General features: G+C 33.3%; 5 protein-coding genes across 7 annotated transcripts; 4 read left to right on the forward strand and 1 right to left on the reverse strand.

The window, feature by feature from the left end:
* The first annotated feature begins 4115 nt into the window (after nt 1–4115).
* On the forward strand, nt 4116–4785 carry LOC123885591 (multifunctional methyltransferase subunit TRM112 homolog A-like). The gene has a single exon (XM_045934877.1). It carries the CDS (start codon nt 4217–4219, stop codon nt 4583–4585), a length of 369 nt encoding a protein of 122 aa, XP_045790833.1. The 5' UTR covers nt 4116–4216; the 3' UTR covers nt 4586–4785.
* A 15724-nt stretch (nt 4786–20509) lies between these two features.
* LOC123887515 (amino acid transporter AVT1C-like) lies at nt 20510–25236 on the forward strand. 2 transcript variants are annotated; one of them, XM_045936847.1, is made up of 13 exons: nt 20510–20579; nt 21024–21235; nt 21734–22047; nt 22172–22386; nt 22498–22521; nt 22611–22791; nt 23205–23427; nt 23589–23724; nt 23839–23858; nt 23992–24137; nt 24290–24333; nt 24432–24494; nt 24947–25236. In XM_045936847.1, exons 2-13 carry the CDS (start codon nt 21060–21062, stop codon nt 25043–25045), a joined length of 1641 nt encoding a protein of 546 aa, XP_045792803.1. In that variant the 5' UTR covers nt 20510–20579; nt 21024–21059; the 3' UTR covers nt 25046–25236. The 2 variants fall into 2 exon arrangements, with proteins under 2 accessions (XP_045792803.1, XP_045792799.1); XM_045936843.1 differs by lacking the exon at nt 20510–20579 and having other exon boundaries at nt 20808–21235.
* Nucleotides 25237–27058: 1822 nt separating this feature from the next.
* On the forward strand, nt 27059–33662 carry LOC123924685 (thioredoxin-like 3-2, chloroplastic). Its single transcript, XM_045977646.1, has 6 exons — nt 27059–27445; nt 28383–28457; nt 31068–31134; nt 31419–31436; nt 31524–31624; nt 33527–33662. The coding sequence occupies exons 1-6, from the start codon at nt 27129–27131 to the stop codon at nt 33537–33539; spliced, it is 591 nt and encodes a 196-aa protein (XP_045833602.1). The 5' UTR covers nt 27059–27128; the 3' UTR covers nt 33540–33662.
* On the reverse strand, nt 31980–58826 carry LOC123924660. Of its 2 annotated transcripts, none has more exons than XM_045977624.1 (10): nt 58357–58826; nt 58134–58203; nt 37611–40454; nt 37243–37491; nt 36417–37139; nt 35458–36270; nt 34444–35184; nt 33518–34342; nt 33081–33135; nt 31980–32422 (listed from the first exon to the last, which is right to left on the reverse strand). In XM_045977624.1, exons 3-10 carry the CDS (start codon nt 40404–40406, stop codon nt 32247–32249), a joined length of 6378 nt encoding a protein of 2125 aa, XP_045833580.1. In that variant the 5' UTR covers nt 40407–40454; nt 58134–58203; nt 58357–58826; the 3' UTR covers nt 31980–32246. The 2 variants fall into 2 exon arrangements, with proteins under 2 accessions (XP_045833580.1, XP_045833572.1); XM_045977616.1 differs by having other exon boundaries at nt 58134–58239.
* On the forward strand, nt 48869–49657 carry LOC123891593. Its single transcript, XM_045941492.1, has 2 exons — nt 48869–49153; nt 49250–49657. The coding sequence occupies exons 1-2, from the start codon at nt 48869–48871 to the stop codon at nt 49655–49657; spliced, it is 693 nt and encodes a 230-aa protein (XP_045797448.1).
* Nucleotides 58827–63386: the final 4560 nt, after the last annotated feature.

The following is a 63386-nucleotide window of genomic DNA, read 5'->3' on the forward strand; positions in this document are numbered from 1 at the left end:
TTAAAGGTGGTTGTATTATTGATATTGAATTAAATAATATTATACCAGCTTAGACCCAAGACAGGTCCGTATGCTTTTTCATAGAAAAATTGAATGTCCATGACAATGAATGATCGATGCTATTTATAGAGTCTCCTTCCTTCTTCTCCAAGCTCCATTACCCTGTTTTTCGGCCACCTCCTTCTTCTTCCGTGAATGGCGCTGCTAGGGGTGGTTATTCTCCTCCTTATCCCCTATTCCGGTGGATCATGGGGGGTGGTTGTTATCTTCTTCCTTAAGGATCATCAGAGTGGGAGATCATGGAGGAGATATTTTTCCTCACTTAGCGCCACAAATTTCAGCTGTTGGCGCCTTGGTAATTTATTCCGCCTTACATTATTCGAAACTGTGGATTGGATCATTATTGGGCCACTTCTTGTTGGGCCTCGGTAAAATTTTCCTATCTCAAATTTTAATTTTAGTCACTATACACACTCTTCCATTCCTAAAAATTACAAAACAGTAGTACTCTCTCCGTTCCTTTTTATGTCTCGTTTGAGAATTGTGTAACACTATTCATATAATATACTATTCATATAAGCTTATAAAAAAAAATACTATTCATATAATATACTTTTATTGTAATTTTTTTATTAATATATAAAAATAAATTAGTATATATTTGTCAAAATATAAAATTTTCATAATTTTGTATAATAGATCATTAAAGATAATAATGATAAAAATTGTACGTTGACATCTCTTATATTCTAAGCTTGGTCCCAAAAGCAAGTTTTACCCTAATTTTATTTTTCCTCTCTTTTTCTACGTGGTCCCCTCACCTCTTCTTCTAATCTCAACCAATTAAACTAAATAAATCATGTCCATCCATTTTTAATTTATTACCTCTACAATTATTTGATTTTTACAACACATTAAATATAAAACATATATAATAAAAATATTTTATTATCTCTTTTTATTATCCTTTTTTTACAACAAATACTATCTCAAAAATATATAATAAAAATCTAACTTTAAAAGTTTAGTGTCGTTTTATAGACTGGCTATTGTGTTCTAAATTTAATTTTTTTTAACATGTAATCATCATTAATTTTTTTTACGTAACAAACTTTTCCCTACCATCTTTCCCTACATATAATTTTTTTTTTTATAATAAAAATATGATAACAAAAATAAGAGATATAATATAATATAAATATAACATAATAAAATCGGTAATTCAAATATATATATATATATGATAAAAAATGCAATCAAGTACTCATTGATGGACGAGGAGAACAAAAACTTTAGAGGTATAATTGGTAATAATGATAAGAATTATATCGGTAATAATGATAAGATTGATTATATAATTAAAGGGTCATGCTAAACAATGCCCCTGGGACATTAGTTAAGCATACTAAAAAAGAAAACAAATGATAAAGTTAATGATGAGAGAGAATAACTTTTCACATCATTAAAACATTGAATAAACAATTTACGAGATAAAATTTCTATATTTGTATCCTTAACTAGTGCCCCGGGTCATTTGCTTACAATAAAGTTTTTTAAAATATCTTTTAATATTACAATTTTTTTGTCACATATTAGGCTAATTAGACCCGTGAAAAACCTTTGCTTACAATAAAGTTTTTTAAAAATATCTTTTAATATTACAATTCTAATCGAAGTTCTAGTATCTGCAGAAATGTAAAACGACAATTAAAAAGGAACGGATGGATGGAGTATATTGTTAATCCCTTTCTAGGAAACTAATAACATGTAGCAACTTCATTTATTGAAGTAATTAATTAAAGAGTAGTGCTATTGGGTACGACAGAAATTTCACAAGAAAAATGAGAATGTATACGTGTCATGCTTTAAACAAACCAAAATATATTATGTGCTTCAATGGTGGAAATCATGCGGTGGGATGGTTATTAATATATGGCTAAGATGACTTCGCGTATTTCGTTAGGTGATGGTTCGTACTAATAAGCATTATTGTTAATTAAAACAACAACTAAATAGTAGGAGTGTTCAAAATAACTGTCAAAATGAACCGAACTGTACCGAATGGAACCAAAATTAATTGAACTATTTAGAAGTTCACAAACCGAACCTATAATTGAACCGCAAATATAATTATACCCTATTCACACATGTGATTAACTTCATCAGATTCCAGACTTAATCCTAAAATTGAAAAAGGATTACAAGATTCTCTGCAATTATTCTCAATGATGACACTTTTTGGTCTCAATGATTCTCTACAAAGAGGACAAGTGTTGTTTTTGAAACCAACCCATTTATCCAAACAATGTTTGTGATACATATGGTCACACCTCAATATTCTAATCTCATCTTCATCTTCTATTTTGCAAAGACACACAACACATTCTAAATCTTCCTCTGAGTCAAGGGTGGATTCGTAATTGCATGTATTGTACATTTCTTCAATCATTGGAAAATGAGAATCATGGAGCTTATAGAATGGATAATATGTAAGAAAATCTAATACCCATTTTAGATGAGTGTATAATAGAGTTAAATACTTCATGATCATCATGATGATTGTTTGGGGTAGATGAATAGGATTACAAGATTCTTGGCTATATATATATATATATATATATATACTCTGGTTTTGCACTTAGAACAAGTGGGAAGTTTTTTGAGATATTTATAAACGAAATATGCTTTGGAAATATAGGAAAGAAAAAACAAAAGCCATAGATTAAGGTCAACTAGTTGCAACTCATTTTGAAAATGAAAGCACATGTTTAATTTTATGTATCTTGTGTGATGTTCTTAAAAAGCTTTTGAAATTTTAAATTAGAGTTGTATTTTTTTGATATCTAATATATTAATCATTTTATTTTTAGATAACATATTATTATATTTATTTATTTATTTATTTGGTCAAATAGTTTAGTTGCTAGAAAATTCCACCCTTAAAGTGAATATAAGTGAGATGACTAAAGCTCGAATCCCGATCTCCTACATATATAATGCAATGTTCTGCCAACTAAGTTAAGCTCACGAAATATATTTATTATTATTTTAACCACACAATTAAGAATTAATAAGATCATCTGATGTTAGACAAGCCTATTATTAATTTTATATTTCTTGTGTGATGTTCTTAAAAATAATAAAAATAGAACAGTGGTGGTCAGCAAACACTTGCCACCGTTTAAAATTCATTTGTATATTCCTGATCCAGTGTATATAGTAAAAAATAATAGATCAGTGGTGGTCAGCAAACACTTGCCACGTTTTTTATTTTTTGAAAAATCAGGAATATACAAATGTACTTTTAGAGAAATAAAATAGACACATTTACATTATCCATAAATAATATACTAAACATGATCAATTTTTGTTTAGGCACAAACCCAGATAAAATATATTTGGGCACACAAACACAAATCAAAAAATTTAAAAGAAAATAAAATAGTCACATCAATTAATATTATTTTAGTTCTTTTCTTTTAATTATTTTTATGATTTTGTGAGTGTGCCTAACACATGTCATCTATGTTTGTGCCTATTGAACATAATATTAGAAGAGTTGACCAGATGACGCATTCTTCTAAATAAAGAATGTGGTTCAATTAGATAAAATTATCATATTTCACATTACAAACTTGAGAATTAGTCTAATAGAGGATCCAAAGAGCCTGAGTTGCCGCGTGTGGTGACACATTAGGAGACCAAGAAAGATAGGATACTTCTATTGTTTAGTTTCATAATCATAGTGATCCTCGTCTCAACCTGCCGCTAAATACCTTCGAGATGATTCATCTTCTTGATGCATATAATGCTGAGAATTTTAAAAATAAAAAACACACTTTTTCTATTCGGATCATTGGTCATTTGGGGCATTATTAGAAACAAAATTATTTTTATTTATTAAAATAAACAGTATTTTGGATAGTTGATGTTATTTTTTTGGGTTAGTATAAAGAAAAATTATTTTGAGGGTACGAGTATCAATAGGATGTATAAAGTTAAATTTTCTTATGATTAAAATCCCAAACCCAACCCACTTAATTTTCTACAGGCCCATAATAAAATAAATTAAACATAAGCACGTTTTAAAAATTAAAAATTAATATAACCCTAAAACAACACTCAAATAAAAAAGTTCAGCGCTGCCGCCTTTTCCCTTTCATCAAAAACAAAGTCGCCGGAAAACACCGCCGGAGTTTGTTTTCTGTTACAAAAGATGAGACTGTTAACACACAACATGCTATCATCAAACATAAGAGGCGTAGTGAACGGTTTTCCATTGAAAATCGAAGCAGTGAAAGTGGTTGAAAAAAGTGTTGATATGAATACTGATTTTCTCAAGAACATGTTTGAGAAAATTGAATGGAAAGCTTTTGTTGAAGCTTCAGTATCTATGGGATATACTGAATTACCTGAAGAAGCTGATTCTTCTATGTTGGATTCAGATGAGTTTTTGAGTAGGTTTCATCATGCATTGTTGGAACTTCATCTTGAAGAAGGTGTTCTTGTTTGTCCTGAAACTGGTAGAAGATTTCCTGTTAGTAAGGGTATTCCAAATATGCTTCTTCATGAAGATGAGGTTTGAGTTTTGTTTATTATTAGATTGTTATGAAATTCACTTGTTTTGTAGTTAGTTATTAGTTAAAAGTGATGTTAATGGAATTAATTTGATTGGAATTAGAATTTATATGAAACTCTGTTTACTATTTGATTACTTATGTTGTATTCTCTGGTTGCTTGGTCTGGCTTTTGTTTGATTAATTCACCGACTCCGACTCCGATGCAGCTTGTTAAATAGCGGCTATAGTGAAGCGAAATTTGAACAAATTGTTATTATTATGTGATGATAGCTTTATTAATACAAAGTAACAAACCAAATAATTGGGATGAAGTTTGTAATGAGCTTCCCTATGACTAATTATCAATACTTACCTCGTGGTCGAACCCTTGATTATTGGGTCCCCTTCCCTGAGAACCAGACGGTTAACACCAAAAAACAAAAAACTATGTTCCATATTCCATGATTGAAAACACTAACTCGTTATTTGTTATGGCTATTGTTTGATAATTTTCCCTATTTCCAACTCAATGTTGTTAACTATCCACTATAGAAGCGTCATAACACGTCCCCGTGAGCTTAACTCAGTTGATAGGGACATCGCAGTACATGTGCAGGAGCAGGGGTTTATTCACCTTTAAGGTGGAATTTCTAGCCACTAGGTTACTTGACCAAAAAAAAAAGAGGTGTCATAGCATAGTGTAAATTGAATAAATTGCTAATGTTCTACATTATACTATTTAGTATAAAATGTTGTCAAATTGCAGCAATAACGGTACAACACTATTGTGTAGTTGAATTTGAACAAATTGCTATTTTTTGGAATCTGCAATTGACATTAAAGAACTGCATCTATGGCTTTGTTTTACATAGGTAACCTTTAACATGTCATATGCCCAGAATTATTTCTCAAATTTAGAAAGGATCATTAGTCATAAGTAGTCAATATATGTTTCTCCTAGATTAAAAATCATCTAGCATGTAAGAGAATGAAACTTTGTTTTGATCCTTCAGCTTATATTGAAATTTTATGTGTAAAAATGTTTTAGACCAGAATTCATTTAACTAGTTGTCTAATCAAAGAAAGAAAAACAATGTCTTTTTTTGCTGTGAAAAGAGAGACCATTAGAAAAGTCAAGAACTGTATAATGTTTTTGACAAAATGGATAGACATGCCAACAAATATGTTTAGTTCTTATATCAAGCATAGTTTTAGATATGTAGAGGATGAGGATGGACTTGGTCATATACTTAGAGGGAGATAGGACCGGGAAGATAGTAACACATAGAGCCACTTCCTCGCCCATGATCTCAACTACCTAGCCCACTACTCCCATAGTATTCTTCTATATATATGCCAAACATCCATAAGCAAATGACGTTCCTTCTTTCACCAAATATATAGAAATACCAATATCATTGCCTAGCACCAGATTAGCCTGATAATCACATTCTGCATACCCCCTCAAATCCTTGCAGGAACAGTAGGCAATTGGAATGTTTTCTTGGTGGCTAAGCCAAGAACTCTCTTGGGCATTGGGGAAGTATGGATTTTTAAGTGGTGTAGTATGGAGTTGAAGAAGAATTGGCCTTGAGATATAGGGGATGGGTGCACTCGAGAATGTTTTGCTCATTTTAATGACATGGTTGAGTCTTAATCTGTTATGAAGCTCTGCAACCATTTAAGTACTATGGGCATGTAGAGAATTTTGAATCATATGGTACTTACATTAAGTTGATTACTATGTCAGGCTGTATTGTTAATTGGGGAATTTTTCATTTTTGCAAGAGGTGGAGGACATGTCTCACCACAATAGAAAAGAGCTTAGAATTTTTTCGCGCGGTCTACCTTAAAAGGGTGGGCGTTATACAGTAGAAGCTTAGAATTTTTCGCGCTGAGGCCAAGATATAAAATGCAATGTCCAAAAAAAAAACAATGTTCACATTCTAATTCTAAATCAGAATACTCCAAATTGTTTTGATCCGGAGACTTACTGTTAACATATAAAATGCATTTTTATTCAATCTTACTGCTAACATATATAAAAAACGTATTTGTCACAATCTCTAGGACCTGGGGGCATCGATTGTTTTTTGCTCAGTGTACTTGCGCGCATACGCGCCTCCGCGTTTGTCAAACCAAATTGAACTAAAAAAAAAGAATCTTAACTAACAGTTTTGAAACTGAATTGAAATATTTCGGTTCAATTTATGATTATTAGTTTGGTTTTGTTCACTTGAATGGTTCGGTTTAGTTTAATGGTTTGGATGGGTTTTTGTTTTTAAAAAGTCCTAATATTTTATTTACTTTGTCTTTAAGATGTACATGGCTATATGCAGTGTTTTAAAAACCGGACCGGTCATCGAACCGGTGAGGGTACTGAGTCACTGGTTCATTGGTCGAACCACTGGGTCACTGGTCGAACTGCATGACAAACCGGATTAAACCGGTGGAATGAACCGGTCTCTATAATAAAATTATATAGTTATTAAACCTATATAAAAAATCATATAATTAATAAACCTATATAAAAAATCATCACAACTAATTTTTTCTTCAAAATCTCTAAGAATCTTCAAAGAAAAAACAATAGCTAACCATTTTTGTAAGAATCTACAATATAATGAATGTGTGACTATTATTTTTCTTAAATGTTCTCTACATTATAATATTTGATGTAAAAAAAAATTAATATATATTTCAAAAAAATAAAAAGTAATATCAATAGCAAAAGAGTTAAGTATATACAAGTGCTATAACTTTTTCAACCTTTTTTTCCCTTTACTACTAATCTCACGTATAAAACTCTCTCTTTTGGTCCAAATAGATATACATGGTCCAAGCCCAAAATGAAATAGATGTATAACCCTCTCTTTTGGTCCAAATAGATACATAACCCTAAATCCCCTAAATGAATCATCATCCTTCATCATTGAAAAATAGCAGCCGCCGTATCTTCTTGTTTCTTTCTTTACTACTTTATTTCCTATCCTTCTATCAATTGTGCATAATAATTTTATATGCTTCTTCTTCATCTTTTGTTCATAAGTGTTTATGAGATTAACTATTGCTGGAAAATTAAATTTTCAGGGGTTCAAAACAAACAAAAAAACAGGATAGTATACACAAGTTTTCAAAGTTTAGCCCTCAACTCCATATGGATCTACCACTCCTTTGCTTCTCAAATCTCAATCTCGGTTCACGTTTATATTTTCTGCTGTATTTAATTTTATTTATAAAAAAACAAAATGACGTTTTTTTCAACCAGATGAAAAAAAAAATGCAGTTTTCTTTTACGCAAAAAATAATGCAGTTAACCCGCCGGTTTTCATAATTTCCGGTTCACCGGTTTTTCCCGGTTTTTCCCGGTTTTTTCCGGTTCACGCCGGTTTGACTGCTTATCCGGTCCAGAAGTCAGACCAAACCGCTAAACCTCCGGTTCCCGGTCGGACCGGTTCAACCGGCCGGTCCGGTCCGGTTTTTAAAACACTGGCTATATGGTGTGGCAGTTTGTTTAGGAAAAGAGAAAGGACAAAAATGGAATTTAATAAAGTATGAGCATCCCTGTTCCTTTTCTTCTCTATTTAGCGGAGACTAGAAAATCGTGTGGGTCCTATGAAAACTTTCTCTCTCGTCTCAATTTCTCTTCGTTTCAAATAATAGAAATTGGGGGGATTCTAGGGTGGGAGACCATGATAGGTCTCTCACCAATCCACCACAAGTTTTATGGATTGAATTGAATGTGTATATTATAATATGGTGTATTGTTAATATTATATTATTTATTTTTTTCGGAAAAAAAGTTTTTGATTTTTCCGGAAAAAAGTTTTTGATATTTTCTCGGGAAAAATTTTCTATTTTTTCTTCGGAATAAAAGTTCCCGATTTTTGGGGAAAAAGTTTTGATTTCAGATAAAAACAATTCCGGAGTTTTTATGAAAAAAAAAGTTTCCGTTCTTTTTTCGGGAAAAAAGTTTTGGATTTTTTTTGGAAAAAAGTTTTCGATTTTTTTATGGAAAAAGTTCCCGATTTTTTGGGGAAAATAGTTTTGAAATGTTCACCTGAAAAAATATTGCTGCTACAAAAAAGAGTAAAACAAACAGAAAATATTTGAAACTTTTTTTCCCGATTAAAATATTGGAACTTTTCCAGAAAAATATCGGAAACTTTTTTTTTCCGAAAAATAACCGAAACTTTTTTCCGAATAAAATATCGGAACTTTTTCCCAAAAAAAGAACGGAAATTTTTTTGTTCATACAAAATCTCCAGAATTGTTTTTATCTAAAATCGAAACGTTTTCTCCCAAAAATCAGGAACCTATTTTCGAAAAATAAAAATCAAAAAAATTTTACCGAAAAAAATAATAAAAAATAATATAATACTGACAGTACACCATAATATCATGTACACATTCAATCTGATCCACAAAACACATGATGCAGCAGTGAGAGACTTATCAAGGTCTCCCACCCTAGAATCCGCCTAGAAATTGAGCTTTTCTCTTCTCATTCTCTTTTTAGATGTTTCTCTCTTCACAAATTCTATTGAAAAACAGTGTTAAGGTTAGTTGAATTTGATTTACTAACTCGAATCATAGCTAATAAAAAGCACTTGTTCAACTCCAGCACTTAAATGAGATGACGCGAGTCTCATCTAACTTAATCAAGATCATGGGTTCGATATTTGATTTGGACATGTACCAGTGTTAAAACCTTTAGGGTGCGTTTGATTTATAAAACAACAAGGACTGGACAGAACAGTACAGAACAGAACAAGATAATACAGGACAGGACAAACCTGTACCGGAAAGATATATGACAATAATATTTTTATATTCGAAAATAAAATGGGTATTTTCGTATTTTTTATAGTTGTACTGTGGACAAAAAGTTGTCCCGTGGTTTTGTGATGGACAAAAAATCTGGTTTTTGTCCTGTCCCTTGCTACCTAATTTGTCCAGACCCATAACCAATTTCAAATCAAACAGAGTACAACAAAAGTTGTTCTGTTCAGTCCCCTATTTTTTAGCAAATCAAACGTACCCTTAGATGAATTTGTCATTCATTTAAGTCCCCACAATACTTGAAGAATTATTTTTTACAGTTACGCGATATCTTATTTACACAAAAAAAAAATGCATTTGTTCAAAGGGAATCTCATTTTGATATAATTCGGGACTAGATTCTCTCCGGTGTAGTTTCCACCGCAGGAGATCTAGTCCACAATCCAACCATTCATTTTCTAAATGAAAATATTAAAATTATAATAAAATGTGTGGTTGGGATTTAACCGGACATAAAAATGTATGGGAGAGAATCATTTCCCATATAATTCACTGCTCATCCAAATACTCAATTGCCTTGTTTCTTACACCTACCAAAAATTCATTGGTATATAATGTGACCAATGTTAGTGCAATCTCGAATGGAGCCACATTTCATAAAAGATGTCATATGTATGATACATTATAAATATGAGTTAATGCTACGTTGGACCATCTTTACAAGTGGTCCACCATGGACAAATGATCTGCTGAATATGAATTTTACGAAATTCATCGTTGTATTGAAAGTTTATATCGTATAGATCATCCATAATGTTATTCATGACTGGTCCACCATGAACCACTTGATGAAGTGGTCCATATTAGAATTTACCTATAAATATGTCATGTTAATTCAATTTTTTTTTTTTGAAAAAACTAAAATGATATATATATATATATATATATATATATATATATATATATATTAAATCAAAACGCCTCCTCAGCACATATTAACAAAACAGCCTCCTCGGCACAAGGTATGCGAAGGTAGACTACCAAAGTTTACAATGAGACCAAGAAAGAAATACACAATCAAAATCATACAAAACTCAAACATAACAAGGGACTGGACTACCAATTGTAAGGATATTTTATGAAAGCGTCAAAATTTGAACCCTAACTTCTCCGATATTTTAAAGTGTGTGAGTCTATTTAACAAATGATTAGACGTGAAACAAATATGAACACTATTTAAAGGTTTTTATGCTTATTTTATCTCATTTTCTCTCAAACTCTTTGCACAAAATTTAGAGTTAAACCTTAGCCTCCATGAAATACTCTAAATAATCCAAATCATCTCCATTCTTCATTATTTCCTGAACAATATTGTCAACTTCAAACACTCTAACACGAAGTGAAATTATATTCGACTAGGTAAATTCCAAACACTTTATTGTCCTCCTTTGTGAGAGTTCTTCAATTGGATAAATTCTATTCTTCCTCAAATTCATCAATCTTCCATTCAATAACTTGTGATTTCGTTTATTTTTTTTATTCATTCCTCAAATACAATGATGCACACACTTGAAACATGGTGGCAACAATTTATCATAATTATTCACACTATAATAATGACATTTAGTCCACAGCTTCTAATACATTAATTAACATGGTAACAAATATCATAACACAATCATCATAATATTTAATTTTAAATAGTCATTTAACTCACTCATTAAGCAGTCACAAAACCACAATCTATAAGCAATCAACATCTATATCTAAATACTCTATATATAAGAAACATTTCACATTTTAGATTCATTGTAGAATTTATGTATTTAATTAGACCATATTATTGTCTAGACACATCAATTCCATAATGAATCTAAAAAGTCAACTTTTCCTTATATATAGAACCGAAGGGAGTAATAGATTTTATCACTTACCGCCATTTATGATAACAAATTAATTCAATTAATTACTAATAGGGTTAAAAAAGCCATAGCAAATCTTAGACGGGTGGCAAATATGAAATTCCCGATTCTTCAACATGCAACTTATTTCTCATGAATTAAACTCACCCTTCTTCTTATTGATATATACAAAAATAGAAATTTTCAGTTTATGAGAATTTAGATTTTCTACACTTTTAGAAAACAAAAATCTTTATGAAAAATCTACTCTTTTAGTGTGCATAAATGTTTTTCAAGAACATAATATTTTTTCTCAAATAATCACATATTGCATTAATCAAAATTTGTCGAAATTAAAGAGTTTAAGGTCAAGAGAATTTGACACCAAATTTACGATGGGTGCAAGATTTCCATTATATATGATTGAATTTTTTTTTTTTTTTTGAAATTTACGATGGGTGCAAGATTTCCATTATATATGATTGAATGTTTTGTGATTTTTGTGGAGGAATTGTCATTATGGCAATCGCAAGGATTCTTGTTTCACTTCAAATGTAGAACATACAAGAAGAGATTATTCCTTTGAAAGAAGTAGATTGTTTAAGAATAGAAGAATCCGAGGTGGAAAAAAAAGACGAGGAGGGATAATTAAAAGAAGAAGAAAAAGTTTTAGCAACAAGGCAAAGAAAAAGATAAGAGATTGATAAAGTTCTAGATCTCATATATGTCTTGTTCAACAATTTCCATCCGAAAATGGTATGGATGAAACATTATATATATCTCTAGTTATGGAGTTCTTTCCTACCCAATAAAATGAAGAATCCCACCTTGGAATTAGTTCTTAGAAATAAGTATTGGGCCTAACTCATCTTATAAAACCGGCTTGTAAGGTGAGAATTGCCTCTAGTATATAAACACTAAGTCATGCATCTCTCAACTGATGTGGTACTCTCAACACACCCACTCATGCCCAACACTATTGGGCATGGTGCGTGGATATAAACGGTGGGTGGCGCGATAGCGGAAACCGATAACAGATGGACTAGCAATCGTGGAGAGGCTCTACCATCTTAGAAATGAGTATTGGGTCTAACTCATCCTTACAAAACCGGCTTGTAAGGTGAGGATTGCCTCTAGTATATAAACACTTAGTCATGTCATCTTTCAACCGATACGAGACTCTTAACATTAGGTAGGAATTTCTCATAGAGTTTTGCTAGACTTTTCTAATGGGATATCAACTTTTAAGTTTGGGGTGACAATTAAAAATAATTCATTTTTTGCTTATAAAAAAAAATTATTTTGGGGGAAAAAAATTCAAAATTAGAGAACTGGTTAAAAAATTGAAAACAAAGAGAAAATTCAAAGCCAAAAATATGCATTTAAATTTTAGTTCTATGAGCTTTCATGATTTATCTAATCAAAATTTTGACGTGGATTTTAACAAGTGGTATACATTGAGATAGTCCTTCTAACTCGAAGTCTTTTAAGCTGCTATCCAAAAATATCACACCTTAACCTAATCCCCACTATGGGTCCGTTTGACCTAGCTTTTTTTTAGCTTATGCAAATAGTTTGTGCAATATAAATTAAGTTTTATGTTATTTTATAAGTTCACACTAGTGAAAATTGTAATTTTATAAGCTATTTTGTCATAAACTACCTTCACAAACTTATAATAATATATAAAAATTGCATAAGTTGTTTGCATAAGCTCTAAATAAGAGGAAAATAAGTCAGGCCAAACGATACCTATAACCTGAAAAGTCCTCTGAAAATGTTTGCATAATTATTTTGTAATTGATATATAATTTTTTTAAGCCTATGATAAGGGGATGCATGATACAGGATTTGAGAGATGTGCTTAACACTTAAACACTTTGAGAAAATTTGGTGAGATTGTGCGAATGTGTAACAAATGAATAATTGTTGAATCAATAACATTGCATTATTGATTGATTGCTAGCGGATGAATATGATCTTGAGTATGATGTTTTTGTTTACTGGCATGTTTGCCAATATTGACCGTGGAGATAGATTTATAGAAAATTTTGTGTTGAGGCAAAATTCATTTTAGTGTTTTAATGACAACAAACCTTATGGAATAAATGTTAAGTTTTATGAATGGTGATCTACTGATGTTTGTACTTGAGTTTTTGTTGAAAGATAGGTAAGGACAAAAGTGGACAAGCTAGAAGCCACTCACATCAACAAATGCATTTTATATACTCAAATAATGAAAGAATTGGAGTAACATCAAATGATCATAACAATAGCATCACAAGCTTCATGAAGATTTTTAAAGGATGATGTTTGAATCATAAGAGATTTCATTTGAAGATTCAAGCAAGAAAGCGAGTTTCATGGTTAATAGTCTTCCTCATCACCACAAGGTTCACAATGAGTATTGAAGATTCAAGGAAGAATATGAAGATCATAGTTGATGGAAATACTTGCATCATAAGCTACACAAGAACATATTTGATGTTATCATGTCAAAACTCACATTGAGTTTTGTTACATGCTTTGAGGATTTACTACTACAATTAACATCAATGGAAATGATGCATATGTTGAAGATCTTCAAAACCTACTCAAAGTTTCATCTTAGCTTCTTAAGATAAGAATGATCTATGAATAATTTTCCATGAATTTACAAAGGAGCTTATGCACCACAAGGCATAAAAGTTTAAATCATTGTCTAAGCTAGAAAATGATAATCCTCATGATGAGTACTCCCACGCCTCCACTAAAAGCATCTCAAAGTACTCAATGAACAAGCAACAATGTGTGCAAAACATCAAGAAGAATTGTGGAAAGTTTTGCAGCAACATGAAGATCACTCTTTAAGAAAATCTAGAGATACTGTTTCAAGAATGATCCGAGAACATTCTTAACAGACAGATTGCAATTTTGAATAAAAGCACATTTTAATTTAAGTGTTTTCTGATCATTCAAGTCAACTAAGGACAAAACAAATAAGCACTTTTACAAAGGAATAATGGATCAAATCTCTACAAGAATTAATCTCTTTTGGGATCAACACATTTGATGGAAAAATGAGCATAAACCTTTCCTATGAATTATGACTATGAAAGGTTTATGAGTTTGATCTTTAATGGTATTGATCAACCAATGAAAATATGTTGATCATATATCATAGACCAATCAGAATGCAACAACACATTTTGAACTATGAGTTGTGATGTACTTGAGCAAAGTACATAAAAGGAACATTCTTCAATAAAGGTGTCATACAAGTACACCTTGCATCAAATAGGGTCATACAACTCCAGCTGGCTTCTTATCAACATAAGGCTATTTCTGAACTGTCCTTGAAGCTACTAAACAGCTGCACATCACAAAGGGATAAGGATTAAGCTTCATCACACTTGGTGATACGTTTAAGAATGATTCAAGAATGGTTCAAGAATGTTCATGCACATAGTTTTGCAAAACCACCTCCAACTGTCATTAGTCCTTTCTCCGAGGCTTCAAACGACTATGACCTGACATATGACAGTAAAAAAAGTGTTATACAACTCATTTGTACTTGCTAACAGCTCACACTCCTTTGGCTCTTGTGAATTAAAGCAAAACTCAGATCAAGAATGAGCAGAGAATCTGGTTATTGTGCATAAGTTGTCTGCTGCATATTTGGCACTATAAGTAACAACTATATTTTGATCTCCAACTGATATACTTGAAGGCCAAGACTCACACATAAGGTTACATCTATAAAAGGTAAGCAGATCCAAGAGAAAGAACAAGAGTTCAAGCTACAAATCACCAATTACCTGTTTTTGTCTACAAGTCATAAAACTCTTCTTCATCACTCAAACTCAGGCTCTTTATTCACATCATACTTCTGAGTTTACTGAGTGTTTCTATTTGTTTCTCAAAAAAAATTTGAGTTTCTACAAGCAAATTTCTCAAGAGACCACTTTTCAACATAACACACTTTTAAGTGGTTGTATCTTTGTCTCTCAATTTTTCCACTCACACTTCAACTCTCTATCAACCTATTGGATCACAATGTTACTAAGTGTATTGAGTGTATTTTGTATAAGCTTCTCAAACTAGTTTTGAGTTTGTGTATAAGCTTAGATCTGGAACAATTCCCTTTGTAAAAGAAGATTGGCTCAAGTCAATACGTAACTATTGATTGAGTGACACATCTGTATAGTCTGTAAGGCTGAGGTAGATCAAGCTTGTAGGGATTGAAGGTTTCTGATCTTGGTTTAGATCAAAGAAGATTTGTATTTGAGATCGGTAGTATCTCAATATCATAGTGAAAACTCACAGACGTGGGGACTGGACTAGCCCAGGATTAGGGTGAACCAATATAATTTTTGTGTGTGAATATATTTTACCTTTAACTCTTTATTTACTGCAAACACACATCACACATACCACTTTATTTACATTTAATTTGAACTTTCACACAGTGGAGAACATTCTCAGAACAATCTTTTTTTTCATCCACTAACATGTATCCAAGTATACACTTGAGATCAATTTTGTAGATTGTAGGATTAATTTTAAAAGGGTCACAATTCAAACCCCCCTTTATTGTGACTATTTCTTCCACTTGAGTTTGGTCCGATATTTACAGTTGAATTATACTCTTTCTTTTTGAAGTTGTGATATTTTCTTGTCAAATGTAGTTTTAGATTATTTTTGTTTGTTTAATATATAATTTAGAACCAATTTGAATAAATTGTAGTTTTTGAATTCATATTCACTAACCATATATTTCGTGACTTTTTGTTTAATTTGTTGGTACACTTAAACAGGTTGATGAATTGAATGCAACACTATTATGTATGGTTTAACCATATGTATGCATTGAGCATCAAATGATAAAAAAAAATGTATGCATTATTTAGTGTGTCATGGGGGTAGTGGCACATAAAAGAAAAGTTGGCCTTGATTTCTTATTATAGATTATAAATTATAGACACGTGTCTGCTTACTTGTATACGTTCGTGCATCACTCTTTATTTACAATTTAGTTTCACGTCTGTACGTGGGTCCACTAGATTTTGTTAGTGATAAGTGTATATAGGTCAAGTTTTTTTTACCTCACTGTTTTGTATCCCTTTTAATTTTAATCAATTGAGGTTTAAAATCATCCCTCTACTTCCCTATTGCCTTAAAAATAATAAGGCCACCCACAAAGAAATAATTAATAAAAAATAATAACATTTAATTAAATTAGATCTAATCAATTAAATTAAAAAGACATAAAAGACTTGGGCTAATCTTGTGCTAAGGCCCATTAGGGCAAACTGGAGCAGGATGATAGGTGTATAAATTGGAAAAATGTGTTTCCTTCACTCTCCCCTAAGATACCCATTTTGTCCTTCCTCACCCTCCTCTTCCTCGGCAGTTACTAGTACGAGTTCTCTCTAAAGGTGGTTTACTCACGTGGACTAGGATTGTGCTGTTGGTGATTATTACTTACGGTTTAAGAGGTAAACACAAAAATCATTCTATGATTCTCGTAGATCTAGGTGATATTGACTAGAGTATGTTTTAATTTTGATATTGATAAGTTTTTTTTTTAAAGTGCATGTCTTGATTCCAACAAAATCCTTCTAAGAAAGATGAGATTGTACTTGGTAGCAAGTTGTGTAGTGAAAAATGATATATTTTAGTGTTTATCTTTATGCTTTTTACATGTTTTGCATTTTATAGCTTCTTTTTAAATTTTATTATTATCATCATATGATTTTGATCATTTGCAATTTAATGAATTTAGTATAAAAAATTAAGAATAATTATACTTTTAACCCCATGTTTTAACAAATTCATAAACTTAGCCCCCATTTTAATATCACACTGTTTTGGTCATTTCATCATATTTTTGTATTAAAAAATGGTGAAACCAAAGTTGAAACTCAAGTTTTTAATAGATTTGTTTTTTTGTTGTAGTCTTATGAGTGGTGATCACTCCACATCATCAAGTAGCATGCCACATCATTTGAAATATCAAATCACCACTTTTAAGTACAACATCTAATTTGTCAAAAAAAAAAAATACAACATCTAATAGAAAGACCAAAACTCCCTGTGATAGAAATGTGCATTGTCTGTATGTCATCCCGCTTTCAAAGCACGATCTTTCAATAGAGAGACCAAAACCAAGTATCTTTCGATAGAGAGTTCAAAATTATAATTAAGTCATTTATTAAAACATTTTTTTTTTAAATAATCTTAAAAGTCAAAGTCAACATCCCTTTTTGTATTCTTCTCACATTTATATATTTCTATTATTTTATGATTTTTTTACTTTGACTTCAATATAAAAAAAAATTATTTTATTCCATTTTTACTATGACCTCAATATTAAAATATTAAAAAAAACTTTAGTCAATATTTATAAAAGTATATAATATTAATAGGTCCTATATCAATATCTTACAATTTTAAATTTAAAATGTTTTATCAACAATAACTAATTTATACTATAAAAAAAATAAGCATTAATATCTACAATTTCTATTAAAAATTATTTCATAAATATTTTTCTTAACAAGTATTTTTTATTTTTATAAATATACTTAAGTGAATTTTTCAATAATCAGTATTGGGTAATTATTTATTTAAAATTTTTCAAATAATTACTTATAAAAGATATTGGTCAATGATATCATAATTTAAATTATGAAAGATAAATGTGATAATGAATCTTCTATAGTAATTATATAATTTATTTTATTTACTAATTATTCGGGAAAGAAGTCAAAGATATGATAAATTTTAATTTTTTAACATAAATAAATTGATAATTATATTTTTTTGTATAAAAAAATGAGGAAGCCAAATTTCATTTGGTCAACAATGTTATTTATGTTAAAAATTGATAATTTCATTTATCCTTTTGGTGATATATGTCTACAACCAAATTTCATGGTTGTCAACAATGTTAATTACCAAAACAACAATGTTAGGGCAAAAAAAAATGTGACGACAAAATTTACATAAGGATGCTCTAGCTAGGTTCTAAACAACTTTATTAACATGTCTTTTAACAAACTCGAACTTGAAAGTAAAATGAGATTCTAGAACATCCATTTTCATTGACATAATTTAGCCTTTTGGTGATATATGTCTACAACCAATTTGCTAGTTGACACATTAGAATAGCTTAGAGGGGTATAAATAAATGGTTTAAGCCACGTTAAATGAATTTTGAGAGGTTAAGTAATTAGCCAAATCAATGTTACATTTTACCTCTTCAAGAAAAAGTTCTTACTAAGAGATGGATACTGAAATATTGAGAACAACATCAACAACTTACAAAGTGAATTTTTTACGTATCCAAGTTCATTTGCTAAGACTTTCTTTAGCTTTGTACAGTACCTCAGTACTCCCACCTTAATTAGGGAGGGGAATTAACTTATAGGTAAGGTACTTAGAACTCTAAGAGTGCTATGCCCTATCGGGCTTTACACTTTTGGTTGTGTACAATACCTATAGGTCTACACTCCACCTTAAGGGAGGGGAATTAACTTGCATGTACTTAGAACTCGTAGAGTAACCGCCCTTTTAGCCTTGACGTTAGGGGGATATGTAACCTACAAGCCCCTGGATACTCTACCAAAAGACAGGACGACCTTGGGTACGATATCGAGGGACGCATGGTCTTAGGGGTGGCCAAATTCGGGAAATGACCCAAGTATGGGGTAGGCTGGTGAGGGGCGGAGCCACATACCTTTGAGGGTATGCAAGTGCACCCCCTGAACCTTTAACATTTACACCAATTATCCTCTTTTATTACTATTTGAACCCCCTGAGTTTGTTGTGTTGCACCCAACTCAAAGATATTTTATCTCATTAACATGGCTCAATGTCATGAATTTGCTTACTTCGTTGTTTGACCCATTTCTATTTTACTTTTTCTCCACATATAATAATAAATATTAAAAATATTTATGACTAGTATTATTTAAATCGGCTCCTACAAGTGGACGGTGAGATTAGTCCTCTTGGATTAGTCGGTCATAGGGTCGGATACCAAGTTTTAAAAAAAAAATAGTATTATTTAAAATTATTTTTACACTTCTACCAGAATTTTTTTTTGCACCCCCTGTCCTAGGGTCCTGGCTCCGCCACTGGGCTGGTCCACCTATGTGACCTTGCGTATGGATCTGCCATGCCACGCCCGATCATTGCGTTGCAGCATAAATTATCCCTCAGGATGTCCACCTCCTATGGATTAGGGCTGCAAATGATTGGGAAGCTCCACATGAAAACAAAGTCCTAGAATAGCCACTATAAAAGGAGGACTTAACTTCTAGGGTAAAAGATCTCATTACTACACGGTCAATCGACATCAAAAACCCTAGACTTGTGCTCTAGATCGAAATAAACCCTAGACTTGTCCCACAACCTTTCATTTAGTATTGAGTGTAAATTAGATGTCTCTAGTAGATATGTGTGGAACTCAATTTAGTGCGACAAAGCAATCATACAATGTTACATTATAGTAAATTTTGGCCGTTAATTTAAAATCAGACATTTCAAATTTTAAATTAAACTCTACGCGTTAAAATGATTTCAACACCCGATTAAAAATCGAACAACTCATTGTCAAAAATAATAAAAAAAAATCAAACAACTCTTTCACCAAAAAATAAAAAATCAAACAACTCAAATCTATTACAACACTCTAATGTAATTATGGCAAATCCGATTCCGTGTATGTGTAATCACATGCAAAAATCATCCATTGTCATAATTACTCATCATCATAAAACAAAAATCTTATCCAACACCATAATCCTTGACCTTGTGGTAAGCAAATCAATGAACCATGCTTATTCTTGTCTCATATGAGACCATTATGAATCCATGCACATGATTTCCACCTTGAAATCACGTGCCAAATAACACCGATCCAACAATAATAGATAATGTCCCGTTAACAATTGCATGCATTGCACTCATTGTCATGTTCTACCAGATTTAGTTATTAACTTATTATTATCATAATTTTTTCTTGGAAATAGATTCTCTGTTGTAACTGCGACAATGTAGTTACAGTCTCAGCCGTCCGATATGAACAAGTGGCTGAAATTGTTTGAATACATATACCATATGCACCATCCGATCTTAAATCGATAATCGTAATTCATTACTGCGTGTAATTTCTTGATAATCGTACAGTAGCAAATCTAAATCCTTTTTTCTTTGACAAAGAAACTTCTTATCATATGCTTCAAAAAATAAATAATTATCACAAAGTTTTATGTGAATGTTCACTTTTCAGTGATTGTAGAATAGAATAAACACTGTGATTGTACCAGAGAAAGTGAAAGATTGAATAAAGGTCTTTTTCCTTTCTCTATGTGGCTATGTGCTATCCTTTCTTTCATTTTCAATCACTTTATAAACAAAAAGACAAAAAAAAAAAAAAAAAAAACAAAAAAAAAAAAAGACAAGAGAGCGAATCATAGGCAGAAATTTGAAGTGTCGAAAATGTCATTTTTTATGATTGATCTGAATACCCTTTTGAGTCGCATTGACGAATATTCTACTAGTTTCATCTTTGTAACATTTATGTGATGCAAAGTTTTGAATTTTATTTTTTTTTTATTTGGGTTCCTCTGTTTTTTGATTCTATGGGGAACGGATTCAGATTTTTAATCGAAATATTGGATTAGATAAATGTTTCTGCATGAAATATAAATCTGAATTCTGAAAATTTCTGTATGATATTCTTCTATGAGGTGAATTATTTGAATGATTCAGAAAAATTGGGGATTTTTTGCAGTGTGTGATTTGTTGAGGGAACAAAAGTTTGAAAGAGATGAAGAACTCTGCTTCGGATCAATGTTTTTTCATCGATAGCGATAACGATGAAGAGAGGGAGTTAGGAAGAGAAGTAAATGATGGAAATGTATCAGACTTTTCCAATGACTCTAATGATAATTTATACCAAAGAAAGCCAAGCTCCTATAGCATGGCATGGCCTCAAAGTTACAGGTCAGTTTACTTCTGTCCAAATTCAGTTTTTTCGGTTTTTTGTGAATTGCTTTTCGCTGTTATGAAACAGTTACAGCTTGTTTTTTTTTTTTTTATGTATAGTTAGATTTTTATCCAATGAGATATCACGAATTTCAAAATATAGTTGCGAAAATGGAGTGATGTGACAAAATAGTGGAATTTTCATGTTGTGTAAATCTAATTTAGAATGAAATTGATCTTATGAAGTTGGTTTGATTAAAATTGAGTTTGAAGTAAAATGATTGATATTTCGATGAGTTTGCTTAGTGCCGAAGCTATTTCTTTTTATCACTTAAGAGTGTATATTTGAATTGATGTAAGTTTGACGAAATTTTAATATCACTGTGAATTTATTGAAGCTTTAAAATGTGCACATTTGAATATGTGCATATTTGGATTGGTAGTGACATTGGTTACGGGGGTCTCGATAGATTTAACAAATGAAATCTTGTTCTGATGATGTGATTAAAATTTCAGGCAATCCATTGATCTCTATGGTACTGTGCCATCGCCAAATATCGGATTTCTTGGAACAACTGCCACAACATCATTGACAAGATTAGGCAGTTCTTTTCTTGGTACAACATTGACACGGAGGAACACCGCTGAAATTATACCCCCTATCAAAAAGCCTCTCATACAACCGGCAGTGGACGAAGAACAGCAGCATATCTCTCAGACATTGCTTCCTCCCCTCCCATCTAGGAAGTCTTCAGTTAGGAAATCTTTAAAGATTTCACATGAAGTTCAAATTCCTGGCCAATGCTCTTTTGGACAAGCTGTGCTTAATGGTAAGTACTTAAACTTTTTCCTCTCTTTTTGTAACAACATTGACACGTGTCAGACACCAAACACGCCTATAATCTGAAGTGGCAATGCTACATAGCTAAAAAAGAATTGTTTTGAATTTTGCAGGTATGAATGCCCTTTGTGGCGTTGGAATCCTTTCAATCCCTTATGCTCTACATGAAGGTGGATGGGCTGCACTTGGAATCTTGCTGATATTTGCAGTATTTTCCTTTTATACTGGATTGCTGTTGCGTTATTGCTTGGATAGCGAACCTGGTCTGGAAACCTATCCCGACATTGGTCAAGCAGCTTTTGGTACTACTGGACGTGTTGTCATTTCAGTAAGTCCGTTTTTGCATATTATTATTTTCCATCAAGTTAATTTAATTCAAAACCATAATTTCTTATCTCTTAGCTTTCTTATATTTTCCATTTTTTTTTATGTTATGCAGATAATATTATACATGGAATTATATGTAAGTATATCTGTCTTCACATTTGATTATACTCATTCCTCTAAGAGAGTATCTCTTTTGATTTTAACAGTTTCATATTATTTATGCAGGCTTGCTGCATTGAATACATCATTCTAGAGAGCGACAATCTATCGTCCTTATTTCCGGATGCAAGCTTAAGTTTGGGTGGATTTAAATTGAATGCACACATTCTATTTGCAATCTTGGCCACATTGGCTATTCTTCCTACCGTTTGGCTTCGGGACCTTCGCATTCTAAGTTACATATCAGGTAAAAATGCTTCTTTTTTGTGCAAGTAAATGCTAGCAGCTATTTAATCTTATATAATACTACTATAAGATACGATTATTAATTGATATCAAGACCGAGACTTGAGTTTGGAAAGAAGATGATCATAACACTGAATTAACGTACATTTATTGTGTTAAACAATACAAATCAAGTTGATGATGCAAAGGATATATCACAAAACAAAGGGAATGTTAGCTTACTTGTAGAACAAGGTATCGAAAGACTAGTGCTAGATTATGATAACTAATAGTGTGGCTTATGTATCTTAGTTTTCCTTTGTCCGAGTTACATGACTAGTTTTGATCCTAATTCGTTCTTTTTCATTCATGAAATTCTCTGAGTTTCTACTTTGTTAGTGCCATCGTCAAGATATTGATTGATTGATGTTGTAGGATGTGGAGTTGTTGCATCGGCTGTAGTCGTTCTGTGCCTGGTGTGGGTTTGCGTGGTAGACGATACTCCGATTAGTACAAAAGGAACAACAACACTTAAACTTTCAACATTCCCTGTTGCTATGGGTCTATGTGGTTATTGCTTCTCAGGACATGCTGTTTTCCCCAACCTATATACGGCTATGGCTAATCGGAATCAATTCCCCGCGGTACTCTTGACATGGTAACCAAAATCCTAACCGAAAAATAATTTTCTTTATAGTAAATACTACTCATTTATTTGCCTTTGTCATTCATATTATCAATATTCTAAAATGATTCATAAAATTGTAAAACGCTAATCAGGTTCGTCACTCTAATATCTGGAATTTATTTTCCATGCAGTTTTGCTATTTGCACTTCAATGTATTGTCTTGTAGCTGCTTTGGGATACTTAATGTTTGGAGAAGATACACAGTCACAATATACTCTTAACATGCCTCGAGGATTAATAGCTTACAAGATTGCGGTGTGGACTACGGTATGCTAGCTCATTCTACATTCTATTCAACATTTTTTCTAAACAATGTTTGCTACATAGACCACATAGTAAGATAAATTTCTAACTTCATTTATCGTATGTTTTATTTTGCAGGTCGTTAATCCACTTACCAAATATCCTTTATAAGTGTTATATAAAATCATGTTTTCAATCATTGTCTTTTATTGTATATATCTATCTATCTGTCTATCTATGTACGCTGTTTTTTAAGATGAAAAATGGATGTTGTTTCTTAATTCGAAGCACGTATGCGTTGAGTCTAACACCAGTAGCAATGTCTGTGGAGGAATTGATACCGCCAAGTAATTCCAAATTTACATTATACTCCATCCTCATCAGAACAGCACTAGTGATTTCTACATTGCTTGTTGGTCTTTCAGTTCCATTTTTCGGTTAGTCTTTCTTCTTTCAAATGTATCTTTCTCTTTAATATTTTGTCTTCTGATTCTATTAATCACAGAAAGAAATATGATATGGTTTTAAGTTTCAATTTAAATTTTATTAAACACGGTTATAATATCAGCTGCATATATTTTCTTTGCAGGTTTGGTGATGTCGTTAATCGGCTCTTTGCTCACAATGTTTGTTGTAAGTTTTCTTCATTTAATACTATTTTTTTCTCCTAAGATACTAACTATATGTATATACAATTGAGTTGATTAAATTAAATTGAACCTTGGATGCAGTCCCTTATTTTACCAGCTGCTTGTTTCCTAAGCATCAAGCGCAGAAGAATCACGCGCTCTCAGGTATCATGATTGTCTCAAATTATTCAAGTACTAAATTTACTGTTTTCTGTAATTTCATAATTTGAGTTTCGACAATCCAAATGGCTTGAATATGAAAAAATCTCGTAAAATTACAATGTAGATTTAGTCGGTTATAGGATGAATGCGGAAAAATTTCAACTGATAATCATAAACAGCTTAAACAAAGAGAGAATGGTTTATACATTGTGATTGACTTAGATGGACAGATAATTGAATATGCATACAATAGGGCGCGTTTGATTATTAGAGAAGATTTTTCTGTTTTTTACTTTCCATTAATAATCATCGTAATAGTAGCATCTTATTTTCACTTTATTGGGCTGATATAAAATTTTTGTTTGAGGACTAAAATTTTTCAACTATTTCTTGTTCTATAGCTATGATTACCTCTTATCTTACTCTTTCTTTTTTTCCATTTCATATTTCTTCAGGTTATACTCTGTGGTACAGTGATCGTAGTAGGTTTAGTTTCATCTGGTATTGGATCATACTCAGCCATCTCGGAGATTATAGCGGAGCTGTTTCCATGAAGTTTTGCAGCTTAAATCCTGGATTATGAGTTTTGTCTGCTATTAAGTATTCAAAATCCAGTTCATTAAACTGTTTTAGATTATTTCATTTCTGAACCCGAATTTTGAGTCAACTTTTCATTCATAGTGCCTTCCTCATTTTGTGATTTTTATTTATGACTATCACGGTTATATTACCTTATCATAGAGAATTTTCGCTCCATTTTGATGTATGAAATTTTTTTGCTATTTATTAAGGTAGTCACCATTTTGAGTCAATTTTTTTGCTATTTTTTGTGCATTTGAATGAGATTTTTTTTCAAGACCGCAGATTTAAACCACGTTTTTCCCTTGAAATGGTATATATTCTTGCTTTGGCTATTGCCAAAACACTTGCAAGGTGCAGCTTATACTAGTTTCTTAATTTGATTTACTTTGTTTCCTACTTTTCTTGCTCATTATTCGTAGTAGATTTACTAAAATTATCAAATCATGTCCATTAGTTTGAATATCAACTAATGAGAAGTGGTTATTAGGCTATGAAACTAGTAATTTCATGTATTAAAGCCTCCACAACAAAAGAATTTGGATAAAGATAATTTGGAATTCACAGATTCCATCTTCAAAGTCTTTCATTTCTTGTCGTATACTCCACAATCGTCTTCCAACTTACGAAAATTTGCAAGACCATGTTGTATGTATGTTCCTGTTTGTAGTTACCAATCTGCAGTGTCTTTTGAGGACTTTGTTCTTTAATTGCAAGTTTGCCAAACTTCTTTGGATGTGGCTGAGTAGTGAGTACTGCTCTCCAAATTCCAATTGTTCGTTCTCCTAGATTTTGGACCTGTAAAGCCACAGTTTTAACTGCTCTTGCTAAAAGTTTGATTATTTTGTTTACCTGGCTAAAAATACATGACTTCTTTGATGGAGGAATTTGCTATTTGTTTCTTCCGGACCTGGGATCTTTGGCTTGAAGTAACGCAAGAGTTGTTGATGATGGACCGTTGATCGATAACTTCCAAAGGTGGAGATGTATTTGCAAACACTCTGATGATAAGTAAGAAAGTGTGAAGTTTTAGGGTAGAAATAATGCTTCCACCGGACAAATTTACTCTTGGACAGTCGAAAGAGAGATTGAGATATTGCCTAAGACCTTTGATCCAACGATTGGTATTTGGTCATTCGACCCGATTCTAATATTGCTCCAGGTGAGTCCATGATGTGGTCTGCCTTAGAATTAGTGACTGAAGGTGACCTGGTTCAATGTAAAAATGGACCTTAACCCAGTTCGAAAACATTATTATTCAGGTCAATTTGATTTACTCTCTTAGTACTTGAATCAAAGTTAACTCTAATATTATGAGTCAATTTGATCCGTAAATGTAAATGTTCCGAACTGAGCCAATATCCAATATACATGGCCCAAACGCTCTAGATCCAGCCCAAAACCATTCCTCCGTGGAGGCTTCTCACACAAACCAATGGTGACACATACATTAACTATTGTAAACCTCCTACAACGAATACACACTCTTACTTGCTCACAGAGCCTTTAGATTCATCTCAAGGCTATTATCATATTGACTTGGACGTTAGAATGATAAACGTGTCTTACAACCTTCTCCACCGAGAAACACCGTACCTGAAGTGCAAACACTTAAATTATTAGACAAATTTTATCTTTGTAGAAAATGTAATTGAAAAATGGTTATTTTATATTTTAGCATTTTATACTTCGTGGAGGAAAAAAATTCAACGAGGGATAAAATTTCAATTTTTGTTCATTCTCTTGGGGCCAATTTGTCCAATCTAAAAAACTACTAGTAGTCATGTTAAAAATAATATAAAATCATTAATATGGTTCTATCCTAAGAAATTAAACTTTTGGAATAATGAATTATTTCGCAACTTATTTTAAGAATCTAACACACTACACTAGGGACAGAATTGTCACATTTTATCTAAGTACAGTTTGACAAATGAGAAGGAGCTTTTGCGCAGTTGACTGTTTACAGGTTGAGGAAGCCCCGTTATTACACCACAAAGAAAGAAGGCATTTTGATATGACATTTGATTTCTGCCTCTGCCACATCCATCCATCACAATGGCGCAACATATTGTTGGATATGGGTCCCACCTTCAACTTCACCCCCAGACATCACCAACATTCTCTTTCATAAGTACAACTCCAACAACTCAATCAACTACTTTCTCTCCGTCCTTCCCATCCCTTTCATCTCCACCGTCGATTTCCATCTTACGTTCATCTCCCTCCTCGATTCCGTTGAACCACGAGGAACCACGGTTACAGAATCATGATCATCTTTCGTTTCTTAATCTTCAACCAATCTGTAGTGAAGACCACTTCGATCGCGTAGTTGCTGAGGCGCAACTTCGACAACACGCTCTCCTTGTTGTTTGGTACAATTTCTTCTTCTTCTTCTTCTAGAATTTTGATCGGAATTTGTTTCTTCATTTCTTATATCACCTTGTATTGTTCAGTTTTTAAGATTTAGCATAATAATGAAATAACATATTTGTTTGGATAAACAACTTATTTGCAGCACCTTATAACACAATTGATTACGTGTATAAGCTATTTCCTTAAGCTATATTGAAGGACTTATAAAAAGTAGTTGGAAAAAACTTATGAAACTGTTATAAGTTGTTTTCGTCTCACAAAACTTAGGTCAATAATCTCAAATAAGTCAATCCAAATAAGTCATACTAGATAGTAGTTTCCCTTTCAATCTTAATTGAGCACAACTCTGTTTTTATTTTTATTTTTTTTTCTGTTTTGGTTTAAGTGAATTTGCTAATCAAAACTTCAATATCACGATATTTACAATGAGTTTTTCGTTGATGGCAACATTCTTTTGAGATGGGGGGATTATTGTGCACATACAATCTTATTGCCAAAATTGCAATTTGAAGCTATTACGAATTTTAACCTTCTAAAAATTATTCATGATGTCATGCGATGACAGCCATGTTATGATCAGAAATACTGGTTTGTGTGTTATAGTAATTTGAGTTTTGTAATATTCCTAAGTATTTAGGATGCCTTCTAGCACACCAGAAAAAGTATCACGTTGCTTGGGAATCAAACCTAAGAGTAGCTAATAAACACTTACACTCGTCAACCCACTGAGGCGCCTTTTAACTAAGTACAAAACTGTGAGTGCGCTTATATAAGATTTTTAAGGGACAATACTTTAGAAAAGTGGTTTAGTAGACTTGACGTTGGAATGATCACCATTTTGTCTGTTACATTACATGAGAAACTTATATTTCTTTCATTTTCAGTTTAATGATAAACTCTTTTTATGGGATTTGAGGTGAGATTATTGGTTTGCAGGGTCGCAAATTGGTGCAGAAAGTGTATATATCTAAAACCGAAATTGGAAAAGTTGGCAGCAGACTATTATCCAAGGTGAGATTCCATTTTGTTTCTTTTTTATTATCACACAGAACTACAATAATTTCAAATCACACAAATTTACATATGAGAAAATTTTCCTTTATAACCCTTTGACATCCATTGTGATTGAAAATTTCCTCTAACTTTAATGTACTTTATTCTCGGGGAAATGCCTCGGTCTCTTATTTGGTGTTTTTTCTGTTTAAATAGATGGTATTTGGGAGAAATTGTGCCATGTGTACATGCAATCCGATTTATTTATATTGAGATAAGGCATTAAGTAAATGAACTAATCAAGGATGTGCTAATACACAAATAGTTATATACTAGTATTCTATCATTTATTCTAAGCTGAAGCATATTAAACTTGTTACAAATAGTTAAACATGCAAAAGAATCTCTGGTCCCTCGATTCCAAATTTGACTAGTCTTGGTAGACTTGTATTTTATTAGTAGGTTCAACCGTTCTAGTTTTATCAATAATCAATATTAATATAATGGATATGTGGGATTTTTTTCTTTCAAAATATAAGAACCTAGGAAAGTCCTTAAATAACTAAGAGTGTGGATGGGTGGTTGATGATCATGCATTTCCCTTGTTATTGGCATTTTGTTACTAGTACTTGAGCTTGTTTGGATGGACTTATTTGAGCTTTCCACTAACATAAGTTTTGTGAGACTGTTTGCTAGAACTTATTTGAAGTACCTCTCGCTTTGAATGCAAATTCCATAGGTGTTGGACTTTTTTTGTCAGTGAGCCCCCCTAAATCTTTTTCCAGCTTCTCATCGCTTTAGTGATCCACCCAACCTCCATGTTTGTCTTTCCAGCTCTGGATCTCATACCACTTAGTAATACTAAAAGTCACCATTTACTAGTGCTCACTGTACTAATCCCGAACTCTTTTCACAGAAGAATAGATACCACAAGTCCAATAAGTATGACATCATAATCACCTCAAGTTACGGTTTACATCCTCAGAGAACACTGCATTTACTTTAACTCCTTTGAAGTACCGAAAATTGCCCTTTGGAGTCATCTCTACCTCAAACCACAACAAAATGCCAAAGTACAAACCTGCGTCATGTTTGATAATTTTTGACAACCTCCACAAACAAGAACAACAAAGCAACATGACCATCTAGGAAATTTCATTGAAGACTCGAAAACTCCACCTCCCAAATCATGGAATAACTGTAACAGATACCTGCTAGACCTCAACAACACATACGAAAACCTAAACCGCCCTTTCCTTCTAGAGCTCAACAACATATATTAAAACCAAAATCAGCTCAACAATGATGAATGATACTGACTACTTTATTTGCTTGAGAAAATAGCCCTTGCCTGAACAGAGTACGTTTTATCGGCTTCCACATACATGGGGCCAAACTATCCCAAAATGAAGCAGTGATACTCGCAAGCAGCAAGCAACCGTGGCCTGTGGAATATGCATAGAAAGAAAACTAGGGAAACAATATACAACTTCTATGGTAAATCACAGCATACAGACACAATAGACCCAGACCATGGTGGATGTTAAGGTTCTAAAACTAGGAGAAATTGTGTGTATTGTGTATGCTTAGCCACTCTATACTTGAGTGCATTAAGGAAAGGAGCTCATACATTTTTTAGAAAAATGCTTAATATCACGAAAAATCGGTTCACGAATATTACGACGAGGCTTATCTCGGTTTCTCTCTCATACTCCTTTCATCATCTAGTCCAACAACACCTCTTCTTCTCTCTGAAACTTGCTCTTGTTTCTTCTTCTTCCAAACTTCTCTCTCTCAAATTTTTGGCTGGTCATATTCTTTCTCTTCCAAAATTCCTCTCTCAAACTCTTACATAATTTAGGTATCTCTCTGTTACCCTCTCAGATCTATTTTTCTCATTTAATTTGGGTGGATGGAAATGATGGGGAAATTGGTTAGCTATGAAAGAGATGTACTCCCTCCGGCCTTAATTATAAGCAAATGTCACTTTTTAGATACATTGAATAACTAATGTATCTAGTGCTAGTCTAAAAAGTGAACTAGATACATTAATTATTCAATGTATCTAAAAAGTGACATTTGCTTATAATTAAGGCCGGAGGGAGTAAACCTTAAGTAATTGAAGCTTCTAAGTTGCCAAGGAATTGGTGGTTCATACTTTTCTTTTGTTTATCGCTTGTGGGTGTTCAACAAATTGAGCTCAAAACATAACCCTAACTACTTCCATGTTTATCTATGAACCTTCATCAAATTTCTGTGGCTATCAATTTTAGTGGGATTCAATTCTCTCTGCAATGAAAAATTTGACAGTACTTTATTCGTGACAAATCGTGAAAATCGTATGCCGTCTATTCGTGACATAGAGCACAGTTCCATTTTTTATTACCTAATTAACAGCTATTAACTATAGTATGCTAATGCATTTTAAAAAAAAATAAAATTATAGTATGCTAATGAATCTAGAATCGTACTCTAATACTTCCAACTGACTTATATCTGTGAAGATACTTGTATTTTAGAGTATAGTGAAGACATTTTACATGTTTATTTTTCTTTGCAGTCGTGTCATGATATTTTAGTTAAAAATTGATCAACTCAATGAAGGATACGTTTGTTAATTTCGTGTAGATTGCAATTCTACAGTGTGGATGTTAATGCAGTTTCACACAAACTTATTGCTCGTGCTGGTGTGACCGTAAGTTGCTCTAAGCTTCCACATTATTTTCATTCTTTTCTTTTGCTATCTCAATTTTATGTGCAAAATGTGTTGATATTTGTCTGTTATCAAATTAAATGGCTTGAACAACTACTTGATGTGTCTACTACATCTTATGTGAAACCATTTTTCTCAAATTTCTTATCATTCTGTTCTGATTGTTGTAATATTTACTTCAACTAAATGACATATTGAGTCATTTCCCTTATTATGTTTCTTCTTCCATGTATTGCATGTGGTGGCCCTCTCAATCATCATTGCAGAAAATGCCAACCATACAAGTAAGCAGCACCATTGTATTTTACTTATTTGATAAGTTTGATGCATTCTTCTTTGGCTGCGCGGTGATTTAAATGTTTCGTTTGCAGCTATGGAAAGACAGCAAGAAACAAGCTGAAGTCATTGGTGGGAATAAAGCATATTTGGTAATAAATGAGGTTCAAGAGATGATTCAGAATGAGTTCACCATGTGAGTTTTTACCGGTAAATGGTTTTAGGCAACTTTTTTACCCGTAAAATGCAACAAAAAAGAATGGCGGTTTTTCAAACTATCCCCTCCATCGTGATGTTTAGATTGTACGATGTTAAATGTGTATAATTGGAATTCAAATGGAATTGGAACATGGAAAAGAGAAATGAGAAATAGATATAAACAAAAGAACATTATTAGTTGTGAACACATGCAAATCTACTATGTAATTTATTTTCATTGATTGTTGAACAAATATTTAATGATAGATTTAAGACAGTTTTAAAACAGTTAAATTAATGCAAAAACAAGGCATTTTTTTAACAAAAGAAATAGAGCGCAAAATATCTCATCATAAGGGAAGGCCCTATCACAAATGAATTGCAGCACCTTATAAATTTTATTTAATAATACAAAAAGAGAAGAATATACAAACTTGGGAGGATTAGACCAAAACCCAAAATAAATAAAATGAATTGTTTCTACCTCGTTAAAAACCTTACTAGTAAAACCCAGTGGGATAAAACCTAGTGAAGGGAAAAAGAGTGTAGAGCAATAATAACTATCCAAAAGAAATCACTAAAAAATAGTTGAAATAACAATAAACCAAGCATATTAGAATCTAACACCAAAGTCTCATAATCTTTGTGTCGATCCTAAAAATCAAAATAACATAAACAAACAGGAAAAACAATGACAACATAAAATAATTAAGGGAAACTATATCTTTTCTACTATGGCATGTCGGTCCCTCCTCAGGGTCTACCTCAATATCATCTTGATCAACTAGCTTCTCATCTGCTCGCACAATTAACAATCAATTAACATCAACAAAAAGCATAAAACAATGGAAGGAAATAATTATAAAACACTAATCAATTACATTAACGCAGATCTAGATAACTTTGAATTTAAGAGTCTCATCAGGGTGACTATTTTGATCGACTTTAGTTTCACCAAAGTTGATAATTATTTTGATGTTTAGTCAATTCCTAGTAATAGTAAGAAGATATTGGTTGTACTGATTATTTCTATAGTAAGAGCTTTTGATTAGACTAAGTGACGAGTCACTTTATGTGATGAATTTAAGCCCTTGATACTTGGATTACTATCAATATGGTGATCATTTCCTTTATTGAGTCATTTTAGTTAGATTTTAGAATTATTGAGACAAGTCAGCTTAGCCCAATTACCATGAGAGTTGCTATATAAGGATTCATAAACCTAAAGCTCAGAGGTTGCTATATAAGGATTCATAAACCTAAAGCTCGGAGGTACAACAATGAAGATCATTAGCTATTGAAAGATAACTCTTGGTTGGGGGCGATTTCTTAGGTTTATATTTCTTATCTCTATTTGATGTGTAAACTTAATTATATCTCTGGTTGTATGTTTTACAAAGCTCGCCATAAGATAAAATATCAAATGTATAAAAGAGAATAATTGCATCGTGTACCTTGCAAATGTGAAGATACGATGGTCTCATTCAGCACATTAGAACGTAGGACTTCCTGTGAACATTTATTAACAAATATATCAGTCCTAACTATTTGGTAATGGTTACTCAAGTAATTCACAATTCAATTTTTAATTTTAAAATACTTAAAATAATTGCAACCATAAATGGAATAAAAAATCATGTATGAAGACATATTTTCTTATGACTAATACTGCAAAGCAAAGCCAGCTTAAACATATAGTTTAATTTCCGAACATCTTGTTTCTTTAACATTACTAAGTAATAGGGGCTTAACTTTCATACATAAGGAAAATTAAGCAGAAAAAAGCAAAAACTAATTCATGAATATAAATATTATGATGTTTATAGCTATTTAAATTACTTTTTTTTGTTGACAAAGCTATTTAAATTACTTATATTGTGATATTGTGTACCTTTTCTAGGAATAATTGTTGAATAGTTGTGTTAATGTCATCTTTCCATCGAATAGTTTCTTCTTCCACTTCAATTTCTGTCAGATACGGTGCTACTGTGACTCCTGATGAGAAGATCTCCATTTGAGGGCATTCTTGAACAGTGAGAGATAGCAAAGATGGGAATATGATTGTGTGTTTCTCATAGCAGAAGCTTGTCAAACTTGACAAAGAAGTGAATTTCATGATTTCCAAGTTTTCAAATATGATGTCTTTGTCTGCATTTTCCTCATCAATCTTCACAATTTCTATCATCTTCTCACAATTTGATATTGCTAATCCTTTGAGTTGTACAAGACTTCTAGCAGTTGAGGATGGTGTTAAATAAAGAAGCTCTTTGCAATTGTCCACTTCCAAAGAGGTTAAGTTTGTGAAAGATGCGGACGATGGTACCAAGCTTATTAAACTTGGACAAGTCGATACAGTTAAGTCTTCAAGATCTTGTAGGAGAGGATGATCTAGTAGAAACTCTTTCTCCCATATGTGCTCGAGCTTTTCCAATTCATAAACCCACAAATGTCTTACTTGCTTTAAATTTTTCATACTCAGATGACCAGTGGTTCTTTTAATGGGGAACAGTATTTCAAAAGAACTATTACGCACTTGAAGTGTTTTGTGATTAGGAAATATTTTATGGAGTTCATTCATAAAACTAGTTGGACTTTCATCGAAGCTTTGTAAGCGAAGAAATTCAACTTTATGAAACATATTTTCTTGACAATAACCATTCAATATCCCCAACAAATCTGTGCCATTTATTGCCAATTCCTCTAGGTTGGGGCTCAACTGAAATATTTAACATCCGAACAGAAAATAAATACTATTTTACGACACATACAAATAAAGAAGAAGAAAAAAAACAGAGACAATGTATGGGTAGGAATTACCTTTTCATCAATAGAAAACAGAGCTTGTTGAGATAGAATATCATGACTTATGTCCATCAAGTTAGGTTGTTTATGGATGAATGAAAACATTCTTAATGCTTCACAACGATATACATTCAAAACCTTTAATGAAGGACACTCTAAAGAATACTTTCCACAGTAGAAGCTCGTAAGCTTTGTCAAATTAATCAGTCTCAATTTATTCAATTGAGGAAAATTAAAATTGATTTCCATTGATATTTCCTCATCCATTCCTACAATTTGCTCAACTCCACAAGACTCAATATCAAGCATTTCAAGATGTTCAAGATCTTGACATTGTGATGATGAAAAAATAATATAGAACAAAATTTGGCACATAGAAACATTCACCGTGCATAAATTTCCAAAGGAAATAATTTCATGAGGATTGTCATTCCATATGTGCTTCAATTTTGGTAGGTTGGACAAAGTCAATGTTTTCAATTGAGTGCTTTGTTTTATCAATGTGTCTTTAGACTTCATACCCTTCACATCAAACACTGCTTCTAATGAATCACAATCTGTTACTTCAAGTTCTTCCAATCCATATAGCACTTGCATTACATTTGATGGAAAAAGTACATCTGATAAAAAATCACATTTGTTCACCACTAGATGTTTCAAATTGCAAAATAGATTTTGATCAACTTGACCATACCACAAATCCTTCATCTCAGGGTAGTCGGATAAGGCCAAATATTTGAATTTACCAAATGCAACCTGATCAATCAAATCAATATCAAATATATCAATGTATATTAAAAGTATTATCTTTTACATTTATTTTAAGTTGGTCCTATAAATTTAAAAAGATTTAAGTTATTGTCTTTTAAATCTGTACCTTCACCATTTTAAATAAACTACCCCATTTTTTGTTGTTGTCAAAATCCAACTTTTTACTAAAAATGGTAGAAGTATACCTTTCTTTTTTTAGGTTCATATTAACGACGCCCTTAAATATCATGTATCCAAGTCAAAAACAAAAGTACATACCTTATCTTCAAACATCTTGTTTATTGTATCATTTAGGTTTCCCTTCCAAAACCATTGCTCATCATTTTCTGCAATTTTAACTTTCCGAAGATTCGGTGTACTTAAGTATCCTTCAGAAAAAACCTTCATGCGAGGACATTCTCTCACAATTACAAATTCCAGCAACGGAAATTTGAGGAAGAATTTACTAGAGCAAAATTGGTTGAGGCTAGGCAAACATTCCAACATCAATACTTGTAAGCTGATAAATGTAATGTGAAAGTTTTCCTCTCCAATAATGATTTCTTCAAGTGAAGTACAGTCTTCTATCTCTAGTGCTATGAGCTTGTTCAAACTTTGCGCGGTAGAAGATGTAATTAGTTTTGTTAGCCCTTTGCAATCTTTTATCACTAAATATTCCAAATGAGCAAAGGTGACCGAGGAAGGCAGCAAATTTATCAGACTAGAACAATTACTAAACTCTAAGTATTCAAGAAACTCAAGAACTGGGTCAATTTGAAATCCTTCCTCACATATATGTTCAAGGTTAGGTAAGTCACTCAATGTCAAGATTTTGATTTTTGTGTGAGTCTCCTCACTCATGCTTCCTTCATCTTGGAATATCTTCTTAAAGCAACTACGTTCAACAACTAGTGACTCAAGACTGCGCATATTTTGAAGAAACCAATAAGGAAATGTATCTTCATTCTTATTCTTACTACCAACAAAAGCAAGACTTGTGATTTTTGTGAATAGGACACTTGAATTTTGAGCTTGCAATATCATATTAGTTTCCTTATGATTTATTCTCAACTGCTCTAAATTTGGAATCACCTAAAACATATTAAGCAACCATCGAAACAATTAAACATTTAATATTGACTCAAAAAAATTACTATATTGACCAGATTTGCATACCTACGTACACAAATTGTTTTAAAGCAAATTATATTATATGTAAATTTACACGATATGCATACCTCTTCGACAATGAAAGGTGGTTGTTGCATTGAAATAGAGAGTTTGTCATCTCGAATGTTGAAGCTTCTTGTAGATAGAGGTCTGTACAAATTCAACTTTGCACAATCAAAAACATCAATTATCTTCAAAGATGGGCATGCTAGGGTATGATTTCCAGCATAGAAACCCCTGAGTTTACTTAATTGCCAAAGCAATAATGTACTTAATTGATTAAACTCAATTATGGGAGCTTCTATCACGCTAGATACTTTATCCGCTGCAACAATTTCCGTCATATTTCCACAGTCTATTATATGAAGTTCCTGGAGATGTAAGCAACCAGTGGCTACGGAAAGTGGTAATAGATACTCCAAGCTTGCACAATCATTTAGTTTTACATTTCTTAGATTTTGAAAACTAAGAATTCCTTGAGGATCACCACTCCATATCTTTTTCAGCTTGTCCAATCCATCTATAGTAACTTCTTTCAAATGTGTTGCATCTTCTACATTGTTGCTTTCGTTGAAATTCAATTCAAATATTGCTTCAACTAATGCACAATTTGTAACCTCTAACATCTCTAACTTATTATATGTTTTTTGCATTGAAGAAGGAAAAACCACCACAATTTTGTTACAATTGTTCACTTGCAACATCTTCAATGCTTCAAATTGGTGGTGCCATATTGTCTTCAAGTTGTCCATGTCCTTCAATATGATTTTCTCTAATTTGGAAAAATGAACCTATGCATTCATAAATAACATAGTGTCATTATAAATAATTTTTTAAATGGAATTTTAAAATTAATCGGAATATTTCTAAATTCTAATGGCACAATTACTATACCTCATTTGATACTCTGTTTCCCTCATCTTTAGCTATAATCTCCTCCATCATAGGACAATTAGTTATTTCAAGGTGTTCGAGGTTTTTAAAACTTGCAACCACGGTAGAGGGGAATAAGTACATCAACCCACCACAATTATCCACGGTTAAACTAGTCAAGTTGAACATTGAATGATGAGTGTCATCCCAAATTTTGTTCAAATTGAGGAGTGAGCTCAATTTAAGAGTATGCAAATTAGGAAAAGCAACCTACATTAAAACAAATTAGATGAAATATTATTGAAGGCTTAGTAATGATAAGATATATAACATACCTAAAAACATAGCAAGCCTACTTAAAAAATAAGCTTCAAAAAATAATTACATACCTGGGCATTGAAAAATGGTGTAGAAACATAAGGCTCCAAGCCTTGATGATTTTGCTTGCTCTTGGAATGTGCCAAATAATGAGAGAAAAAATTATCAAGTGTCTCCAAATATTCTAAAGTCAAAGAACGCAATTGAAGGAACTCAACTTTTTCGTTAGTTATATCATTATTTGCACTTGAATTGTTGTCTCCGAGCACTATCTCCTTCATAGAATTGCATCGAAAAACTTCAATCTTGGAAAGTTGGGAAAGTCCTTTAGCCATTGTAAAGGAGAAAAGATACTTCAACTGGACACAATTGTTGACTTTGATAACACTAAGACTTCCAAAAGAAGTAATTGAAAGTGGACCATGACATATATGCTCCAAGTTTTTAAGGTTTTGGAGAACTAGTGTTTCTAAGATGGGAAATGATACATGAATTTGATTTCTCTCTTTAGAGTTAACAATGTGCTTCATGTTTCCATTATTTTGGACGTGGAGATGTTTCAGCAAAGGAAATCCGTCTGCACTTAGGTTATAAAGCACATTTTGAATTCCATCAACATCATCCAAGTACAAATTCTCAACTCTTTTGATCAATGCTTTAATTCCGTGCTCTAAATGTATGTTATTAGTACCAAGTTTGAGCATCAATGTTTTCAAGGTTCCATCCTTAATGTCAGCCCAGTCCCATACATCCCCAATAGCTATTTTAAAATACTTCAACTTCTCAAACATCAATTGCAAGTCTCTTGGCAACATCGAAGTCTCACGAATTTGTAATTCAAGGGCTGTCAAGTTGGGTAGTTTCTGAAGTTCAACAATGCTAGCATTTCCATTGTTAACCGTTGAATTCACATCTCCCCAATTAATAGAGGTATCACCCATATACAACTCTTCCAATTTAGTCAAACTAGATAAGATGTTGGGTGGGAATACTTCTATTCCAGAATTGGTCAAATCAAGCATCCTCAATTCATGCAATTTCCCTATTTCTCTTGGCAACTTGATCATTGAACATTGCCATAAATGAAGAATTTCTAAATTTTGCAAAGCTTCTATTGCATCCATATTTTCCAAAACACATGAATACAAACACATCATTTTAAGGTTAGTTAGGAACCGAACAGAGGTGGGTAATGAAGACAAGTTCAAGCAACCTAAATCTAGCGTTGTAAGGCTTCCCATACCCTCAAAAAAATTATCTGGGATTTCTAAAGAACGGTTCACACTTCCTAAACAGAAAAACTTGATGTTTGGACAATTAAACGTTTCAGGAAGCTTGTGGATAGGAAAGTAATTTATGACGATCTGCGTGCACCTTTTTAAAAAATCATCCGTTGGCCAATCCTCATTTGGTTGTTTACTTAGAAATACATGTTTGTCCCTACATGCTACGGAGGTAGCAAAATCACGAATGTAATCTTGCATCTGGATCTTTCCATTTGTTTTAAATAGCAATAGACATGCCTCCAAAGATTTGATTATTGTGTAAAGTCTGGCTCTTGCATCCTCCATGGTACTATTAAGCTTTATTATTTTCAGACCCATTGCAACTTTCAGAAAGTACTCTACATCATTACCCAGGAGTAATGAAAAAAGTAAGAATACATCCCTCATTTCATCACTTTCCAATAAGTTGTAACTTAATTCCAAAGCAGAATAAGTCTTTGGGTCCATCCCTATACCATCATTACTTTCTAATTTCCGTAATGCATATTCCCAAGATTGGACATCCCTTTTATCTTTCATTGCACTTGCTACCATCACTACCCTAAGCGGCAAACCTTCGCATTTTTGAGAAACTTTAAATGCTACATCTTTTAAATTTGTTTTTTTAACCACATCCCCAGCCATGATTTGAAACAATCTCCATGTCTCATTTTCTCTCATAAGTTCAAGTTTAAAAATGAAATCCTCTGGAACATCCATTTGCAACAACACATCATGATTTATAGATGTCATCAATAATTTGCAACCATTATGTTCCTTACCAAATGGGATTCCCACTTTCTTCAAATCAAACTTTGTACATATATTGTCCAGAATGAGAAGGATGCTTTTCTCCATCTTGATTCTTTGTCTTAGACGATTTGCTCTTCCAAAAATTGTCTCCTCCTTGAATTGCAAACCCAACAAATCTGCAATCTCCCCTTGAATGGTTTTAAAGTCTGGATTTTTGGATACATGTGTTATAACCACTTTATCGAACAATTTGCGTTGCTTGGATATTTGAGCAACTTCCTCTACCAAAGTGGTCTTACCCACCCCACCCAACCCATAGACTCCAATATTGCATGAATTAAGGTCTGCTAGGGCCTTCAAAATATCACCCTTAAGTGACTCTCTTGTCTCATAAATTTCATCACCTCTTGTAGAGGAGGAGGCTACTCCATCTAGGATCGGAAGGTGACCAACTCGATCAAATTTGCCTTTTCCTTGAACATGAATGACATCGTTTACAATTTTTGTGGCTTTCCTACTTAGTTGATGTCGTAAAATCAAATTGGGGAACCGCCATGGTGAGCACCTAGCATTGGCACGACGAGGATCTTTGTGGAGCTGATTTGCCCTTTCAATGAGATCGTTCACTTTCTCTAGCCAGATCTCCACATCTCTTTCGATTTTTTTGCCATTTCCGCTTTCTTCTTCAATCGAATGATTGATTCTCACTCGTTCTGCCTCAAGGTATACAACATGAGCCGCTAAATTCTCAAAATTGCCTTTGTAGAATATCAAATAACCTGCTTGACGTACAATGGGCTCAAAGATATAATCTGCAACTTTTTCAGCAACAGAAACTAGAATATTCATTGATTTTCTTTTCTTCTCCTTATATATGTAGCTTGAGTCGGTCTGAAACTGAAATTACAGTAAAAGATAATAATCTTGATCGGTCTGAATAACTAATCAAACGATTTTAGATTTTTTGTAAAATTTAACATAGATGATCTATATGATATAAACTTTCAATCCAACGGTGGATTTTGCAAAATTTATATTCGTTAAAGCGTTATTGAGCGGTGTAACTTGTTACACCGGTGTAACATAAAAGTGTTATTTCTACTGACCATGTCTTTGCTTCTGTGCTTAATTCTACTTTTAATTCTAGTGACCATGTCTTTGCTTCTACCTAATGTGTATGTTTTAAGTTTAACAGTTTTTCATCTTTCTTGCGAGTAGTTTTTATAGTACTCACTAATTGATATTTTTTGCATTCAACTTATTTGGTGGTTCACACGTTCTTCAGTGGCTTTACAATAACATTAGAAAATAATTTTTCTGGACAAAACAAAAATTGTTTTTTGTTAAAAAATTAGAAAAAGAAGATGATTTTGGATTGTATATGTTTTTTTAAGTTGTCCTTTTTTGACTTTCTTGGTTGGCATGTGTCAGGTTGCATGTCCTTTTTTGATTCTGTGGAAAGATAACTCGATTACGGTCATTTCGATATCCGTTTGATGAATTATTGATCCAAATTGAGTTGTGTGCGAAGCTTTGAAGTTGTGACTCGAAAGCAGAATTTTAAGGGGACAAAATCCAACAAATTATAAAACAGGGGGTAAAAGTCCGCGTTTTAAAACAGGGGGTAAAATTCTGATTTAATCAAAACAGGAGGGCAAAACTGCATTTAAGCCTTATAATTATGTAGGTGTAAATTAGCAAATGGGTGCACAACATTTAATCAAATTCACCTAACTAACCCTCAATTTTCTAGTGCAAAATAACTAAATATCAAGGGTTTTTTTGTCCAAAGTGAAAAGGTGTGCATTGTAAATTAGCCTTATATATATATCTGATTGCTAAATTAAAGCTTTTTATTGTATATTTATGATTTTCGCACTCTCAAATTAGCAGTAGCAATTTATTCGTTATTTCTGTCTGCTACGGTTTGGTAGATGCAACCTATTCTCTTCTCGCAGTAGCAATTTCTTAATCGGGATTCTTGTTAAACGTTTAAAGCCTAATACGGTTCTCCAGCAAAGGAGAGCCTATTTGGCTAGGTGTTGGAGTTTTATGTTGGCCTCATTTTGTTAAAACAAATATTCAAGTTAGATGTTGAACTGAATGTTTCAACATCAGGTACAAGCAAGATGTTGGATATAATACGTCAACATTGAATACCACATCCAGTGGGCCGCGCCTGACGTTTTCTTAATCTCACGCCTTTTTATATTTATGGAATCCACGTGTTTTTACTTGTGCGCCAAGTAGCGTTGTTCCTATTTTTCTAGAAGGCGGCCATGACCTAGTTTTGTTTCAGAATGCATCATCTATTTACGAAAAAAAAACATTTGATTCAAGAATATTCCTTGAAGTAAATTCCGGTCCTGCTGCGTTTTCAAGCCCAAATCAAGACCTAGCCCGTGCTAGCTCAGGTTATATAAAGGAAGCCTAAACCCTTGTGCAAACCACTGAAGCCGAAATTGAGTTTTACAAAGCGTGTGTTTAGGGTGTTAGTATTGTTAATTGTGTTCCTTTTCTTGTATTACCTTGATGCAAGATTAAGGACTGTGTGTTACTGTGTTGTAATATCTCTAGAGCTTCTAAGCAAGGAGATAGTGTGTGTGAACCATTCCTAAGCTTTGAAGTACGAAATTGGTGAATGTTTTAAGAAGTGTGTCTTCATTATAAACTGTAATGTGTACGATCACAATGGCTGTGATTGAGAGGAGTTGAGCGGAGGTTCTCATACCTAGGTATGTCTTAGGTAGAATATAACACGGGTGGTGATTAGGTGAGAAGTCATAAACGGGGCGTTTATTGAGGGCTTTGAAATAATACTAGCATAGTGGATTCACTCCTGGATTGGTATCCCCCAGAGTAGGCTGTTATGCTGAACTGGGTTAACAAATAACTGTGTTATTTCATTTACTGTGTTTTACGTTTCCTTATTGTTCGTCTAGTTCAGTGTTTAACACAGTTCATTTTTACAACTTCAAAGAGACAAAGAGGCTATTATTGTAAGAGTAAGAAGAGATCATGGCAAAGAATTTGAGAATGCAAAATTCTTTGATTCCTATGCATCAGAAGATATTTTTCTTGGATGCCCCAAAACAGCAGATGTGGAAGAAAATGTTGAATCATCCATTCAGCAGTCAGATGATACTGTATGTGAAGACGATTCAGGTTCTAACAATGAATCTACTGATCCTAAATCAGAACCTGCCCCTGTCAACAAAGTCCCGTCTATCAGGATACAGAAAAATCATCCCAAAGATCTTGTCATAGGAAATCCTGATCAAGGAATCACCACTAGAAGAAATAATGATGTTATCTCAAGCTCATGCTTTGTATCTAAATTTGAACCCAAAAATGTACAAGAAGCACTCCCTGATGAATTCTGGATGAAGCAGATGCTAAAAGAATACAATATTGAACAGGATGTGCTAACATTATACTGTGATAATTTAAGCCCCATAAATATTATTCAACACAGTAGGACGAAACATATAGAAATTCGTCATCATTTTATTAGGGATTTAGTTGAAGAAAATATTGTAAAGCTTGAGCATGTTGCTATTGAGGAACAGGTGGCTGACATATTTACTAAAGCATTGGATGTTGTTCAGTTTGAAAGGCTAAGGGGCAAATTGGGAATTTACCTGCTTGAGGAATTATAGCAGTTAAGGAGTTTTGAGCGTGCAACCATATTTTTCACTTTCCTCCCGCTGGTGGTGCACGCTAATTCCGGGCAATCATATCAAAATTGTCATAACCGTGTCATAACATGCAATCAACTCTCTTTCACCTACTATCCCACTGATCGTGCTCTGTCTGAACTTCAATTCAATCAAAAACTATTTTATTTCAATTAGATCACCATGTCAAACTCTGATAATATTGTTGATGATATTGTACAACCGTTTGTAGTTGTGAATGATCATGTGGCTCCATCTGATAAGTCCATCTCTGATTCTGTTGTTGAGCTTGTTACTTTTTCTATCAAGGAGAAAACTACTACCGTTGATGTTGCACAGGATGTTGGAACATCCCTGTCCAGCCTAATCAAAATGCTACCACTATCATTGAGTCATTTGGTGATAGCTCTGATTCTGAGACTGCTATTGAAGATGAATTGCAGGACAAAGAAAACAATTATATTCCTGCTGATGTTATTGAAGACTCTAAAATAGAGGAAAGTAGATAGAAAGATGTCTCTCTTGGTGATAAAGATACTGAGTCTGAAAAGACAGTAGATGAAGAACAAAAGATGATTGATCTTGATGAGGTTGACTCCTTGGATGAACCTCAGGCAAAGACTGTTCATGCGAGATTGAAACAATGTTTTTCTTATGCCCTTGTCATATTGTGCAAACAAGGGGAAATGTCTATTTTGTGAGTGTTGACCATGTGTTTGATGTGATGGAGGTAGTAGATATGCTTTATGATTTATAACCTCTAGTTGGCTGGATGAAAAAGGAAGTTGTAGTTTGAGCGAATGATTCATGCTCTGAAGCTTGAAGAAGCTGCATTAGAAGCAACTGAATTTGCTATTTTTATTTGCTATTTTCTTCTTGTGTGGGCTATGCTCTAAATTTAAGCACCTTGTGTACATCTGGATTGTGATATTCTGCATTATGTCTCTGGATTTTCTGCTATTTCTATGAAGACTCTATTTTGTCTAATTTCTGGCTAAAAAGGGGGAGTAGTTGGTAGTTAGTAGTGTGCAGTATGCTGATGTGCTATCTGATGTTGCAGCATCTGATATGTGTCGTAGCACTTATGTTTGCTCTGCATGAGTTAAGGGGGAGTAAGTTCTGATATGCATGTGGTACTTGCATACCTTGTTCTGATATGCATTTATTTAGGGGGAGTAAAAATGTTTGATTAAATTTTTGCTCATCTCTGATATTGAGGGGGAGTAGTATTATTTAGTGTGCATGATGTGCTGACAGATGCTCTAACATCTGGTGTGGGCACGATAGCAGTATGTGATGTATAGTATCTGATGTATGTGCTCTGCATATGTTCTGAATGTGCTCTGCATGAGTGGTGTGTGATGTTTTGATACTCTGTTATGCAGGTCTTGAAGGGGAGTAGTTATCCGATGTTTTATGATGTGGTGCTTAATGTTGAGACATTTTCCCTTCCTGTTGTGGAGTGTAGTATGTGTTACGTATAGCAATGCTGCTGCATTTTTTGTGATGTAATGCTTCTGCTATTACAAGACTACGGATTGCTAGATACTAATATATGGATCTGTTATGCTCTGATACTCTGCACTATGGATTTATGTGATACTCATTACTATTGCTCTTCGTGCATGAAGTTTTTGTTTGACATATTTTGTGGCTAAAAAGGGGGAGAGTTAGTAATTGTGCCTGATGTACTGCTGATTGTCTGCTGAATCTGTGAAGAGTGGTATTATGTGTTGTGGTTTGCCTTATGTGGTGCAATGTTAGATGTTCTAATCGATGTTGAATCATGTTACTTGATGCTCTGTTGAAAATGAACATCTTGCTTCCTGAGAGTTTATTTCTCTAAGCCTTGAGGGAATTTATTTTTCCCCGGTGGTTCTTTTTATGAGGATGTTTCTCACTCCATTGGCGTTTTTCCTGTGAGGCTAGTTGTGTTCAATATTCCGCTGTTGCATGCCTCCGTTATTCTTGTGTGATACGTCTATTCTTATTTGCAATTTTCATCTGAGAAGCTCTAATGAAAAATTGCATGAGAAGATGTTCTACTTTACTTCATGATTGTGTGCTTAAGTTGATTTGAAGAAAGGTAGGTGATGTATCTCTCTAGATTGGTTGAAATGATCTTATGTTGTTTTAGCCAAAAATTGTCAAAGGGGGAGATTGTTGGAGTTTTATGTTGGCCTCATTTTGCTAAAAAAAATATTCAAGTTAGATGTTGAACTGAATGTTTCAACATCAAGTACAAGCAAGATGTTGGATAGAATGCTTCAACATTGGATACCACATCCAGTGGGCCGTGCCAGACGTTTTCTTAATCTCGCGCCTTTTTATATTTATGGAATCCACGTGTTTTTACTTGTGCGCCAAGTAGCGCCGTTCCTATTGTTCTAGAAGGCGGCCATGACCTAGTTTTGTTTCAGAATGCATCATCTATTTATGGAAACAAAACATGTGATTCAAGAATATTCCTTGAAGTAACTTTCGGACCTGCAGCGTTTTTAAGCCCAAATTAAGACCTAGCCCGTGCTAGCTCAGGTTATATAAAGGAAGCCTAAAACCTTGTGCGAACCACTGAAGCCGAAATTTAGTTTTACAAAGCGTGTGTTTAGGGTGTTAGTATTGTTAATTGTGTTCCTTTTCTTGTATTACCTTGATGCAAGATTAAGGACCGTGTGTTACTGTGTTGTAATATCTCTGGAGCTTCTAAGCAAGGAGATAGTGTGTGTGAACCATTCCTAAGCTTTGAAGTACGGAATTGATGAATGTTTTAAGAAGTGTGTCTTCATTATAAACTGTAACGTGTGCGATCACAGTGGCTGTGATTGAGAGGAGTTGAGCGGAGGTTCTCATACCTAGGTGTGTCTTAGGTAGAATATAGCACGGGTGGTGATTAGGTGAGAAGTCATAAACGGGACATTTATTGAGGGCTTTGAACTAATATTATCATAGTGGATTCACTCCTGGATTGGTATCCACCAGATTATGCTGTTATGTTGAACTGAGTTAACAAATAACTGTGTTATTTCGTTTAATGTGTTTTACGTTTCCTTATTGTTCGTCTAGTTCAGTGTTGAACACGGTGTTGGAGCATCGTGTTCAACATCGTCTTACTAGTGTGCCAGAATTTCACTAGGTATCGGTCTTAACGGGGATCCTGGTTTTTTTGGATTTGCACTGATATGAGGGAAGAAGAAGATCATGGATGGCATACTGTCAGAGGTCGAAATAGAAAATGGAGAGACAACAATAATTTCAATTTCGATATAGAAATCGATAAGAAATTCAACAAGGATAAAATCAGTTCACTCACAACATACTTTTTCACAAACTTTCCGGAGAGATTCGGGGCGAAAGTTTTGTTCAATACTTTTCTTAGTTATGGGGATATTATGGAGGTGGTAATTCCATCCAAGAGAGATAAGGGAGGAACAATATTCGGCTTTGAACGGTTTAATCGCGTGTCTGAAGTCTGAACCACGAAATTTCGAAGCCGAGTTAGATAATATTATTGTTGGAGGCGATAAAATATCAGTCAATCTTTCTCTATTCAATTTCCCAGATGGGAACAAACGACGTGTGGAAAGTAGCATAGTGAGGAAGGGTAACCATGTTAATATTCAGAATGCACATAACAGAACAAGACAAAGTCTCGAAATGGTCGCCAAACAATACATGCTAGAAAGGATGTTAACGAAACTTATGCTCAAGCGGTACGGGCAGAGGTAGTTCCGAGAGCAGGCGATTCACTTACGAGAATTGCGTTATCGTATGAGGCTGAGAATTCAGTTATGGAGGGACTGAATAAGGCGTTTATAGGAGTAGCGGCGAATTAGAGAACGACTTATAACATCCAAAATGCTTTTCATTCTCAAGGGTATTTTTGAGTTAAGGTTATCTTACGTTGCTAGAAGGCCAGGAGGAAGGGGAGGTGGAAGTTCTGATGGAAGATGCGAAGGAATGGTTGGAGCAATTTTTTAGGGAGATTCGTCCATGGAATACAAAAGAAGTAGATGTCGACAAAATTATTTGGTTAAGAATTTTTGGTATTCCTGTTCACGCATGGAATGGCACTTTCTTTGCCCAGGTCACAAAACCGTGGGGGTGTTTTATACATGCTGATGATGAAACAAGCAAGAAATTGACCATGGATGTTGCCAGGATCTTGATCCGAACTTCTTGACATAAAGCGGTGGATGAGTTTTATTGATGTTAAAGTTAATGGCGAGATTTTTCACCTTCGTGTTATTGAGGATTCGTATGGTCCCGTGAGAATCATGATACCTCCACAGCAAGGCCAAAGATGGGTGTACGGTCTTGGTCGGGGGTATGGAAGATGAGGACAACTATAATGTGAATGGTGGTAATTTAATGGGCCAGGAGGTAGGAGCAGTTGGGTCTACAAATTCTATTAATTCACATTATGTTATTAAAGGGGGTGCAGTGAGAAGTCAGACACAATCTGATGATTTGGGCTGCAATCATAAACACAATTCTTTGGTTGTTAGTGACTGCGAAGGAGTAGGAGGATTGAAGGAAGGTGTCTATAGTGTTGGACCTAGAAATGTTTACAAATTTTTGAACAAAGGCACATACTCTAGTTTGTTTACTCATAAGAAAAAGAATATGCAGAACACGCTAAAACACATGGGTTTGTTCAACCAAAACTCTGTTCTACCATCAGCATCCTTACGAAGACAACAACAGTTAGTTCACAGCATGTCATCTCGCAATTCCCGCACAACTTCATCAAACACCGTCGATCCTTCTAAATTCGACGACGGTGTACAGGCAGTGGTAATTCTTAAGCCGCCTTCCAAAAGCGGTACTAGAAAACAAGCAGCGGTTTTGCTTTCATCGACAAGTGATATCCTTTGCTGTATATTCGAAATTGTAATAACGTTTTATTGAAGAATTATGAGAAGGAAGTAGCATCTAAAGTTTTGCGAGGAGCTATAAAGTTGGGTGTTGAGGTGACACCGGAGATGGGAAAAGGCAGTAAGGAGGGGACGATTAGCGGTGGAGTGGAGACAAAGTGTATACAAGAAATTCTGGATAATGAAAAAAGAGATGTTGAAGAACGTCGAAGAAGGGCACACCATCAATTCATTCACCCATGAAGATCGTCTCTTTGAATATGAGAGGGTGGGTAGGGAGTGTTAAAAGGAGGAGGTTGAGCGAGTTTCTTCAGAAAGGAAAGTTTGACGTTTGTTTAATTCAAGAAACAAAGAAATCCAGTTTAGAGGATCATCTTATTCACTTGTTATGAGGTCATAAGGATATTAGCTGGGTGGTGAAAGAACCTGAAGGTTTGTCGGGCGGTATGGTAGTGATTTGGAAAACAGACACATTCAATTTTCTTAACAGCTTCTACGACGATGGCTTTTTGGGTATAAGGGTTGAGAGGGAGGGAGTGGTGATGCATATTATAAATATATATTCCCCGTGTAATATTGCCAGGAAGAAAAAACTTTGGGAAGATTTGTTGAATTTTAAGCAACAATGCGGAGCAGGGGAGTGGTGCCTGGGAGGGGATTTTGATGCCATTTTACATAGTTCGGAAAGGAAGTAGCGCAAACACTAGACAGGGTGAAAAAATCTTGTTTAACCGATTTGTGGAGGAAATTGAGGTGATTGATGTCGGTGCTAGGTAAGAAGTTCACTTGGTTCATTGCTGATGGTAAATCTATGAGCCATATTGATAGATTTCTTTTGTCTCATGGTTTCATTACTATGCACGGTATTTCTGGCCAGTGGATTGGTGACCGCAACATTTCCGACCACTGTCCAGTTTGGTTGATTGTATCTCCCAAGCATTGGGGTCTGAAGCCTTTTAGGGTGCTTAATGGCTGGTTTGATCATCCGGATTTTCTTCCTTTTGTGGAGAGATATTGGAAGGGCTTTGTGGTGCATGGTAAGAAGGTTTTTGTGTTGAAAGAAAAATTCAATATGTTGAAGGAGTGCTTGAGAAAATGGGACAAAGAGGTTTTTGGAATTCTCGACTTAAATATTTAAAAGACGGTGAAAGAATTAAATGATATTGATGGCTTTTTGGGAGGAGATGATATGGGTTTAGAGATTACTAGAACGGAAGGGCTACAAACTGATTTTTGGATACAACTTCATTTCAAAGAAAGTCTATTAAAGCAAAAATCTACAATGCGGTGGGTTAAAGAAGGGGACATGAACTCAAAGTATTTACATGAATCAATTAAAAGTAGAAGACGAAAGAATAACTTGGCGGCTCTAAAAGATGGCGATCAATGGATTCAAGGCGTGGCAGAGGTAAAGGGGCACATGAAGAATTTTTTTGAGAATAATTTCAGTGAGAGGTGGGAACACCGGCCAAATATCAATGGGATTCAGTTTCAAACTCTTTCTGAAGAGGACAATCTTTTCTTGATGACACCTTTCTCCATTGATTAAGATAGAGATGTGATCTGGAGTAGTGACAGTAATAAATGTCCAGGTCCAGACAAATACAACTTTAACTTCATGAAGGTGTGTTGGGAGATTATTAAAGTAGACATATTTGAATTTTTACAAGAATTCTATCACTGTGCAATTCTACCAAAGGCAATCACGGCATCTTTCTTGACTCTTATTCCTAAGAAAGATCATCCACAAGTGCTCTCGGATTATCGGCCTATTTGTTTAGTGTCTAGCTTATACAAGATCCTGTCTAACATTTTAGATAGTAGATTGAAGAAAGTTTTGGGGAAATTAATTTTGAAGGTTCAATCGGCATTCTAACCCAACAGGCAGATTTTGGATGGAGCGCTAGTGGTTAATGAATTGTTAGATATGGCAAAGCAAAGGAGGGATAAATGCTTATTTTTTAAAGTAGATCTGAAAAGGGCCTATGATAAGGTGAATTGAAATTTTTTAGATTACATATATGGCTAGAATGGGTTTTGCGGAAGGTTGGCGGAGCGGAGGTGGATCCGTGCTTGTGTTTTCCAAAGCTCCATGTCTGTGTTGGTTAATGGGAGCCTTACGGTGGATTTCAATATTGGTAAAGGATTGAGACAGGGAGATCTCCTATCACCCTTTATTTTCTTGATAGTCGCTGAAGCCTGAAGGTCTTACGGGACTTATGTGTAAGGCGGTAGATAGTAACATGTTCCATGGTTACAAGGTTAGTAGTAATATCTTGTTTCATACTCTTCAATTTGCAGATGATACTATTATAGTGGGAGAAGGTAACTGGGACATCCTTTGGGCTATTAAAACCGTGTTGAGGAGTTTTTAGATTGTGTAGGATTGAAAGTGAATTTCTTTAAGAGTAAGTTGTATGGTATTAATCTTGAAGAAAGATTTATGAATGTTGCATCATCTTTTTTTGCATTGTGGTGTTGAGTCGATTCCTTTTCGCTTCCTTGGTATTCCAGTATGAGCTAATCCGAGAAGAATGGCAACTTCGCTACCTATTATAGATTCCATGAAAAAGAGACTTTGCACTTGGAATGGTCGTCTCTTATCTATAGGAGGTAGAGTCAGTCTTATTAATTTCATTCTTTCTAGTTTATCGCTTTATTTTTTCTCTTTCTTTAAGGCCCTGGCTTGTGTGGTAAAGGAATTGGTGAATATACAAAGAAATTTTCTATGGGGAGGTGGTTTAGATTGTAAGAAGATGTGTTGGATTAGTTGAGATCGAATTTGCCAACCAAAGGAGAAGGGAGGTTTGTGTATAAAAAATTTGGAGCTTTTTAATGCATCACTTTTGTGTAAGTGGAAGTGGAGGTGTTTGAATGACAAAGTAGCTCCTTGGCTTGATTTATTAAATTTCCGTTATGGTTCGTTAGTAGCTAATTTTTTGGTTGCGCGACTTATGGAGTTTAGGTAGCAAGGACGATGGGGGCTGGTTCGGTAATAATATTAGAAATGTTCTAGGCGATGGGAAAGAGTTATGTTTTTGGAAAGAAATATGGTTAGGAACATCGACTCTACGCGCCTTGTTTCCAACCTTATTTAATTTATCCACACAGCAAGATGATGTTATTTCGGCAATGGGTTCTTGGAACAGCGATACATGGACATGGAATCTGTTGTGGACAGCCGAATTCACTGTAACTGTTGGAACAAAGAACACATTATGTGTGAATTGAAAATAAAATATTTGAGTCCCACATCGGGTACTAGAACATATTAGTATGTATTATATACTAATGTGTATTTTGAGAATAAAAATAATGGAAATAGACTATGTTGTAGAAACTTAGAGTTACTAAATAATAGGAATGGTAGTAGAAAAAGTAAAAACATGTGTTCCTATTTTAATGACCACCTCACCCATTTATTAAGTGATAAGCGTGATCTTAAAATAAGTAGTTAGATTGCTACAGTTTTTTTTATATATAATTCAGAAAGAGAAAAAAAAAACCTAGTCAATATGAACACAACAAAATGCTCTCTTATCTTGTGTTATGCCGCAATCAAGTGAGAAAATATATTGGTAAGATAAATCAAGGGAGCAGCAGTCGAGATGACATGATTTTGGTTGTTAGAATCACCCCTTTCATTCTTCAGTTTGTTTAACGCCGAGTATGACGAACTCAAGCTTCTCATAATTATATGGTAATGATAATCTATCATCCAACTTCTATCTATCTTAAATTGTGGTATATGAGAATGTGGAACATATAGATCATTATATGACTGCTGTATATATGTTTATTTGGCTATATTATATTTATATAATCCATGCAGCTAGTGAATGTTCCCTTATTCAATTTTCTTAATGAAAATAAATGAACACAGTGATATATTAGTGTTATGTTTGATTCATATCTATATGATTATTTCATAGCTACATGTGATTGCTCGTGTTAGGGTTTTGAGACATAAATTGATGATTTGATATGCTTGTTAAAGTGTCTCTTAACTTTAATTCGTCATTATAATACTCGAAAAGCAGTGATGCTTGTTAATGTTAGTAGGTTTTTATATTATTTCATAATGAATAAGAGATAAACCTTATTATTATTATTATGTTTTTAAGAGTGATCCTAGTATCACAGTTCCTTCAAATTTAAGAATGGTCATAGCACCATATTCCCTATAATTTGAATGGTCTTAGTTACCATATAAGAATGGTCTCAGTACCATATTAGAATGGTCATAGTACCATATAAGAATGGACTTAAATCATAGCGCACTGGTTTAACTACCATCATATTGAGGGTGTAATTCTTGCCCGATATCTACAGTGCAGTATTTATCGGTATCAGTAGAACTGGGCTGTTTTATCCTGGGGACTTCGTGGTTGATCGTCTGCCTTGCACAATTTTGGGCAGTGCCGCGAAACGTCTTAAAGAAAGCGTATCGACCCGCGACTCAATCCAGTAATCTCTTCGGTGGCTGAAAATTATTTTTAACGATTTTGAACCACGGAAACAACAATTTTAAGACGTTTCTTTTCTACCATGTCTACCGAAGAAATTACTGGCTCAGATTATGATATTGCGGACTAGAACAAACCGTTTCGGTTTGATGTAAATCACTTCAAATATAGGCAACAAAAATTATGGTTTTATAATAACAAAAGAGTTGCTACTTTTGAAGAAAGTGATTTCAATTTTACTTTAAAATTGAATAAGCTATAAGGATAAAATGACTAAACGATATTCCCTCGAATTTCTGATAACATGTCTTCGTTTTGAAGAAGAAGCTAGAAAGCAAAATCAGAAAAATGAAGTGCTTGTTGTCTTGAACAACAACACTAGAAAGAAATTCACAGGTCTGAAGCCAATTGGCAAATTATTCAAGAATCAGATACATAACGTGAATTGAAACTCTATTAGAAACAAAAAAAAAATCATCACTCTTACCGATGACTGTTCAAGTTATATTTTCATACATCTTATGAAAAATAAAAATGAGTGATGTTTTTGACATGTTCCAATTATATGGAACTGAAATTGAAAAGTAATTCAATGAGAAAATCAAATGATTTTGATAGAGGCACAAAAGTATGATTCCCACAATTTTCAATGAGTATGAAATTATCTTGAAACAACTGCACTTTACTCTTTTGAGATGAACGGTAAAGCAAAAGGAAAAATTTAATTAATTGATTGTTTTGTCTAAATAGAGTGCCTAAGCGCAAGAACAAAATTTCTACTTATGAAATTTTGAAGAAAAGACAATCTAATTTGTCTTATATTAGAACTTGGGTTTATCTGGACTATGTTTAAATTCCAGAAACCAAGAGAGTTAAACTCACCGGTAGAGCCTATGAATATGTACTCATTGAGTATATAATTAGCATTAAAGATTATAGGTTTTATGACCTAAATGCTAAAGTGATCATAGAATCAAATGAAATTGATTTCTATGAAAATGAATTTCTCTTTAAATTGAGAAATAGTGGGGGCACTGGTGGGGGTATTGCAACTTATCACACTCTAGTGATCAGAAGCAATGATGAGAACATCGAACAAGATGCTATGAACCTCGAAGAGGTAAGATAGCAATAGTTGCTAAAGAGTGTGAACCTTGTTACATGGTTTATACATTAGAAGAGAATCTATAACTAGTTTTCAAGAAGTGTTGTCTTCCTTGAAGGCTTATATATGGCAAGAGGCCATAAAAGAGAAGATAGATTCTTTAGGGTCTAACAAGACCTGACATTTGATAGACTTGCCTCCTGATTACAAACTAATGGGTTGTAAATGAATTTTGAAAAAAAAGAATCTAAAACATTATGGAACTTTTGATAAATACAAGGCTCACCTTGTAGCTAAGGGTTTTAGATAAAAGAAAAAATATAGATTTCTTCAATAATTTTTCTCCTGTCACAAGAATAACATCCATAGTGGTACTAAATTTTCTTGATGCTATTTATAATTTAATAGTACACCAGATGGATGTCAAAACTGTTTTTCCTTTGTTTTTACCGTGACTGGAAGAAGAAATTTATTTAGAACAACCTGAATATTTTGTAACTCATGGGTGGCAAGAAAATTTAAGTCTATAGTCATATAGTACTTTATATGGTCTTAAATAAGCCATAAGAAATGTCATGAAGAGTTTGACAATTTGATGATATCAAATGAATTAAAAGTGAATGAAAGTGACAAATATATTTACTATAAACCGGTAAATAGCATTTGCATTATCATACGTCTCTATGTAAATAATTTACATGATTAGAGCAAACATTCATATTGTGAATGAAATGAAATCATTGTTGTCTAACAACTTTGATAAGAAAGAGTTTGAAAAAGTAGATGTAATCTTAGTTATTGAGATTACTAATTCATAAATGAGAATTTCCTTAAATCAATCTCACAATGATGAGAAGGTTTTAAAGAAATATATTTACTGACTGCAAACTTGTTTGCATACTATATGATCCAAGAGTAAAAACTATGGAAGAACACTATTGAAAGTGTAAGACAATCAGAATATGAAAGCATTGCCGACTGCATTTGGTATGTCACTGATTGTACTAGACCCGACATTGCATACGTCGTGGTACAGTTGTGTAGGTTTAGTAGACCTAATTATGAGCATTGATATGCTATTGAGAAGTTCATGAGATTCCTTAAAAGGACCATGAATCTCAGATTACATTTGCAGAGATTCTCTGTTGTGTTTGAAGAATACAGTAATGTAGATTGGAATATATTATCATATGATTCCAAAACAACTAGTAACTATATTTATTATAGTAGAGAAACTGTATCTTGGAAATAAAAGAAATAGACCATATTGGCTCAGTCCACTATGGAAGTCTGAAATGATAACATTAACGATTGTTAGTGAAGGAGCAAGGTAGTTAAAATACTTGCTAGCTGAAATTCCTTTAAGGAATAATTTATGCCAGATGTGTTGATCCATTGCGATAGTACCGCGGCTATTGCATAAATTGAGAATCGTTATTATAACGATAAGAGACGTCAAATAAGAAGTAAACACAGCGTAGTGAGAGAGTTACTCTCAAAAGGAGCTGTAAGAATGGGTCATGTACACACTGATGAAAGTTTAGCAGATCCTTTGACGAAAGGAATAGCTAAAATGAAGTCCATAATACATCCAAGAAGATGGGACTAATGCCTACTGAGAATTACTTATGATGGTAACCCAACCTAAAAGACTGGAGATCCCAAGAATTAGGTTTCAATGGGTAAACAACAAGTCGTGAGTAATAGGGAATGATCATGCAATTATAAGAGGCATGAATCCTGAAGCGAAAAGGATGAGGTAATAGAAACTCTTAATGAGATCTATACTCTGGATCAGAGGAGTACCTAGCTTCAGGGGTACTTTAGATAGACTCACCTATATGAATGTGGAATTGAGGCCGGTTCCTATGGAGTTTTGGGGCGAACTCCTAGAGCGTTCATGAAACTGGGATAGACGTGCAGGGCCATTAAAGCACGGGCTTTTAAGATACACCTTAGGAAAGGTTGTGTGCGGGTTTGAGAAAAATCTGAGATAGAGTTCAAGACAAGCGTCACTCTTGTTAAATCGGGCTCTTACTCGCTATGTGAAGGTTCAAGACAAGCGTCACCTTTGCTTATGCACAATCTTATAGAAGCATTCTATGCTATTTTGGAATTTTCTTTTAAATTCAAGTGGGGGATTGTTGGAACAAAGAACACATTATGTGTGAATTGAAAATAAAATATTTGAGTCCCACATCGGGTACTAGAACATATTAGTATGTATTATATACTAATGTGTATTTTGAGAATAAAAATAATGGAAATAGACTATGTTGTAGAAACTTAGAGTTACTAAATAATAGGAATGGTAGTAGAAAAAGTAAAAACATGTGTTCCTATTTTAATGACCACCTCACCCATTTATTAAGTGATAAGCGTGATCTTAAAATAAGTAGTTAGATTGCTACAGTTTTTTTTATATATAATTCAGAAAGAGAAAAAAAAAACCTAGTCAATATGAACACAACAAAATGCTCTCTTATCTTGTGTTATGCCGCAATCAAGTGAGAAAATATATTGGTAAGATAAATCAAGGGAGCAGCAGTCGAGATGACATGATTTTGGTTGTTAGAATCACCCCTTTCATTCTTCAGTTTGTTTAACGCCGAGTATGACGAACTCAAGCTTCTCATAATTATATGGTAATGATAATCTATCATCCAACTTCTATCTATCTTAAATTGTGGTATATGAGAATGTGGAACATATAGATCATTATATGACTGCTGTATATATGTTTATTTGGCTATATTATATTTATATAATCCATGCAGCTAGTGAATGTTCCCTTATTCAATTTTCTTAATGAAAATAAATGAACACAGTGATATATTAGTGTTATGTTTGATTCATATCTATATGATTATTTCATAGCTACATGTGATTGCTCGTGTTAGGGTTTTGAGACATAAATTGATGATTTGATATGCTTGTTAAAGTGTCTCTTAACTTTAATTCGTCATTATAATACTCGAAAAGCAGTGATGCTTGTTAATGTTAGTAGGTTTTTATATTATTTCATAATGAATAAGAGATAAACCTTATTATTATTATTATGTTTTTAAGAGTGATCCTAGTATCACAGTTCCTTCAAATTTAAGAATGGTCATAGCACCATATTCCCTATAATTTGAATGGTCTTAGTTACCATATAAGAATGGTCTCAGTACCATATTAGAATGGTCATAGTACCATATAAGAATGGACTTAAATCATAGCGCACTGGTTTAACTACCATCATATTGAGGGTGTAATTCTTGCCCGATATCTACAGTGCAGTATTTATCGGTATCAGTAGAACTGGGCTGTTTTATCCTGGGGACTTCGTGGTTGATCGTCTGCCTTGCACAATTTTGGGCAGTGCCGCGAAACGTCTTAAAGAAAGCGTATCGACCCGCGACTCAATCCAGTAATCTCTTCGGTGGCTGAAAATTATTTTTAACGATTTTGAACCACGGAAACAACAGTAACAGATGCCGTTACAGCAGCAGACTTGCTGGCGTTACTGCAGCAAGTTCGACCAGCTTGTGACAGTAGCGACAGGCGTAAATGGCTCCCTAACACAGCCGGTTTTTTCACCGTAAAATCAGCTTATACGCAGCTACAAAATACATATGCATTGGAGGAAATCGATAGCTTTACAGCGAAAGTTTTGAAGAGACTTTAGAAGATTAATGTCCATCGAAAATTAGCATTTTTGGATGGAGGTTGCTGCTTGAAGAATTACCCACTAGGGAGGCATTATTCCGTAAAGGAGTAGTTAATAACAACAATGAAAGGTGCTGCGTTTTTTGCATATTCAGGTGGATAGACTCTAGCTTGATACCTCCTTTAGATGTTAAAATTCACTTCTCTCAGTTTAGTATAAAAGCAAAAGGCAACGAGAGCAAGCAATACCGGCAAATTATTTGGTTGGCAGCGACGTGGAGTATATGACGGATGCGTAACAACATTTTATTTAGAGGTGCTTGTGTTAATGTTTCCTATTTAGTGGACCAAATCATTTACATATCATGAATTTGGTTTATAGGCCGGGAAGGGAGTAATGTAAATTTCGTCTTTTCGGATTGGTGTAACAATCCTAAATCCTTCTTTATGCTTCCAAAGTTTATAAGGTGTATGTGCTTGAATTATAAGAGTTGAGTACCCCTTATACTCCTTATAATTCAATTTTTGCTTATAAAAAAAATTTATATTGTGGCAAATAAAAAAGGGTCTTGCTAACGAGTGCCCCCGGGCACTCTTTAAGCATTCCATTAAAAGAAACTTTTTATTCAAAAAATTAAACACTCCAATTTCCAATGCGTTGACTTTACGCATTTCCATAAAAATTCTATAAAAAACTTACTATTTAAGGGCTTAAAGAGTGTCCGGGGACACTATTTATCATTTACCAATGAAAAAGGGGGCAAAACAATGAACTGAATGAAGAGCTAGCAAGAACCTCTCACCTCTAGATATTATGAATAAACTGAAACAAGTCAACAGCTGGTGCTATTGATGGACCGTCCTACAAGACTGCTGCAAAATGATATCCAAAATTCAAAACTAAGTGATCTGCAAAATTAAAATAACAAAATTAAAATCCATAAACAAACTGCAATCATAAATAGCAAAATTTTAAGGGTTTACACTCTATTACTGAAGGAGAACATATTAATTTGTAAAGCGTACCTTTTTTTTTTTTTTTCTAGAAATCCAACCTTTGCAATGAAGAGAATTAGTACCAAGCTGAGAAAAATCTCTTCATAGGGTACGGGGTACCGATAACTTTGCTTCACTTTTTTTTTTTTTTTATGTAATTAGAATCTGAAAAACTAATTAATAAAACAGAAATAAGAGAGGTTGAAGACTCGAAGTTGAAAGATAGGTGAAATTTATACCAAAAAAAAAAAACTGTAAGTTGAAAAATGAACAAAATATGAGATAACTTAGCTATTAATGTCTTTTTTTTTTTTTTTGCTGTTTGAAGGGAAAATAACCAAAATCAAGAAGATAAATTAAGAGTACACAAAAAAATTAAAATAACACAATTTTTTTTTTCTTTTTTGGAAACAACAGAAATATGAACGGTTGAATACACAAAACTCTTGTAGTGATTTGTTTGAATTCAAAAACAATAAACGCTAAGGTGAAACACAAAGAAGGAATCCCACCCAAATGGGTTAATTATATAATTTTGAGATGGGTTCGGTTCAGGAATCTAGAAGACTCTCTAGCAAAATATAAATAATAATTTATCGATCGTTAGTTGGTTCAGTGGTGATTGGCGCTGAACTTGGTAGGGGGAGGATCACGGTTCGATCTTTTGCAACTGCGATCGTCAAGGGACTGGAACCACTTGATGTCAGAACTGACCCCCAAACCAGATTAAACAGGTGGTGAAAGAAAAATAAATAAATATAATTAATAATTCTAATATTTACTTACTCAATCAAGTAGTCTATAGGAAAATAATAAATTAGTTTAGCAAATGGGGACTATAATATATGCCCAGTCCTCGTCAGTCGTCAGATTCTACAAATAATTTTTATTCTTTAAATTAATTGAATTATTAATGTATATATATATATATATGGGGTTTTCTAACTTAGACCCTAGTTAGGTCTAAGTTAGCAAGGTGCACCTTTTCAATTGGACCAAAATACTCATTCTTTTAATTTTTGAAAGAATTGAGCAACAGGGGCATTTCTGTAATTTTACACCAACAGTACACGCGCCCCACCTTCTGAAACCATTAATAGACGCGGATCCAGTGTCGCGCGCGTACCGAAGGACCATGGTTACAGACCGTTGATTTTTATCAGACAGCCAAGATCTGATCTCATCAAGACTGTCTGATCAATCAGACATCCCAGATCATCCTGATCCATCAGATTCCATCGCCTGCGCCACACTGGATTACAACCTGGAGAGAGAAAAATTTGATTTTTAAAAGTAGGACACATGTCACACAATGGTTGGCTGGGCGTGATTTTTGTTCATTTAATACTTTGAACTCAATTATTTCGTTGTAAATTAATTTTTTATTTTTTTATTTTTATACCAAAATTCATAATTTTTTTTTTCTACAAATAGAGACTTGGTTCGTTTGATTTGGACACCGAAAAAAAAACGCAATTTTTCACTACCTTAATCTCATTTTTTGTCTACTAAATACGTTACTTGTGTGTTGTAATTTAACACGCACCACTCAACCAACTCATTGAAACCATTATACCAGGAAAATAGTAGATAATATTCTGGAACTTTTGGTATATTTTATGAAATTTTTGGAGACCTGAAACTATTTTTAGTTAATTAAATGAGATAAAACGGTAATTAAAAACTAATGTTTGCTTCTGAAACCATTTTACTGGTAGAATGGTTGCACATAGTTGTATTCTGAAACCATTTTACTGGTAGAATGGTTTCAGTGAGTAATTTATTAATTGTGTTTGCTTCTGAAACCATTTATCTGGTACAATGGTTTCAGAGAGTTGTAATCTGAAACCATTTTGCTGGTAGAATGGTTTCAGTAAGTTGATTATTAGTTATTTGCTTCTGAAACCATTTAGCTTGTAGAATGGTTTCAGAGATTTGTACTCTGAAACCATTTTCCTGGTAGAATGGTTTCAGTGAGTTGATGTAAGGTAGTGAAAAATGAGATTAAGGTAGTGAAAAATTGGGTTTTTTTTTTCTGTGTCCAAATCAAACGAACCAAGTCTCTATTTGTAGAGAAAAAAAAATTATGAATTTTGGTATAAAAAATAAAAAATAAAAAATTAATTTACGACGAAATAATCGAGTTTAAAGTATTAAATGAAAAAAAATTAACGCAGCCAACCATTGTGTGACACGTGGCCTTACCTTTTCAAAAAGTTTTCTCTCTCCGCCCATCCTTCCACCCACGCGCGCCTGTCGGCGCGTGTGATGCACGCGCGTGATTTTTGTGCAATCAGGAGCTGCCACGTGTCCTGGGGGGTGGGAAAAGAAGGTGGGGGCGCGTGTACTGTTGGGTAAATTACAGAAATGCCCTTGTTGCTCTATTCTTTCAAAAATTAAAAAAATGGGTATTTTTGTCCAACTGAAAAGGTGCACCTTGCTAACTTAGACCCAACTGGGTCTAAGTTAGCAGCCCCCTATATATATATATATATATATATATATATATATATATATATATATATATATATATATATAAAAGTTGTTTATAATTGAGATTGAAGGGAGTATATTGTAAGATCAATGCATTTTCTCAATGAATGTTAATTTATAAAATAAAAAATAAAATCATTTTAATCTGTATGTCATTTACAAACTTTTAAATTTATTTTTTCTTCTAATTTTAGTATTTTACTTCTTAATGATTATTGTGTACACTATTTTTAAAATATTTATTTTAATTTGACCAATAATTAATAATTGTTAATCCATTTCTTAATATGAATTAAAAATCTTAAACAACTTTCATTTTTAAATAGAAAAAGTAGTATATAATAATTGAATCAAATGAAGTCTTAAAAAAAACAACAAACGTTTTTGTCTTTGCCGGTCATAATTTTTTATGAAAACTTCGTAACAACCATTTCTTTAATTTAGTATTTATGAAGCACGGACACAGACACGGACATCGGACACGACATGGACACTGATACGTCGACATCGATAAAAATTTAAAAAAATAACATAATTTAGTGTAATCATAAGTGTCGGTGTCGGACACCGCGACACCAACACGTGTCCGTCACGGACACGCCTAATATCTGTCAAAGAATTTATAATACAAATAAATTCTCTCTCACAAGCAAATTTTTTAATACACATCAGTTAAGGATTAAACCGCTAACCACTTATTTTGGAGATTTAAACAATCTATAGAAGCATATACACCCTCTGTTTATTCTAAATGTAGCTTTTGAATACTGTATTATATATATACAAAATTATAATCACTAATATTTTTAATTATCTATTATGAAAAATTTATATTCTAAATATATTCGTCGAGACAAATTGAACAAATATCTTATATATGCTAGCATTTGTTTTTATATATTAAAAAAAGTTATAGTCTTTTTTTAAAGACAAATTGTTATTATGTTAATTTATTATATTTTGTCAAGATTTAAACTCTGTATCTTCAACTTTTTTTTATTTATAATATAAAAAATTATAGTCTAAATAAATTATGTGAATATATTGCATTGATCAAACTGCGACAATAAAAAATAGACATAGTGGATATAATATAAGAAGGAAATATCAATGGAAATATCGTCAATTGTCCTATACAAACATTTCATACTCAATAATATTTTTAAATTAGAAATCAACATCTAATAAAATTGTCTTATGGTAAAAATTATGTATTCCCAAACAAAAGTCCAGGGAAAAATAATAAACTAGTTTTTGTTTTTAAGGCTATATATAACTATTTATTCTAATGCAATTTCTTAATTTAAAAATTCGCAACCACTCCATCCTCAATTATTTATATCCACCGTACCATTATATTATTTTTTATTAAACCATATTATAATGCAGTTTTATTGCTATTTAGCAGTAATAATTTTTGTCAAAAAATTTGTGTGATATACAAAATAAATTCTACGGTATGAAAGGAGAACATGCTGATCTTAAATTTGGTATTAGCATGGCATAAGACAAAGTTGATTGGAAAAAAGAAAGATACAATTTTGCTTATGTAAAGGAGAGGAAATGGAAGCTGATAAATTCTTGGAGAGGAAGATCTTTACCCAAGTAATAAAGTAGTAAGTTATCGTCTTCACAGAGATTGTGTCAAAGCTACCAGTTTCGGTTAGGAATTAGGATAGTTTTGCTTTCGTTTTGTTTGTTTGAAAAAGGTTTTGAGACATAGTTAGATAGTATATAAGACTAAAGATAAAAGAAAGAGTTCAAGATGATAAAAGTAGGTTAAGTGCTTCTGGCGCTATATCTGCTCACTATTGAAGCATTATCTGGAGATTAATTTCTATTAAAACAAGCCTAGTATAACTACACTTATTTCTATTGCAATCTGTTTAGGTCGAACCAATTAAGCTAGTCTAGGTTTAGCCTTCGTTATTCCGTGTCCTTACCTTTAACGGGTTCAGCCTCGAAGGGGCGTCCTTACCTTTAGAGGTTCAAAGTTTAACAAGTTTTCTAGGTCAGCTCGGTTTCCTAATGTCAGTGCAGAATTTAACTATGTGTAATTCTTAATCTCAAATCTAACCGCAGATACTGAATTTAATGGTTTCATATATGTAGGTTATAGTATCTCTTTGATTCGGAAGTCTTAGATGTGTCACGGTATCCACTTCGACCCTAGTTACGAACAGAATATGTGCGCGAAGGAATAGTTCGGTGGACAAGATTGTTTGATATTGTGGTGAAATTATAGTGGTTGTAAAGCAAGGAACAAACACTTCAATGAAAAATAGTGTTAGCAATGAACCAAATTAACTTAAAAATAGTTTGAGTTCTGATTAAATAAAATTTATATGTTTTTTTTTAATGGCAAATATATATATATATATATATATATATATATATATATATATATATATATATATATATATATATATATATATATAAAATAAAAAGAAGTCACCAATATAAGGGGAGTTCACAAACAAAATGAGTACCGAAGTACTCACAAAAGAAGAAAAGCATAAAGAGGAGAAAAACACACAAACCAAAAAAAAAAACAGATTACACCGACG

Source organism: Trifolium pratense, linkage group LG1 (genome assembly GCF_020283565.1).
Source record: "Trifolium pratense cultivar HEN17-A07 linkage group LG1, ARS_RC_1.1, whole genome shotgun sequence".
Taxonomy (NCBI): Eukaryota; Viridiplantae; Streptophyta; class Magnoliopsida; order Fabales; family Fabaceae; genus Trifolium; species Trifolium pratense.

Excerpts from the sequence above, each read along its gene's own strand:
- LOC123885591 (XM_045934877.1), top strand. The coding sequence starts at position 4,217 with ATGAGACTGTTAACACACAACATGCTATCATCAAACATAAGAGGCGTA.
- LOC123887515 (XM_045936847.1), top strand. The coding sequence starts at position 21,060 with ATGAAGAACTCTGCTTCGGATCAATGTTTTTTCATCGATAGCGATAAC. Across the intron at positions 22,522-22,610 it reads TATTATACATGGAATTATAT|GCTTGCTGCATTGAATACAT; the intron begins GTAAGTATATCT and ends TTATTTATGCAG. Across the intron at positions 24,138-24,289 it reads TCTTTCAGTTCCATTTTTCG|GTTTGGTGATGTCGTTAATC; the intron begins GTTAGTCTTTCT and ends TTTTCTTTGCAG.
- LOC123924685 (XM_045977646.1), top strand. The coding sequence starts at position 27,129 with ATGGCGCAACATATTGTTGGATATGGGTCCCACCTTCAACTTCACCCC. Across the intron at positions 27,446-28,382 it reads CACGCTCTCCTTGTTGTTTG|GGTCGCAAATTGGTGCAGAA; the intron begins GTACAATTTCTT and ends ATTGGTTTGCAG. Across the intron at positions 28,458-31,067 it reads GCAGCAGACTATTATCCAAG|ATTGCAATTCTACAGTGTGG; the intron begins GTGAGATTCCAT and ends AATTTCGTGTAG.
- LOC123924660 (XM_045977624.1), bottom strand. The coding sequence starts at position 40,406 with ATGAATATTCTAGTTTCTGTTGCTGAAAAAGTTGCAGATTATATCTTT. Across the intron at positions 37,492-37,610 it reads CACCATTTTTCAATGCCCAG|GTTGCTTTTCCTAATTTGCA; the intron begins GTATGTAATTAT and ends GTTTTAATGTAG. Across the intron at positions 32,423-33,080 it reads CGTATCTTCACATTTGCAAG|ATGAGAAGCTAGTTGATCAA; the intron begins GTACACGATGCA and ends TTGTGCGAGCAG.
- LOC123891593 (XM_045941492.1), top strand. The coding sequence starts at position 48,869 with ATGTCGGTGCTAGGTAAGAAGTTCACTTGGTTCATTGCTGATGGTAAA. Across the intron at positions 49,154-49,249 it reads TTGTGGTGCATGGTAAGAAG|ACGGTGAAAGAATTAAATGA; the intron begins GTTTTTGTGTTG and ends AATATTTAAAAG.